Below are 72,089 nucleotides of genomic sequence, written 5' to 3' on the forward strand. Positions count from 1 at the left end.
TTATTACAAATCATAGTCATACAAATGTAAATACACACACACACACACACAATGAACATAAGGCATGCAATATATTTAAGAACAATAAATAAAAAGTGAAGTACCACAAGTAATACACTTTAGTAAACAAATAAATCCAACTTGTTAATGAAAACTCACATAAAAATGTTTTCTACATCAAAATAGGTCACTTATCTTCTCTTTCATATGCACTACAAGAGTAAAAGTAATAATTATTACAAATCACAGTCATACAAATGTAAAAATACACACACACACACACACACAAATACACAATGAACATAAGACATGCAATCAACTTTAATGTATGAGTTACCTAAGAAGTATCTATATCATCAAAATCACTCTCAATGTCATTCTCACTTAATATGCATTCATCCTCATCTAGTTCAACCAAGTCTAGTTGTTTGAGTAAACTTGCATCTATCTCTTCTCCACCTCCATCAACATCTGCAAGAGACTCATTAATGACATCAGGGTTAACTTCCAACACTTCTTGAAGCTCTACAAGCTCATCATCTTGGTATGGAGCCCTTTGCTTAGTTTCACTTACTATATTGTTAGTGTTTATGTTGCGAGCTTTTGTCTTCATTACGGCTAACCATCCTCGATGTCCCTTGGGATATGTTGTGTAATAAACTTGTTCTGCATGTTATGTAAATATGAATGGGTCATATGCTTTAGTATATCTTTTTTATTGTCTTACTTCATCAATCTGATACTTTTTATCTACTCATGTCCCTATATAAGGAGTATTATCAAACCAATCACACTTGAATAGAACTAACTTTATCAATGGGATGTCAGTATACTCCAATTGAATAATATCAGACAACATTCCATAAAAATTAGATTCTAGTTGACCATCAGTTCCCCGTACGTGAACACCATAATTAGAAGAATTCATGCCTTCATTCCAACTAACTGTTTGAAATTTGTATCCATTTATAACGTAGATAGGCCGTGACTCAACTTTTTCTCTTAGGTCCCCATGCCAAATTAACCAACATTGAATCTTGAATATTATTTTCTGGATTTATAACCTAAAAAATTTAACAATTAATGCCATATATAACATTATATCATTATGGAAGAAATATTATTCGAATAATATATAAGGTGTTAACCTACATATTGCTTGAACTGTGTAGGAAAGTTGGATGAAATGTCTTGGTCAAGTTGAGCATCTGAAGTAGTGGGATTCAGCTCCCTCAAAAAATTCTCATAAATACTGGAAAGGAGAAAACAAATTACTCAAAGTACACAACATAACATCATTAAAATATTAATTAGAGTTATAAAAGTATTAAAATCATCTCACTCTAAATATGGCTCAACCTCTGGACAATTTTGAAGAACATACAAGTGAGCAACATGAAGATCAACTTGGTCCAAAAATTATGTTTTGGATTTACCACTCATTCTTCCTGGGTAATTGAAAATTGATATAGGAGGAGAAGATGAAGAACCTTCATCCACATCAACATTTCAAGGCATCCTAGTCCTTCTCATTGCAATTTGATCAAGATAGTAAAACAAGGCAAAGGTAGATGTCTCCTCCACTAAGTACGCTTCACAAATTGATCCCTCAACTCTAGCCTTATTCTTGACTTTATTTTTGAGGGAGTGTAAAAACCTAAAATTAATATGAATAAGTATTTTTTTTTAAAAAAATGATTATATATATAATGCAGTGGTGTATAAATTATTACTCATTTTATACCTCTCAAAAGGATACATCCAACGATATTGGACTGGACCACCAAGTCTTGCCTCATAAGGTAAATGGACTAGAAGATGCTCCATTGAATCAAAGAAGCTTGGTGGAAATATTTGTTCTAACTTACACAACAACACAGGTATGTTATTTTCCATAACTCTTAGTTGTTCAACATTTAATGTTGTCAAAGTTAGTTCTCTGAAAAATTGGCTAAGTTCAACAAGTGGCTTCCAAATAGGTTTTGCTAATGAGTCAAATGAAATTAGAAGCAACCATTGCATGAAAACATGACAATCATGAGTTTTCATTCCATGAATTTTTCCTTTGTTAAGATCCACACACCAACCTAAATTGGAGGCATAGCCATCTAATAACTTTAGTTCTTTGACCCATTTAATAACAGCGAGTCTCTCAGATTTGGTCATTGCATAAGCTGCCTTTGGTTTAAATAATTTTCCACGACCAACATCTACCAACTCAAGCTCCTTCCGATTACATATTTCTGCTAAATCAATTCAAGCATTGTGTGTATCCTTACTTTTGTCATTGATGTCCATCACAATGTTAAAGACATTCATACACACATTTCTCTTTGTGTGCATGACATCAATGTTATGACGCAGAAGCTGTGTTTTCCAATATGGCAACAACCAAAATATACTTTGTTTCTTCCAATTATGTTCAACACCATAACCAGGAAAATATTTTTCTTCTTGCGACTCAAGGCAGAGTGGTAAATGTGAAACTCTATTTCAAACGTCAAGACTAGAAAAACGTGGAGGACGGGGTGAGGTCTCAACCCGACCCTTCTTGAATGACTTTTTATTCCTCCTATATGCATGATTAAGTGGAAGAAATTGGCGATGACAATCAAAATAGCAGACCTTGGGAAAATTTAATGTTGTGAATGCCTTTGATCATTCCATACATATGGGACAACCAAGTCTGACAGCAGTTGTCCAACCTAACAACATCCCATAAGCTGGGAAGTCATTGATTTTCCACATCAAAGCAACCTTCATCAAAAAATTCTGCCTTAATGACACATCAAAAGTTGGTATGCCATCATTCCATAAGGTGCATAAGTTATCTATGAGTGGTAGCAAGTACCATCAATATTGTGCCTTGGATCTGATGGACCTGGAATTAAGACAGTTAAAAACATAAATTCTCTCTTCATGCACATGCTGGGAGGAAGATTATATGGAGTTAAGATAATCTTCCAACAAGAGTAAGTCTTCCCAAATTGACCAAAAGGACTAAACCCATCTGAACATAATCCCATTCTGACATTCCTAGGGTCCTGACTAAATTCTGGATGCATTCTATCAAAATGCTTCCACGCTTCACCATCAGATGGATGACAAATGACATTTGGGTCCCTCTGATTCTCACTATGCCATCTCATGTGACATGCAGTGGTCATTGAAGAGTACAATCTTTTTAGTCTTGGAATGAGTGGAAATTACCACATTTTTTAAACTGGAAACTTATTTTCAACCCCCTCCTATTAACTGTCAAGCATTGATCACTTTTACAAAAAAAAAACAATTTGTTATAGTCTTAACTGAATTTTCTTTGTAATATAACATGCATTCATTCGGGCAACAATCAATTTTCAAACAACCGAGAACCCAGTTTCTGCACTGACCTCTTAGCTTGATAAAAATTACTAACCATAGTATTGTTTTTTGGCATGGTGTTGCCCATAAGTTGAACCATGCGATTAAAATACCCTTCTGACATATTATAATCAGATTTCAAGCTAAGACAGGCCAAAGAAGTTGACAATTCTAAATGATGCTCGCATCCTTCCCATAATGGTGCTTGCACAGTTGCAAGCATATCAAAGAACTTTTGAGCTTCAAGATTAGGATTTTCCTCCATGAATTCTGTCTTAATTACACCCTCTTATTCTATGTATTGACCAATTGATGGTCCAGCATGATCCATGATCATTTGCTCATAAGGATTCAATTTTTTCCTTTGCCCACCACTTTCGTAGTATGAACCTTGCAACAGTATTGGAGGAAATTGTGGTAACTCTTCACCGTGGTTTGTCCACCAATAATAATTTCGCATGAACCCTTCCTCATAAAGATCCCTCATCACATCATCCACAAACTTGAAAACTTTACATTTGCATTTCTTGTAGGGACACCTTGTTTGCTCTCCTTGCATTTGAAACATGTCATGACTAGTAACAAACTATACAAACTCAAACACTCCTTCTCTAAACTCATTTGTCCAACGTTTATTAGCATCCAACCTTTGATACGTCCACCATTGATTCCCAAGGATCTCCGTTGATACAAACTACCAATAACAAATCTCCATTAAGAAACAACAAGTAAGAAAATATAATCATGAAATGAAATGATTTGATAGTGTCATACCCTAATTTCGTCCGGGGGCCTTTGCTTGGTGGCATGCAACTTTCATTTGACCATTTTGAGGTACTTGGCGTCCTTCGTTAGGCAATTCGTGAAGTTTCGTGACATGCCGGAACTCAAAAGGAAGCATCGTTGTGCAAATCGTGAGGCTTCATAACATTTCGTAAGTCGAAAAGGGGATGATTATGTAATCCACAAGGTTTTGTAACATTACGGAAAGAAAACAAGTATCGTTACAAAATTCGTAAGTTTCCGTAACTTTACGGAAAAAGAATCACCAAAAAAAAGGGCAGTGGGTGTATTTAGTAAAAGTGGGGGTGCAAATAGCAACCAGGCCCACTTGATTCCTCCAGAAGATTCCTCCAGAAGGCGGTTGCTTCCAGAGGAAGTCACCTTGCTCGCCTGGGCGAGCTGGGTGGCAAGCATCTCCCCCATTTTCCTATAAATAGGGGGAGAAGTGAAAAGGAATTTCGTTCAGCCCTCCTGGTAATTCAAGAATCACTTGAAATTAGTGAAAAAAATTGTTTCCGTGAAGAAAATCCGAGCCGAGGCGCTTCCGTAAGGTTTTCGTAACGTTTCCGTGGGGATTTTCGCGAAGATTTTCAGCTGTTCTTCGACGTTCTTCGTTTGTTCTTCATCGTTCTTCGGTCTTCAACGGGTAAGTTTCCAAATCGAGCTTTTCAATTCATTCTATGTACCCGTGGTGGTCCTCATTTGTTTTTACGTGCTTTTTATTTTCATTTTATTTACTTTCCGTACCCCCTTTTGACGTGCTTTAGTCATTTGCTTAAGTCATTTTCTCGCCTAAATAAAAAATAAAATAAATTTCCACCGATCGTTTGAATTGTAATATCCGTTAATTTCGTTTAAAATGAAATCCGACCGTTCGGTCATGCCGTAACCACTTTGGAAACCAAAAAGAGGTAAAATAATAATATAATAATAAAAAATAACTTTTAGTAAAATAAGCAAAAAAAAATCAATCGGACGTTTCTCTTTGGGATTTTTCTTTCTTAATCGAACCGACTAATAACCAAAGTGAAACTAAGGCTAAAATCAAAAACCAAAAATTTTCTCATCACCTAAAAAATCCATTTTCAAAGGTCCAACGCCTTGAAATGGTCTTTCCCGCTTTTATTAGTTAAGTGTAGGTTTCTAAAGGCCTAAAATCAACACGTAACTTTACTACCTCTTTCAAAAATAAAGAGAACATTAATGGTCCAATGCCTTAATGTCTTCTCTCTTTTCAAAAGAATCAAAAGTTTGTTTAATGGTCCGACGCCTTAAATGACCTTTCATTCAATAAAAACATGTCTTGCAAAAAGGATAAAGACAACTTAACCAAACACTTTGTTCACAAAGAAGTACGTTGGTCTGATTTCCTTATCGCAGTTAAGGAATACGTAGGAGCAAGGGAAACACCCTCGTCGACCGCGAAAAGATAAAAAATATAAAAAGGAATAAATACGTAAAAGGAAACTTAAAAATTGAAGTCATGTTTGCACATTTAATTAAAGGCTACCATCTCGTGTGACGGACGCATGGGGTGCTAATACCTTCCCCGTGCGTAAATACAACTCCTGAACCTTTCAGTTAAAGTCCGTAGATCACGTCTTTTCCGGTTTTTCCGACGTTTTCCTCAAATAAACGTTGGTGGCGACTTCGCGCGTATTCCTTTCTTGGAACACGCACCCACGAGTCATGCGTCGCCCTCCCGCCAAAAGGTAGGTTGCGACAGTTGGCGACTCCACTGGGGACTATTTTTTGAGAGTTAGGCCATTTAATCTTGTGCAATGTTTTATCATAACATCCTCCTTTGTTAGGTTTCCCTTTATTTTTTATGTTATTGTGTATATAACACTTTGATACTTTTAGTGCATTTTTAAATGTATGCATGGGGAATATTTATTCATTTGATGCACACAAACACCAACACTATTTGCACACACGGTGAGTTGAAAAAAGGGGCCCTATACCCGGGTTCGTGGGAACATAAGGAGTGGAGGTGAATCTGTGATCATGCTAGGTCTTCGACTTGCTTGATTACAGTGAACCCTCATCTAGAGTTTTTCTCTTTGAAAACATATTGTTGCTAGTAGTCCCTACTGCTGCAGTATGTTCTTCGAAGAGGATGATACCTCTAGAGACCATCAAGAGAGATATGACCACCTTGGGGATTATCGCTAAAAACCTTTTTAGCTCTCTCCCATATAGGTCCCTTAAATGGGGGCACGCTGCGTGCCATTTTTTCACTGCCATGCATAAGTTTCATGTACCCTTTTATATTTTGTGAATATTGTCCTACTATGTTGCGCCTTTCGCATATGCGTCACACACGGATTCTGTCTAGATCCCCTCTCTTTAACAAACCAACGGAGGGTCCGTGTCACCTTCTTAAATACATACGTTGGGCACTTTGCTACCCCAAGACGTTGTATCTAAAAAGGAGACAATTTCCCAGGCTCCTGTATTCATAAATTGCATTTGTGTCATATGCATTTCTTCATGCATTCATCCATTTCCACCCATAATAGATGTCGGAGTTTTGATTCGCACTGGGTTTTGTTTCACTTTAGTAAAACATGGGATCAAGTCAAAAGCCTTCACTTAAAAAGAGGTTCTATCCAGTCAAGGTCAAGAGCCTAGGGATCACCAGTCTAAGAGAGTTAGGGCAGTTGATGGGTCAGCTCCAGCGACAAGCTTTTTGTAAAGCTTAAGGTAAAATCTGGGACCTAGCCATGGTAGAAGTCTCCACAGAGGCCATTGCCTCCCTCGCCCAGTATTATGATCAGCCGTTGAGGTGCTTCATCTTTGGGGACTTCCAGCTATCACCAATGGTGGAAGAATTTGAAGAGATCCTAGGATGTCCTCTAGGGGGAAGGAAACCATACCTCTTCTCAGGGTTCTACCCCTCATTGGCCAGAATTTCTAAAATAGTCCAAATCTCGGCGCAGGAATTAGACCGCCAAAAGCAAGTCAAAAATGGGGTGGTTAGGAATACCGAGAAAATGTTTGGAGGCAAAAGCAAGAATCTTGGCAGGTAAAGGCGAGTGGGCCCCGTTCATAGATATTCTCGCACTGTTGATTTTCGGGGGAGTCCTCTTTCCAAATGTGGATGGGTTGGTGGACCTGGCAGCGATCGACACTTTTCTCGCCTATCACAACCACAAGGAAAGCCCGGTTGTCGCTATGCTAGCCGACCTATATGACACCTTCGACCGAAGATGTGAAAAGAGAAATACAAGGATTGTTTGCTGTACTTCAGCTCTTTATGTATGGTTAGTTTCGCACCTTTTTCGCCAAGAGATGAGGCATGCCTGCCCATTAGAAAGCTACCGTTCATGCACAGAGAAAGGAGGGGCGAATTGGGACCAACTCTTAGCAAGCAAAGAAGGAGCATCCATCAACTGGTTCCCTCGATGGAAGGAAGGAAGAACCGGAGTTCTTATTTCGTGCGGAGGATTTCCAAATGTTCCCTTGATGGGGACGAGGGGTTGCATCAGCTACAATCTCGTTCTTGCTACAAGACAACTTGGCTACCCTATGAGAGGGGCACCACTAGAGGATGAGCTCACGCCTGTCATTTCACGAGGTTTCAATAAGACCAAAATGGAGACACTTCAGAAGGTCCGCAAGGCATGGGAGGTGGTAAAAAAGAAGGACAAAGAGCTCAGAGGTAATAACAATGGGCCCATTGGTGGCTACCGTGAGTGGTTGAAAGCCCACGTGCAAGGTTTGGATTGGCTCCCAAGTCTGAGAACCGCTAAGAGGGAGGAAGATGAGGCACCGGAGGAAGACGAAGAGGTGCAGGCCCTTAGGACGGAACTCAAGCAAGCTCAAACAGTCAAAGAAAGGTTCAAATCAGCAGCTCTTAAAATCCAAAAGGAGAATGCCGAACTGAGAGATATAAATATAGCTACCACCAAGGCTTTGGAACAAGAGGCCAAGAGGGCTCGTAGGGAAGAGCATGGCCGGAACAAGTTCCGAGGGGCTCTGTGGGGTAGTAACAACGAGCTTAAACTCCGGAGGGAGGAAAGGGACCAATCGCGGGTAGACAGGATGAGTGAAAGGCTTGCTCGAGGTCCAAGAGAAGTTTGTCTTAGCGTTTATGCGAGACAGAGACCAATATGTTAGTCATCATCAGCAAGTACCAAGAGGAACTAAGTCTAGCCACGGCCCACGAGCATAGGGTGGCGGACGAGTATGCCCAAGTGTATGCGGAAAAGGAGACTAGAGGAAGGGTGATCGACTCGTTACACCAAGAAGCAACCATGTGGATGGACTGATTTGCTCTTACCTTGAACGGGAGTCAAGAACTTCCCCGATTGCTAGCCAAGGCCAAAGCAATGGTGGACATCTACTCCGCCCCAGAGGAGATCCACGGACTTCTCATCTATTGTCAACATATGATAGACTTAATGGCCCATATAATTAGAAACCGCTAGGAAGTTTGTATTATCACTCAGATCTTGACAAGTTAAACTTTCTGAATAAAATGAGTTTATCCTGCGTTTTTACTCCAAAGATCAGTGCGAATCAAATCACTCCCGCATTTTATCTCTAGCATGCATAAGCATCTCTTCATGGCATCATAAATGAACATATCGTTCCTGCATTTGTCCGTTATCATATTCCAGCATCACATTTTGCATGAGTCATTGTACCATCATGCATATGCGTTCAACATACTTTTTGTTCTACAAACTGCATACCTTTTGTTTTCATGATTGCTCATGTGTGATCCTTGCATTTTCCTCTACAAAACAAAAACAAAAAAGGAAGCATGAAAATTCATGATGCATTCTTGGTTGCATATATTCGGTACCATGAGCCAACCATGTTGGGATCATAAACCCGTTTCACTTAAAAACAAAATGAGTGAACATGGTACCTAATGCATGGTTAACTAAGAAAAGATGTTTCTTCGGGCATCTCAATTTCATAATTACATTCTCCATGCATAGTATGCGTATTCCCGAGTCTTTCATCCCTATGAAATGTTGTCAAAGTATTGGCAATCGAAATTGCCATTCCTTGGATTATAAGGTTGAACCAAGCTCATTCTTTTATGAAAAAGGTTCATCAAGTCAAGTTGAAGCATGGAAGTAACCATCTTGCAAAAATTAGGGCAAAAGATGGATCGAGTTACATCACTTCGTCTACTGCCAAACACATTTAGGATTATTGATGTCCTTGTTACTTCCAGTTTCACCTTGACAAAAATGTCATGGACCATGTTGAAAATCTAAATTGATTCAACCCCATGTCCTGCGTAAAAATTCGCAATACTTCAGTTGTGCATCATTCGCATACATCCATGCTTTTCATTGGTTGCATTGCTCGTTGCATTCTTTCCTTGAAGAAAAAAAAGAACTTAATCATTGTTATAAAAAAGAAAAGAACACGCTTTACGGTGCCTTTACCGAACCTGTGCTAGAGCAAGAGTAATGGGTGAAGTAAAGGAGGTGCAAGAGAAGGTGAACGCCGACATGGAGGTCATGAAAGTGCAAATGGCCACAATGATGGAGGCCATGATGAGCATAATGGAAGCCAATGCGGTTGCAGTTGCAGTTGCCGCTACCAGGGCTGTTGCTAAGGTGAACCCGATGCCCCCTTCTGATATCAACCAAATGAATCATCCAACCTCAACTAGGGTAGGCAAAGATTTGGGAAGTGCGAGCGGCCCCCGTTATGCGCAAATTCAAAACAAGCATGCCTTCCCGCCATATGGCTCGCCTCCCAAGGAGGATGTAAATAACTCCGCTCCCATACTCATTGAAAGCTAACAACCTCAAGCTGATCATGCACATGTCTCTCAACTCATGGGGGAGACACATGGAATGCCCCACCACAATCTAGCCGAATTCGAGACTCGCCTCGGATATGCCACTGAAGGGTGAGCAGTTGGTGGTATACTCTTGCAAAACACTTTGAAGGGCCCTCAGTTTCGCCCACAACCACAACCCTTGCATTTTGCGGTGGGAGGAGGCCCTCCTGCTATGGCTAAAAAGGGAAAGTTGGATCATATAGAGGAAAGGCTCAAGGACATTGCAGGAGGCGAAGATTATGCCTTTGCTAACCTAGAAGAGTTGTTCCTAGTACCCGAACGTGGTCATTCCCAAGTTCAAGGTGTCGGACTTTGACAAGTACGAGGGGACTACTTGCCCCAAGAACCGTCTAAAGGTGTATTGTCGGAAGATGGGGGCATACGCAAAAGATGAGGAACTATTGATACATTTCTTCCAAGAAAGTCTTACTGGGGTAGCTGTTACCTGCATCAGTGCAATTCTGATATGGCTCCGGATAGGATGCAACTACAGAAAGTGTGCAAAAAAAAGGGGCACAAATCTTTCAAAGAATACGCCTAAAGGTGAAGAGACCTGGCAGCTCAAGTGGCACCTCCAATGACGGAGAAGGAGATGATCACAATTATAATAGACACATTACCAGTGTTTTACTAGGAAAAATGGTGGGGTACGCGCCTTCAAGCTTTGCAAATTTGGTCTTCGCCAGAGAAAGGATCGAAGTGGGTCTGAAAAGAGGCAAACTTAATCATCCTGCTTGAGCGAATGAGAAAACTGGGGCAAATGAAGAAGGTGAGGATGAGGGAGAAACCCATGCTGTGACTGTCATTCCTATACGGCCAAGTTTCCCACCAACCCAACAATGTCATTACTCAGCCAATAACAAACCCTCTCCTTACCCACCACCCAGTTATCCACAAAGGCCATCCCTAAATCAACCACAAAGCCTGTCTACCGCACTTCCAATGACGAATAACACTTTTAGCATAGACCAAAACACCAACCAAGAAATGAATTTTGCAGCGAAAAAGCCTGTAGGTACACCCCAAATTCCGGTGTCATATGCTAAACTTGCTCCCATATCTACTTGATACTGCAATGGTAGCCATAACCCCTGCTAGGTTTCCTCAACCTCCATTTTTCCGAGGGTACGACTCGAACACAATGTGTGTTTATCATGGAGGAGCCCCGGGGCATTCCATTGAGCATTGTATGACCCTGAAGCATAAGGTGCAAAGTCTAAATTGATGTGGGCTGGCTGAAATTTGAGGAGAATCGCTCGTGAATCCTAACATTGACAAACAACACCACACATGGGGCAATTTTGAAAGATGTTGTTAGATGTCTCTAATGACTCATCAGGATTTTCGAGTTTATGCCATTATTGTAAACCATAATTACAAATGCTAAATAATGGATGAATTTGACATCCTTGACTCTCTCATCCTTTCACAAACACATCTTTGCTTATTCAATTTCCACCGGAATGTAAGTGTAGGCCATTGGTTTGTTTGCTCGAGCGACATGCGCTCCTGAGTGCTGACTTCCAAGACCGTTCAATCAGAAATTACTCGTCTTGCACGTTGGTGGGGGTGCCGTAAAACAACGAGTAAAGTTCAAAACAAATAAGTTTCAAAATAAAAATAAAATAAAAAGTTCAAAAAGAAAAAAAAGGAATTTGATTGACTGTGTTTTCAAGACGTTCATGTGACCTCATTTTATCATTCCGGAAAGTTTGTCTTTTTAGAGAGAAGTGAGTTATCAAGAATAGGATGTTGGACAAATGGCCTCAGTTACCTTAAGAAAAAGGGGGGTTGAATTAAGATACAAAGATTATTCCCCAATTAAACTTTCACTCTCTCTTTTCGGATTAACAATGCACCCTTAACATAAATTACTCAAAAGACAATTCAAAATAAACTTCTTTAAAGAAAAAGATAAATAGCAATAAATAAAAGAAGTTTAAGGGAAGAGAGGAATGCAAACTTGATTTATACTGGTTCGGCCACTTCTCGTGCCTACGTCCAGTCCTCAAGCAACCCACTTGAGATTTTCCATTCTCTTTGTAAAACTCTTTTTCCAAAGTCTGAACCACACAGGGACAACCCTTCCCTTGTGTTCAGGAATCCTCTACAACAAGAGACCCATGGTCTCTTAATCCCTTTTCAGAAATAAGAAGAAGAGAAGAAGAAATCTCTCTTAAAAGGGAAAGATTGTACAATGAAGACCAATCAAAATTCCTTATTGAATATGCAAGTGGTTGACCAAGGAATCTTTTTGAGAGGATAAGACAGTTCAGTTCAGAAAAACTCTTAATCTTTTGAGAGGATAAACTTTTTGGGCAATGAAAACTCTCTTTAAATCCGTGCTTCCAAGCCACCTTTGATGGTCATTCATAAACCATTTGAATAGATGTGACTCTTGGAAATTATTTTCCGGAAATCCCCTCTGGTAATCGATTACAAGACTTGTGTAAACGATTACAGGTTTTAAAATTTGAATTAAAACGTTCAATAAACTGTTGGTAATCAATTACCATCCATGTGTAATCGATTACATTATAAATTTTGAATTCAAATTTCTAGTGATTGTTATAAACATTTTCAGCTGCTGGTAATCGATTACCAGAGAGCAAATCTCAATTTGAAATGATAGAATTCTTTGGTCAAACCTTTTGTTTTTCAATTTGGAAGCTTCTTCCTAAGATTCTAGAGATCAACTTGATCATATATCTTGATTTTCTTGGATTCTTGTCTCGAATAAAACTTAGAAGCACTTGATCCTTTGGCATCATCAAAACATCAAAACATCTTGCTTCTACATAGGAGTCATTTGACTTAATCCATCAACTGAAAAAAATCCTTCAATTATTTCTCGTCCTTGGAAAATTCTTTTTGCAAAAATCAACTGCTTCTTTCATTCTCCCTTGCTACAAGGTTGTGAAAACAAAACAACGATGGATACCTTAAAGCCTTACACTGGGGCAATGAAAGGCACCATGTAAAAACCTCAAGCGAACCTAGGGGCAGATTAGAAGTTCTCACCCAATAGGTTCCCAGCTACAAGGTCATGACGAAAGATAACAATTGGTACCTCAAAGCCTTACACTGGGGCAATGAGGGGCATCGTGCATGAGCCTCAAGTGAACATAGGGTCAAATCAAAAGTTCTCACCCGTCGATGTTTTTAAACAAGAAAAAAAAGGGGGAGACAAACCCTGGAATTTCAATAGATTGATTAAACGTCAAATGGCTCCATTGTCGTCACTCCAAAATATTCAAGTGACTAAATCAAACAGAACATACACTCTGAGGGAGTTCCCGGAGAGATTTTCAAAAAGATAGGATGAGGTTGCATGAATTATCACCTCTTTCAAAAGCACAGTCAATCTGTGTTTTCCAAAAAAAATTAAATCAAAATCACAAAACAAGGAAAGAATGAAATTAACATTGTACAACTTTCCATTACATTGCATTATTTCAAATGAAGTCCGCATTTACCAAATTTCACAACAAAGGTTGCATGCATCTGCATCCCTCAAAATCATGTTAACTACATAGATTCCCTACATCTAAATGTCCAAATCTTTTGAATTTGGGATGACCGGCTCTCTCGATGAGTCGATCTCTTGCTTTCTCATAAGGATGGACCCTCGGGTACTAGTACCCTCGTCTTCAGAGGACAACACGTCCTCGCCAACAGAGGGCTGCACGCCCTCACCTTTAGAGGACTGCGTGTCCTCACTTTAGAGGACTACACGTCCTCGCCTTCAGAGGACTGCATGTCCTCACTTTCAGTGGACTACACGTCCTCACCTTCTAAGGACTGCATGTCCTCACTTTCAGAGGACTACACGTCCCCACCTTTAGAGGATTGCATGTCCTCACTTTCGGAGGACTACACGTCCTCACCTTCAGAGGGCTTCACGTCCTCGCCTTCAGAGGGCTGCACGCACTCACCATCAGAGGACGTCACGTCCTCACCTTCAGAGGGCTACACCCCCTCATCTTCAGAGGACTACACGTCCTCGCCAACAAAGGGCTGCACGCCTTCACCTTCAGAGGACTGCATGTCCTCACTTTCAGAGGACTACACGTCCTCACCTTCAGAGGACTGCAAGTCCTCACTTTCAGAGGACTACACGTCCTCACCTTCAGAGGACTGCATGTCCTCACTTTCAGAGGACTACACGTCCTCACCTTCCGAGGGCTTCACGTCCTCGCCTTCAGAGGGCTGCACGCCCTCACCATCAGAGGATGTCACGTCCTCACCTTCAGAGGGCTACACCCCCTCATCTTCAGAGGACTACACGTCCTCGCCAACAGAGGGCTGCACGCCCTCACCTTTAGAGGACTGCGTGTCCTCACTTTCAGAGGACTACACGTCCTCGCCTTTAGAGGACTGCATGTCCTCACTTTCAGTGGACTACACGTCCTCACCTTTAGAGTACTGCATGTCCTCACTTTCGGAGGACTACACGTCCTCACCTTCAAAGGGCTTCACGTCCTCGCCTTCATAGGGCTGCACGCACTCACCATCAGAGGATGTCACGTCCTCACCTTCAGAGGGCTACACCCCCTCATCTTCAGAGGACTACACGTCCTCGCCAACAAAGGGCTGCACGCCCTCACCTTCAGAGGACTGCATGTCCTCACTTTCAGAGGACTACACGTCCTCACCTTCAGAGGACTGCAAGTCCTCACTTTCAGAGGACTACACGTCCTCACCTTCAGAGGACTGCATGTCCTCACTTTCAGAGGACTACACGTCCTCACCTTCAGAGGGCTTCACGTCCTCACCTTTAGAGGGTTGCATGCCCTCACCATCAGAGGATGTCACGTCCTCACCTTCAGAGGGCTACACCCCCTCATCTTCAGAGGACTACACGTCCTCGCCAACAGAGGGCTGCACGCCCTCACCTTCAGAGGATTACGTGTCCTCACTTTCAGAGGACTACACATCCTCACCTTCAGAGAACTGCATGTCCTCACTTTCAGAGGACTACACGTCCTCACCTTCAGAGGACTGCATGTCCTCACTTTCAGAGGACTACATGTCCTCACCTTCAGAGGGATACACGCCCTCGGCTCCGAGGACTACATGTCCTCATCTTCAGAGGACTACATGTCCTCGCCGTCAGAGGGCTACACGCCCTCACCTTCCGAGGACTACATGTCCTCATCTTCAGAGGACTACATGTCCTCACCTTTAGAGGGCTACACGCCCTCGGCTCCGAGGACTACATGTCCTTATCTTCAGAGGACTACATGTCCTCACCTTCAGAGGGCTACACGCCCTCGCCTTCGTAGGGCTACACGCCCTCACCTTCCGAGGACTACATGAACTCACCTTCAGAGGACTACACGTCCTCGCCTTCAGAGGACAACATGTCCTCGCCCTCATCTTCTGAGGACTACATGTCCTCACCTTTAGAGGACTACACGTCCTCGCCTTTAGAGGACTACACATCCTCACCTTCAGTGGGCTACACGCCCTCGCCTTCAAAGGGCTGCAAGCCCTCACCATTAGAGGGCTACGCGTTCTCACTCTCAGTGGGCTCCATATCCACACCTTAAGATAATTTAAGGTCCTTTGCCCTTAAAAGCTTAACCGAGACTCGCGCTCCCGGTTAAGGGGCCAGTAGTTTCCTTTTATCAGTTTCTGGGCCACCCCCCTGATATTGGAGGGCGACCAACTGTGCAAGCACAACCAGAGAGGGAGGCTATCACGCAGCTACTATGCATACCGGGGCAAGATTTCACCCGTGCCGCTGCAAAGAAACGAGTGTGGATCATGTGCACCAACATGACTACTATTACACAGATATGTATGACATTGCTACTTAGCAACATTCTACCCTGCAGATGTATCAGTTGGTCTGTGTCATCCCGACATAGGTAAGTATGCATATGGTTCAACTGATTTCTAATGTCATCTACTATTTGTAGGGATCGCGACCACAAGGCACCCAGTGGACCCGGAGGAGTCCAACGGGGCCCTGGGGTCTCCAGCTTTGGTTACGGGCCTCTGTCAGTCCTACAGGGTGCTCGTTCCCCCCCAGCAAGGTCACGCCATTGTGACATAGGTAAGTATGCACTTCTCTCAACTAATTTCTGATGTCATCTACTATTTGCAGGGATCGTGACCACAAGGCACCCAGTGGACCCGGAGGAGTCCAACGGGGCCTTGGGGTCTCCAGCTTTGGTTACGAGCCTCTATCAGTCCTACGGAGTGGCCGTTGCCCCCAGCAAGTTCATCAGGCCCCCTATTAACCGGGCTTTCATCAAGAAGTATTGCGCCCCTAGGCAGGCGCAGGGCGAAACACCACAGAAGCCTGGGGAGGGCCGACAGCGGGCAACAGACGCACCGCCACCACCTCTAGAGTTCACCTCAGCTCATCCACAAAAAGGTTAGAGCGTTGCCTATGGCACGTGGCCGACCAATAGGCGACCAAGTCCAAAGCCAAAGGTAAGCAAAGTATTAGGTCAGTGACCGACAAGTCATAAGGCGTCCAGCTCAAGACATTAAAGAAGCGCTACTAGGAGGCAACCTAGTACCTTTTGAATCTATGCTTGTTATTTGATCACTTTTTATAGTAGGACGCACCTAGTTGCTCATGATCCTGGGAATTTAAATAAAACAAGCGCAAGCTCGGAAGGTAGTCATACCTCACAAAATATATATATATATATATATATATATATATATATATATATATATATATATATATGTATGTATGTTTAGGTAGAAAGATACCTTAGATATGCGTGTATGTAAACAAAAAAATACTTCACAAAATATATATATATATATGTATGTTTAGGTAGCAAGATACCTTGGATATGCATGTATGTAGCAAAAAATACCTCACAAAACATATATATGTATGTTTAGGTGGCAAGATACCTTGGATATGCATGTATATAGCAAAAATACCTCACAAAAATATACACATGTTTAGGTAGCAAAATACCTCATGAAAAAAAAAACAAACAAACAAGGAAAAGAAATAAACACATGATAAAAAGGAAAAGAGAAAAAAGAAAAATAAGTTGTCTAGCTGAAAAACAAACATGCTTTTGAAAAGAGATGACTTCCAACTTTTCTTTGAAAAATTTACTGATCATGACTAGTTTTTGGAAAAAAATGTGTATACACCTGAAGGGTGAATGCTGTGAAAATTTTCCGAAGACCCAAAATGAACTCGCATAAATGCACAAATTGATAAAAGAACATATTTTGGAAACATTGGGTTGACTTAAAATAGAGGAAATGAATCCTGAGCCCTAGCATCACATGACCATAAAAATTTGACACTTGAGTGTCCAAATAGGTGCATGCATGACCAGTTTTGCATAAAATTTCCAAATCATCATTTTTGCATTTGTGTCATGGAAATAATGTGGGGCATCCCTTTTATCCTTGAAAAAAAACCAAACCCTGACATGTGTCATGTCTAGCCATTTTACAAGCCTTGAGCCAAAAATCCTAAATTACCATAAACTTTGACCCAGGGTGAGAATGTCAATCCTTACCCTCGGGAGAAAAAGAGTGGGAGAAAGCAAAAAAAGAAAAGAAGGAAAATTCCCAAATCAAAGAGTGGGAGAAAGCAAAAAAGAAAAAGAAAAGAAGGAAAATTCCCAAATCAAAGAGTGGGAGGAAGAAAAGGAAGGAAAGAAAATTTCCGATCAAGGATCGAAGGAAAACAGAGGAAAGGTGCAGAAAGGTCGTTGGACCAGATGATATCTGAATAATACAGAATTGTCACCAAATAAACAAAAAGAAGGAAAGGAAACCACGACCTAAAAGTGGTTTTCTCCCTTAGATTGCCAACCAAAATCTTGTGCGTCGGTGACTTGTTCGCCTCACGTAAAACAAAAACAGAAAAGAAAAAGGCCAGAAAACTTAGAGCCAAATTTCCCTTCAAAAGAACCCAATTTCCAAGAAAAGTCCTATTGATCCATGATCGTGCATGTAATCTTTGATTTGATAGGAAATGATTTGCAAAGTCAAGTCATGACATATCTATGGTTCGGAATTAGGATGAAACACTTACCTGTGCGAGATTGATACACTTTGAGTGAGTTTCTTCTATTTTTGCTAAACCCGGTGTTTCCTCTAAATGCTCATTTAGAAGCAAAATGCTAACATCCAAAATCTCATTTATGGCGATGAGAAGATTTCATCAGTTTACTTTCCTTCCCCGGTAGACACATTGTTTTTCATCCAAAAAATATGTTGCTCTGATCAGTTGGAAGTTTTGTCTCTTTACTATAGCATGTTCGCATTTTAGTGAAGAAAACACCGAGACTATTTCTAGTCTCACAAGTTATCCAGAACTACGTAGGTCTGAATTCCTCATTGGAGTATACATAGGAGCAAGAGCCTTGCTTTTGTCGGCCGCCCCACAAGATCTGACATACTGACATTTGAGTCACGCTGACAGGCGGAAATACTCGAGTGGTTATCCGTATAAACATTCTTTTGCTATCTGTAAGACAGAAAGCCTGATAGCATGCAGAGACTAACGTCGTCCTCTGCACCCTTCGACAATCGCGGCCCAACAAGCCCGTTGACACGCGGAGATTTACGTCATTTTCCGCGCTCAAAAGATCTGTCATACTGACATTTGAGTCACGCTGACAGGCGGAAATACCCGAGTTGTTATCCGTATAAACATTCTTTTGCTATCTGTAAGACAGAAAGCCTGATAGCATGCAGAGACTAACGTCGTCTTCTGCACCCTTCATCAATCGCGGCCCAACAAGCCCGTTGACACGCGACGATTTACGTCATCTTCCGCGCTCACAAGATCTGTCATACTGACATTTGAGTCACGCTGACAGGCGGAAATACCCGAGTGGTTATCCGTATAAACATTATTTTGCTATCTGTAAGACAGAAAGCCTGATAGCATGCAGACACTAACGTCGTCTTCTGCACCCTTCGTCAATCGCGGCCCAACAAGCCCATTGACACGCGGAAATTTACGTCATCTTCTGCGCTCACAAGATCTGTCATACTGACATTTGAGTCACGCTGACAGGCGGAGATACCCGAGTGGTTATCCGTATAAACTTTCTTTTGCTATCTCTAAGACTCAAAGCATGATAGCAAGCTGAGTGGATAAACGTGCAGATACATATTCTGCGCCCTTTATCATTCAGGAACAACAAGCTAAGTGGATAAACGTGCAGAAACATATTTTGCGCCCTTTGTCATCCCGCACACCTTTTTGCCGCCCAGGCTCGATCGTGTCCAACAAAACGCAGAGACAAATTATAGTCATTCTGCGTATCAACCAAGAGGAACAAGTTCGACAGTATTGGGATGATGTGTTGGTACTGATCATTTTCAAATTTTTGCAGGTTCCGCTGGCAGGAAGGTTCACTGGCCGAAAGGTGTTTCGCTCAAACGAAATTAGTGTCTTATCTTTACTTCCCTTTTATCTCCAATAAAAGACAAGTAAAGAGGGGCAACTGTCATACCCTAATTTCATCCGGGGGCCTTTGCTTGGTGGCATGCAACTTTCATTTGACCATTTTGAGGTACTTGGCATCCATCGTTAGGCAATTCGTGATGTTCCGTGACATGTTGCAACTCAAAAGGAAGCATCGTTGCGCCAATCGTGAGGTTCCGTAACATTCCGTAAGTCGAAAAGGGGATGATTATGTAATTCACAAGGTTTCATAACATTACGGAAAGAAAACAAGTATCGTTACGAAATTCGTAAGTTTCCGTAACTTTACGGAAAAAGAATCACCAAAAAAAAGGGCAGAGGGTGTATTTAGTAAAAGTGGGGGTGCAAATAGCAACCAGGCCCACTTGGGCCCTCCAGAAGATTCCTCCAGAAGGTGGTTGCTTCTGGAGGAAGTCACCTTGCTTGCCTGGGCGAGCTGGGTGGCAAGCATCTCCCCCATTTTCCTATAAATAGGGGGAGGAGTGAAAAGGAATTTCGTTCAGCCCTCCTGGTAATTCAAGAATCACTTGAAATTAGTGAAAAAAATTGGTTCCATGAAGAAAATCCGAGCCGAGGCGCTTCTGTAAGGTTTCCGTAACGTTTCCGTGGGGATTTTTGCGAAGATTTTCAGCCGTTCTTCGACGTTCTTCGTTCGTTCTTCATCATTCTTCGGTCTTCAACGGGTAAGTTTCCAAATCGAGCTTTTCAATTCATTCTATGTACCCGTGGTGGTCCTCATTTGTTTTTACGTGCTTTTTATTTTCATTTTATTTACTTTCCGTACCCCCTTTTGACGTGCTTTAGTCATTTGCTTAAGTCATTTTCTCGCCTAAATCAAAAATAAAATAAATTTCCACCGATCGTTTGAATTGTAATATCCGTTAATTTCGTTTAAAATGAAATCCGACCGTTCGGTCATGCCGTAACCACTTTGGAAACCAAAAAGAGGTAAAATAATAATATAATAATAAAAAATAACTTTTAGTAAAATAAGCAAAAAAAAAAAATAAATCGGACGTTTCTCTTTGGGATTTTTCTTTCTTAATCGAACCGACTAATAACCAAAGTGAAACTAAGGCTAAAATAAAAAACCAAAACTTTTCTCATCACCTAAAAAATCCATTTTCAAAGGTCCAACGCCTTGAAATGGTCTTTCCCGCTTTTATTAGTTAAGTGTAGGTTTCTAAAGGTCTAAAATCAACACGTAACTTTACTACCTCTTTCAAAAATAAAGAGAACATTAATGGTCCAATGCCTTAATGTCTTCTCTCTTTTCAAAAGAATCGAAAGTTTGTTTAATGGTCCGACGCCTTAAATGACCTTTCATTCAATAAAAACATGTCTTGCAAAAAGGATAAAGACAACTTAACCAAACACTTTGTTCACAAAGAAGTACGTAGGTCTGATTTCCTTATCGCAATTAAGGAATACGTAGGAGCAAGGGAAACACCCTCGTCGACCGCAAAAAGATAAAAAATATAAAAAGGAATAAAGACGTAAAAGGAAACTTAAAAATTGAAGTCATGTTTGCACATTTAATTAAAGGTTGTCGTCTCGTGTGACGGACGCGTGGGGTGCTAATACCTTCCCCGTGTGTAAATACAACTCCCGAACCTTTCACTTAAAGTTCGTAGATCATGTCTTTTCCGGTTTTTCCGACGTTTTCTTCAAATAAACGTTGGTGGCGACTCTGCGCGTATTCCTTTCTTGGAACACGCACCCGCGAGTCACGTGTCGCCCTCCCGCCAAAGGGTAGGTTGCAACAGATAGTATTCAATGGAGTGTGTTCATACAAACACACAAGAGACATATTATTACATCAATGAAGCCACCACTTATATAAGTGTGAGGCACATCAAAAACTTACATCAAGAAGATCTACAAAATTATCATTTTGATATCCAAGAAAAAAATTATTCAAATTTTATAATAATAAAGTATTACAATCCAACAAATTGAAAAAAAAAAAAAGTAATCCAGCCCATTGAAGCAAGTTAAGCTCTAGTTGTAACCATAATTGGACAATTTAATAGTAGTAAATATAAGATATAATTTTAAAATCAAACGTTATGGTTGATGAAATTGAAACTTTTTCCGTCCTCAACTTAGCCATAAAGCTAGTGTGGTTATATTTTTTTTGTAATAAATGAAATTTTAATATTGATTGATAATATAAATTATCGCCATCAGAGTTACAGCAGTAATGACTACAATATATGAAATCTCAATAAAGATTTTGTAATAAATGAATACTTCTTACATATATACATTTCTGCTCCTTCTCACTTTTACTTCAATTCTTCTTCTTATCTATCTTTTTTATGACATCATTTTTTATTTCTCTCAATTTCATTTTTTCCATAAATATGTATTAATTTCTATCTATCTTTTTTTTTTATATCTGTGTTTTTTTATATATTAAAAATCATTGATGTTTCCTTTTAAGTCGGCAATAACAATTAACAGGTTTTTCTCGATCTCGGCCTCTTAGCATATATAAATCAGCCCCATAATTTTGTTGGTGCCATTTACTTATACAATGAATTAGAGTATGAGACGGGCCTTAACTTACCTAAATGATTAATGATATGGATCTTACCTATGTCTTAGACTTAGTTCTTAATCTTCTAGCTGAAAAATTTGTGATTAGGAAGGGGAAGATGGAATTTACACCACTATTTTTTTCTTCTCTTAAATTCTTTATAGAAATTAGTTTTTTCATATGTTTATATCTTTAATACTTTAAAAAAATTAGTTAGCAATATTTAATTGTACAAATTTTAATTAAAAAATAATTTGTTTCATAAACTACCCTTCATTGAAATTTGATATCAAGAATAGAGAGTTATTGAAAATAAAATTTCATTTAAATGAAAACTTAAATATGTTTTTGTTAACAGAGATATATCACTTTTCAGATGAAAGATATTTGATATATGGATTTTATTATATTCATCTGGCTGAACAATTCATGTTTGCTATTTTGATGTGTAAACTTGTTTTTTCCCCAGCTGCACCACTACTTGGGTGCAATTGTTAGTTTTTTTGTGCGGTAGAATTCTTCCAAAAGGTCCATGGATTTATACTAAGGACTCCAGCTTCTTTCTCACATTCTTTGTACTTGTATATTTGTTAAAAGTATACCAGCAAGGTTTTTATTCACATACCAGGCCATACAATTTTCACGTCTCAATTTTCATTGTTACCTGGTAATGCTACATATGTAACATAAATAATTGAGCTACAAGCCAATTTACGTTGTATGACACGGATGTTTGTGTAATGATTGTTTTACCCTGGTCTGGTAGCATTTATTGTTAAATTTGTCACACATTTCCTTTCCTTACTCAGGAGACTAATTTAGTTCATAAATGGTTGCTAGAGAACTGAAAAATTATATATCACAAACAATTAAATCATAAAGATGCTTAAACTTAATTAAGAGAAAAATGATTTAACAAAATACCTCCTAGAGAACTTCATAGTAATATTGCAGTCTTCAAGCCCTTTCCAACCAGTGACAACTAAATCTCCTTCATGTCATCATCTACAAAGAAATGTGAAGATAAATCAGTTGAATGTAGAAACTGATGTAACAAACAAATGTAAACAAAAAATATGAAAATAGAAGAACTCACTATGAGGAAAATGTAAGGGATTTTCAATTTACCTAACACAATAACCAGATCAACAAATTCAAGAGTCAGTAACAGTGAAAGGGTTAAACAAGAGAAACTAGGAGGGTGTTCTGCAGCATGGATCTTCGACGTGGTTGGCAGCACAAGCCCAGATCTACGATCGCGACCAAAAACAAGGGTGGATATGTGTCATCGGGTGGTTGGGCGGTGGATACATGTGACCAAGAACAAGCGTGGTTGGGCAGTGGCCTAGTGGAAGCTAGCGCCATTGAACGAAGCAAACACTGTCGATGTGGTGAAATAGATTTAGGGGTTACTGTACGCGTGCGCTATCTTCTCCCTATCTCTGAAAAACTAAATCTCCTTCATGTCATCATCTACAAAGAAATGTGAAGATAAATCAATTGAATGTAGAAACTGATGTAACAAACAAATGTAAACAAAAAATTTGAAAATAGAAGAACTCACTATGAGGAAAACGTAAGAGATTTTCAATTTACCTAACATAATAACCAGATCAACAAATTCAAGAGTCAGTAACAGTGAGAGGGTTAAACAAGAGCAACTAGGAGGCTGTTCTGCAGCACAAATCTTCGACGTGGTTGGCAGCACAAGCCCAGATCTACGATCGCGACCAAAAACAAGGGTGGATATGTGTCATCGGGTGGTTGGGCAGTGGATACATGTGACCAAAAACAAGCATGGTTGGGCGGTGGCCTGGTGGAAGCTAGCGCCGTTGAACGAAGCAAACGCTGTCAATACAGTGAAATAGATTCAGGGGTTACTGTATGTGTGTGCTATCTTCTCCCTATCTCTGAAAAACACCATCAAAAAAATGTGTGGCAAAATTGTACGTTGGATCCTTCATAAATATCTCCACCTGTTTTTTTATATATAATTATATTTATATCATTGGATCCTTTTTATTTTTATTTCTTGCCTGTGTCAAACGACTCAAATGAGTCAAAATAAGTTTCTATATTAAATTTGGTTTCAAAAAATCAAGCACGCATTTTAATTAATATAATAAACTTATGGTTAAAACTAATTTAAATATATATTTTCAATTGCATTGAATAGTTAAAAGTAATTTTGTTCATATTAAAACAAAACAACTCTAAATTTTTTGAAATGTGTTTTATTTTTAAATAATGTTACAAATATTTTTATATAAAATATAGATAATTTTCATTATTACTAAGTTTAGTTTGTACATTAGTATAATTAGTTTATTATTTTACTCTTAAATCAATTTATTAAAAGATAATTTTCAATTCATTTACTTGTATTCTTTCATTAAATTTACTTTACCTAAAATAATATCTAAATCCCATTTTATTAGAAATTTCTTCAAATTGAATCGTCCCATTATTTTAAATATTTTTTTACTCAAAATTATTAATCTAAATATATATTTTGTCCAAAAAAATAACTAATAATTTCACTTCTTTAAAATCTTTACCTCACTGATTATATAGTATCAAGTCGTTCTACTTTTATCAAGTTTCTAAATTAGGAGTTATTCAAATTATTTTCTACTTGAAGTTTGCCCCTAAATTGCTATTTGAGTTTTTTTAAAAAGATTCAATCATTTAGGTATAAAAAATTGGTAAAAGAAACGACGTAGAAAAAAGCTAAGGAAAGAATTTAATCCAAATAAGTACAAAAAAAATCAATGATTCAATTTGAACAAAAAAATATTGAGACAAATACAAATTGCTTATCTGTATAGGTTTTTGTTTTCTTTTTTTGTTGAATAAATTTTTTTTCAATTTTTCTTCTTCTAAATTTTTTTTTGGAAAATTTTTATTTATCAATTATTATTTAAATTTGATCGTAGTGTAATGTTGTTTTGTAATGTTAGTGAAATTTTATATTTTTTTCTTCTTTATATGTTAAGTATTGATTTTATTTACAAAAAATATATTAGTTATTACTAAGATTAGATTGCTAAAATTAAGATTACATTGGTGAAACAATTAATTTTTAATATTGTTATATTCTATTTGTCTAACTTGTAAAAAAATCGAAACAAAAATTTAAAAGATGTTGAATTTGTTACTTATGAAAATATTGAAATCATAATTAAAAATAATTTAAATTTTTTAGTTACAAAAAATATTTAAACCAAAATTTTTAATAATTAAAATTTGCTATAAAAATATTGAAACGTAATTTTTAATTGTACAATAATTTTGTTAGTTATAAAAATTATGAAATCAAAATTTAAAATTTAAAATATGATAATATTTTTAGTGTAATATAATGATTGAAATCAAATTTAAAAATATATTAAATTTTTCAGTTATAAGAAATATGGAAACCAAAATTTAAAATATCATAAGATTGTTAGTCTAAGGTAATGATTGAAATTAAATTTAAAAATATATTTGATTTTGTAGTTATAAAAAATATTGAAACCAAAATTTAAAATTTACAATATGATAAGATTGTTAGTTTAAGATAATGATTGAAATCGAATTTAAAAATATATTAAATTTGTTATTTATAAGAAATATGGAAACCAAAATGTAAAATATAATAAGATTTTTAATTTAAGGTAATGATCGAAATTAAATTTAAAAATATATTTGATTTTGTAGTTATAAAAAATATTGAAACTAAACTTTAAAATTTAAAATATGATAAGATTGTTAGTTTAAGATAATGATTGAAATAAAATTTCAAAATATATTAAATTTGGTAGTTATAAAAATATTGAAACCAAAATTTAAGATTTAAAATTTATTTATTAATCCATATGTTTTAATTTTTTTTTAAATATTTTTTTATAAATTTTTTATTCATTTAATTTATTTACAAAATTTGATAATTAATTGAATGATGTATTTAAGTGTTTAGTATAATGATTAAAAATTAAATAAATATGATATTTAATTGAATGATGTATCTAAATGTTTTTTACAGCAATTGATAATTAAATAAATTTGATATTTTTTTACATCTGTAAATACTTATTAAACCAATCATTTTTATTTATAATTTATATATGTAAAAAAATAATTATTATATAAAAAATAATCATCACAAAATTTATTATGTAAATTTACATATACATGAAATATAAATTAGAAACTTTAGTTTATATATGGGTCATACGGATTGCTGATCCGTATGTGCATATCATTTTGTTTTGCGTACCTCTTCTTCTCCGATGATGAAAATTGACCAAAAATCAACGTATATTCCTAACAAACGCATGTACACCACCGGAGACCAAATACACTTCCAAATCGCCCTTAATGGAAGCAAGTTACACTAAGTGGTGGAAATTTTGTGGAAAAAAATGGCACTGCAAAAATAAAAAAATAAAATACTAATGCTATTTGTAACTGAAAATATAAGGTTATTTTTGACATTTTGGAAAATTGTTGGGTGCCCAAAGCAATTCCCTTCAATCAATCATTAGCGGATATGTCACACTAAAGTGATACTGAGCCTTGATTGGGCCATCATTAGTGCATTTGAATATATTACACTAAAGTCATATATGGGTCTTACTGGGTTTCAATTACATTAAAATGATATTAGGCCTTGATTGAGTCCTATTAGGTTTCAATCAATCATTACTGCATATGTTACACTAAAGTCATATTGGAAAGTGGTGAATGCATAAGTTATACATTAAAGGTAATTGTTTTGTGCACCTAAGATTTCTCTTGTGCACCCAACAAATTATTGTAAATTCCAAAAGTACCCCTACTAATAAACATACGGATTTGCAATTCATAAGACTAAGCTTACACATTAATAATCCGTAAGAGTAAGTTTACAGATTTGTAATTCGTAAGAGACTTATAAATTCGTAATCCGTAACACGTAATTTGTATACGAATTGTCAATCCATATGTATGAATTAGAGTTTCTTTTTAAACAAATTAAAAAATAATAATTTAAAAATTAATGGTCCATGTAGGATTCAAACACTAAAGTCATATACTGGGTCTTATTGGGTTTCAATTACACTAAAGTGATATTAGGCCTTGATTGAGTCTTATTGGATTTCAATCAATCATTACTGCATATGTTACACTAATGTCATATTAGAAAGTGGTGAATGCATAAGTTATACATTGAAGGTAATTGCATCGTGCACCTAAGATTTATCTTGTGCACCCAACAAATTATTATAAATTTCAAAAGTACATCTGCTAATAAACATATGGATTCACAATCCGTAAGAGTAAGCTTACACATTAATAATCCGTAAGAGCAAGTTTACAGATTCGTAATCCGTAAGAGACTTAAAAATTCATAATTCATAACACATAATATGTATACGAATTGTCAATCCGTATGTTCGGATTGCCAATCCATATGTATGGATTACAGTTTTTTTTAAAAAAATATATATTTTACAAATTAATGTCCTATTGATGTGCCATCATTTTCTTCTATTTTCTAAACCCTTTTTGCACCATTTTAATTATTGATTGGTCTTAATTGTCAATTAATTAGGCAGTTTTATTATTTGGGCTCATTTAGCTAATTTGATGTTTTTAATCTAATTTCAGGAATTAATGAAACATTGGGCTTAATCCGGATTTTGGTTGTGGACTTGAAGAGGGCACATAAAGCAGTGCTTACCTTAGTTAATTTCTAATTAGGAAATTTCACAATTTTATTTTATGTTGTTCAGTGTTTATTTCGTTTTGGGCCAGAGTATTGTAATAGGGCCCAGTGACTTTGAGTGACTCTTTTTAAATAGCTGCCTTGGGATTCGTGCAGGGCATTCTATTCTGTTATGCTATTCATTATTCAGAGCTTTGTTTTAGGGTTTTCGTTTTTCTGTTTTGATGCTTCTGAGTTCGTAATGCAATTTTACGTTTTCTGCTTCTAATTACAATTTCGTTCTTGCTTCTTCTTCTACTCTCATTTATGTTTCTGTTCCATTTTACATTTCTGTTCGTTTACGTTTCTGTTCATTTACGTTTCCGTTCATTTACGTTTCTGCTTCATGTTTCAATTGTGTTTTCTGTTTGAATCCATGGAAGGCTAGATTTTCTAGTGTTGTTTCCTTTTGAGGACGAAGCCCAACTCTCTTTGAGGTTTCGCTTGTAATGTGGTTTCCTGGCAGTTCTCCCTTCACCAGTATCCCAAATTCGTGAATATTAATCAATGCACGCTTCGTGTTCGATTAATTGCCTCTGAGCCTAACTTGCGTTCATGCTTAATGGACGAAGGGCTAACTGGTGTATGTGGTGCCTAATCACGTATTGAAAACCCTAAGTTGATTTTCGCTTAGTAAATTGAAATAGGGTTAGATTAAGTAGTTGACTGTTAGGGACGAATTCTCCAACCCAGGATAAGAGAATGACTTCTGAATCAGAGGAAACAACCCGTTTTTAATATTAGTAGTTTCGTATTCCAGTTTACTTGTTCTGCTCTTTAATCACAAAACAAACAAACCCCCTCAATCGTTACTGTTACTGCAAGTATATTATGAACATTTGGTTTGTCACTGCTCGTTGGGAAACGACCTAGGATCACTTCCTAGTTACTGCATTTTCATGTTTATTTGATTTGGGTATGGCCTCGATCAAATTTGGCGTCGTTGCCGGGGAGCAATGTCCAAAGGTTCATAATAGCTAGCTAGTGTTGTGTGTTTAATCCTTTCGTGTTTTATGTTTAATTGCTAGTATTGTGTTAGTATGTGTGTTAATGTTGTTTAGTGTCCTGGTATTTTGTTTAATGTGTGTTCTGTTTCAGTTTTCCCATTAAGCGTTTCCCCTGTTTCAGTCTTGGGTGTTTCGCTGTGAAGATTGTGCTTGCGGCAAAAATAGAGTAGTAGTAGAAATCAATTAGAGACGGATTTTAGCGACCACCCATGCTGAATTATTTGAGATTTTTTGTTTTAGTAGCTAGGGTTGTTATTTTTGGCTGAATTTTTTTGTGGTGACTTCTTTTAATCCATATTGTGTGGGAAAAATAGCTAGAGCCTTTAGTTTGGTCAGATTTGAAAGTTCCAAAAAACTAGCAAATTTTGTGTTTGTCAAAACTTCAAACGGCCATAACTTTTGCTCCGGTTATCAGAATCGCAATTATTATATATGCATTTGGGGTGGAAAAAAATTTCCTATGCCGTGGCAGCCAGCTGCGGTCTCCATCGTCCAAAAAAAGCGATTCTGTCAAAAGTTTTTTATTTTTCAAGTTTTATTCACTTATTTTTCTTAACCTACCATTTTTAGCTTTCATAGTTAGACTTTGAATTTTTGTCTGAAATTTTTTGTGCTATCTTCTCATCATTTTATAGGGTTGCTAACAAAATTTCAAGTCATTTGGATATCATTTGAGGGTAGCTGTAGTTCAAACCTACACCTTTATTTACATGACAAGGCAACTAGTTGTGTGCATGCTGAATGTAGTGTATGACTAGAGGCAATCCATCTGACTTACAACCCTTTGATCCTGAGATAGATAGGACATTTCATAGATTAGTTAGGCATCATTTTATACCTTTTGATCATTCTGAGCATTCCATAACTGGTGAATCTGTGCATTATGTTATTGGTGATTTTGAACATCCTGATCTTGAGCATTATAATTTTAAGCATTTTGATTCTAAGCATTCTGATTTTGCACATTCTGAGAACATGGCACAACCTCCACCTCGTGAGAGGACTCTAAGGGAAATGGCTGCACCTGATTTCACCTACGAAAGCTTGTGCATCCAATACCCTGATGAGGATGTCCCATATGTTCTTAAAACTGGACTGATTCATTTGCTTCCAAAGTTTCATGGCCTTGAAGGTGAAGACCCGCACAAACATTTGAAGGAATTTCATATTGTCTGCTCCACCATGAAACCCCCAGATGTCCAAGAGGATCACATATTTCTGAAGGCTTTTCCTCATTCATTAGAGGGAGTGGCAAAGGACTGGTTGTATTACCTTGCTCCAAGGTCCATCACGAGCTGGGATGACCTTAAGAAAGTATTCTTAGAAAAAATTTTCCCTGCTTCCAGGACCACAGCCATCAGGAAAGATATCTCAGGTATTAGACAACTCAGTGGAGAGAGCCTGTATGAGTACTGGGAGCGATTTAAGAAACTATGTGCCAATTGCCCTCACCATCAGATTTTAGAACAGCTTCTTCTCCAATATTTTTATGAAGGACTCAGTAGTATGGAGAGAAGTATGATAGATGCTGCCAGTGGTGGAGCCCTTGGAGACATGACTCCTGCTGATGGTTTTTCTGGTTATATGCAAATTACTATTGCTCTTGAGGATCAGGAAAAGACCACATTCACCTGCCCCTTCGGCACTTTTGCTTATAGGAGGATGCCTTTCGGCCTGTGCAATGCCCCTGGTACCTTCCAGCGGTGCATGATTAGTATTTTCAGTGATTTTTTAGAAAATTGCATAGAGGTGTTTATGGATGATTTCACTGTATATGGATCCTCTTTTGATGGTTGTTTGAATAGTTTGGAAAAAGTTTTGAATAGATGCATTGAAACTAACCTTGTTCTAAATTTTGAAAAATGTCATTTTATGGTTGAGCAAGGTATAGTTTTAGGCCACATTATTTTCAATAAGGGTATTGAAGTAGATCCTGCAAAAATTTTTGTTATTTCACAATTGCCTTACCCCTCTTGTGTGCGAGAGGTGCGATCTTTTCTTGGTCATGCAGGATTCTACAGGCGCTTTATAAGGGATTTTAGCAAAGTAGCCCTTCCACTGTCCAACTTGTTGCAAAAGGAGGTGGAGTTTGACTTTAATGACAGATGCAAAGAGGCTTTTGATTGCCTCAAAAGAGCGTTGACTACCACCCCCATCATCAAGGCACCCGATTGGACAGCCCCTTTTGAGCTTATGTGTGATGCATCAAATTATGCATTGGGGGCTGTCCTTGCTCAGAAAATTGATAAATTATCCAGGGTGATATATTATGCTTCTAGGACTTTAGATGCTGCCCAAGAAAATTATACTACTACTGAGAAAGAGCTTCTAGCCATAGTTTTTGCTCTTGAAAAATTTCGATCTTATTTGCTTGGTACTCGCATTATTGTTTATACTGACCATGCAGCTCTAAAGTACTTGTTGAAGAAGGCTGATTCTAAGCCTAGGTTGATCCGATGGATGCTCTGGCTCCAAGAGTTTGACTTGGAGATCCGTGATAGGAGCGGAGCACAAAATCTAGTTGCTGATCATTTGAGTCGGATCGAATGTGTCTCTGATGCAGATTCACCTATTCGGGATGATTTCCCGGATGATCATTTGTATATATTGTATAGTATTTCTGACTCTATTTCTACTCCCTGGTTTGCTAACATTGTCAATTATTTAGTTGCCTCTGTTTTTCCTCCCTTAGCATCTAAGGCCCAAAAAGATAAGATTAAAAGTGATGCTAAGCATTTTATTTGGGATGACCCCTACTTGTGGAAATTGTGCAGTGATCAGGTCATTAGACGGTGCATTCCAGATCATGAGACTGACTCAGTCCTGCAGTTCTGTCATTCTTCCGCACTGGGAGGTCATCTGGGTGTTCAAAGGACAGCTCGCAAAGTGCTTGATTGTGGTTTTTATTGGCCCACCATCTTTAAAGATGCGTGGAAGATCTGCAGCACTTGTGAGCAGTGTCAGAGAGCAGGAAATACACTTACATGGCGACAACAAATGCCTCAGCAACCTATGCTATTCTGTGAGGTGTTTGATGTCTGGGGTATAGATTTCATGGGTCCTTTTCCTGTCTCTTTTGGTTATGTTTACATTCTCCTTGCAGTTGATTATGTTTCAAAATGGGTGGAAGCCAAGCCCACTAGAACTAATGGTGCTAAAGTTGTCGCAGACTTTGTCAGGTCTAATCTGTTTTGCAGGTTTGGAGTACCTAAAGCAATTGTTAGTGATCAAGGAACCCATTTTTGCAATAGGACAATGCATGCCCTGCTTAAAAAGTACGGGGTGGTACACAGGGTATCCACACCATACCACCCCCAGACTAATGGACAGGCAGAAATTTCTAACAGGGAAATCAAGAAAATTCTAGAGAAGATTGTGCAGCCAAGCAGGAAAGATTGGAGTACCAGGCTTGATGATGCTCTCTGGGCACATCGGACTGCCTACAAAGCACCCATAGGAATGTCTCCTTATCGGGTTGTCTTTGGAAAGGCATGTCATCTTCCAGTGGAAATTGAGCACAAAGCATACTGGGCAGTGAAGACTTGCAACTTCTCTATGGATCAAGCTGGCGAGGAAAGGAAGTTGCAACTGAGTGAGTTAGATGAAATCCGCCTAGAAGCCTACGAGAATGCCAAGTTCTACAAAGAAAAGACCAAGAAGTTCCATGATAGCATGATAGTTAAAAAAGACTTCGTGGTTGGGCAAAAAGTGTTATTGTATAATTCTAGGCTTGGACTCATGAGTGGTAAGTTGAGGTCTAAGTGGATTGGTCCTTTTGTTGTTACTAATGTTTTTCCTTATGGTACAGTTGAGATCAAAAGCGACTCCACAAACAAGAGCTTCAAGGTCAACGGACATCGACTTAAGCCATTCCTCACGAACCCTTCTTTAGTGGACGTAGTGGTGGAAGAGACTTCCTTACTCCACCCTACTCTTCCTCCACCATGACTTAGGGAGTTTTTCTTTTCCTATCTCCTTCTTTGCTTTTATTACACTTGTCCGATTCTCTTTGATGATTTAATTGTTTTTAATCTTTTAATTGTGCTACATTGAGGACAATGTGTTGTTTAAGTATGGGGGGGGAGTGTTCTTTGGTTTTGCTAGTTTTGTTGGTTTTGTTAATTTGTTAGTTGTGTTAATTTGTTAATGTTGTTAGTTTCGTCGGATTTTCAGTTTAATATTTTGGGTCAATTTCGTGTGCACGTACGACTTTGCATGTTTTTCTTTGAATTATAGGATATGTTCAAGAAATGGGTAATTGTTTTGAAAATAAAAGTTCTTGACATTTTGTGACTTGAAATCCTTGATTCTTCTCTACATGTCATGGTAGTTTTGAAAGCTCAATTTGAAAGTGATGATTTTACCTTTGTGAGAATTTGAGCCATCCATCATTATAATCATTTGGTGTGTTTTGCCCCATTGATTGCTTGCACAATAGCCTTGGCTTGATTCTTGTTGATGCGTCCTAATTCACATGCATATTTGGAAATGATTAAGGCAATTTTGTTCTTATAAGCTTCTAGCCAAATGGACTTACCTTGAATTAATTCCTTTGATAGCCCTTTTGAGCCTTGTTTCCCTTTCCTTGTTTTGAAGCTCACTACAAGCCTTAAGTGAAAAACCATGATATTACCATATCCTTAAGGAATTTTGGAGCTTTGGAATTGTTTTGGGAATAAGTGTGGGGGGTTTTTGTTTCATTGGACAACTTGTTTTGTTGGCTATGCTTCATAATGTATTTTGGGCCATACTTGATGTACATTGTATATTGGTTAAATGTTGGACATGCTGAATGAAATGTTGTTTCTCAAAGGCTAAAGAGTAAAAAAAAAAATTCGAAAAAAAAAATTCGTAAAAAGAAAAAGAAAAGCAATAAAGTTGAGTGAATAAGATCTTAAATGGCACAAGAATGATGAAACTCTTGGTTCTACTCTTCATGTTTAATTTTTATCTTTACTTCTTTTTATTTTCTTATTTTTTTCTTAATATGCACTTATTCCCCTTTGCTCCTCTATTCCTTTGGGATTTAGCCACTTATTCCATATTTCTCCGTACCTTGTCCTTGGCCCCATTACAACCTTAAAAGACCTTTTGATCCTCATGTGCTTGTGTTTATGGGTTGATTGTCAATTTTAGAATCTTGCCAAGTTTTTGTGGTGTTTGCTTTCATGGGTGCTTTGAGGGTAAATAGTAGCCTAGACACTTGAGAGATAGAGTGTATATCTTGTGAGGCTTTATCACTTTTCATTCTTGAGCTGATTAACTATTTTGCCATGATTGGGTTGCTTGGATGATTTTCATGAATGTCTTGACTTTTTGGATCTCCTTATGTTAGATGTTACCCATTCCTTTCATTCCTTGATGTTCATTGAGAAATATGTGAATGTTTTTGTTTGTCTCCCTTTGATATCCTTGGATTTTATTCTTTGTTTCATTTTGCCCAGGAGTGCAAAAGGCTAAGTATGGGGGGTTTTGATGTGCCATCATTTTCTTCTATTTTCTAAACCCTTTTTGCACCATTTTAATTATTGATTGGTCTTAATTGTCAATTAATTAGGCAGTTTTATTATTTGGGCTCATTTAGCTAATTTGATGTTTTTAATCTAATTTCAGGAATTAATGAAACATTGGGCTTAATCCGGATTTTGGTTGTGGACTTGAAGAGGGCAAATAAAGCAGCGCTTACCTTAGTTAATTTCTAATTAGGAAATTTCGCAATTTTATTTTATGTTGTTCAGTATTTATTTCGTTTTGGGCCAGAGTATTGTAATAGGGCCCAGTGACTTTGAGTGACTCTTTTTAAATAGCTTCCTTGGGATTCGTGTAGGGCATTCTATTCTGTTATGCTATTCATTATTCAGAGCTTTGTTTTAGGGTTTTCGTTTTTCTGTTTTGATGCTTCTGAGTTCGTAATGCAATTTTACGTTTTCTGCTTCTAATTACAATTTCGTTCTTGCTTCTTCTTCTACTCTCATTTACGTTTCTGTTCCATTTTACATTTTTGTTCGTTTATGTTTCTGTTCATTTACGTTTCCATTCATTTACGTTTCTGCTTCATGTTTCAATTGCGTTTTCTGTTTGAATCCATGGAAGGCTAGATTTTCTGGTGTTGTTTCCTTTTGAGGACGAAGCCCAACTCTCTTTGAGGTTTTGCTTGTAATGTGGTTTCCTGGCAGTTCTCCCTTCACCAGTATCCCAAATTCGTGAATATTAATCAGTGCACGCTTCGTGTTCGATTAATTGCCTCTGAGCCTAACTTGCGTTCATGCTTAATGGACGAAGGGCTAACTGGTGTATGTGGTGCCTAATCACGTATTGAAAACCCTAAGTTGATTTTCGCTTAGTAAATTGAAATAGGGTTGGATTAAGTGGTTGACTGTTAGGGACGAATTCTCCAACCCAGGATAAGAGAATGACTTCTGAATCAGAGGAAACAACCCGTTTTTAATATTAGTAGTTTCGTATTCTAGTTTACTTGTTCTGCTCTTTAATCACAAAACAAACAAACCCCCCCCCCAATCGTTACTGTTACTGCAAGTATATTATGAACATTTGGTTTGTCACTGCTCGTTGGGAAACGACCTAGGATCACTTCCTAGTTACTGCATTTTCATGTTTATTTGATTTGGGTACAGCCTCGATCACCTATGTAGGATTCGAACACTAAAGTCATATACCGAGTCTTATTGGGTTTCAATTACACAAAAGTGATATTAGGCCTTGATTGTGTCTTATTGGATTTCAATCAATCATTACTGTATACGTTACACTAATGTCATATTGGAAAGTGGTGAATGCATAAATTATACATTGAAGGTAATTACTTCGTCCTCCTAACATTTCTCTTGTGCACCCAACAAATTATTGTAAATTCCAAAAGTACCCCTGCTAATAAACATACAGATTTACAATCCATAAGAGTAAGCTTACACATAATAATCCGTAAGAGTAAGTTTATTGATTTATAGTCCGTAAGAGACTTACAAATTCGTAATCCGTAATAATCTGTATACGAATTATCAATCCATATGTTCGGATTGTCAATCCATATGTATGAATTACAGTTTCTTTCAAAAAAATATTTTACAAAATTCACTATTTTAGTCCTGAGAGCTAATTTTAACTGTTGACTAACCGTTCACTATTAAATTTTAAACATTGACTACACTAAAAGGTTGACCAATATTTTTTTAAAGAATAAGAAGTTTAAAAAATACTTGGAAGGACTAGAACCATGGTTCTTGGAGTGAATGACACATAAATTAGAATATGTCTACTTGGTGAAAAATATAATATTAATATATAAGACTATAAAAATTAATAAATTAAAAAGAATAAACTTTGACTTTTGAACTATTTTCGCATAAAACATATACTAATACTATATTTTGTACCAAACATTGAAATGAGTAGTTGAGTGTAGTGTAAATGAGTGTGTTTCGTCCTTCAAGGATTATGGTTCTAGTCCTTTTTCAAACTTTTTTAAAGTTCTTATTTTTTTTTAACAAAATGTTGGTAAAATTTCTAGCTTTTTTAAAATTCTTAATTTCAAAAAATTTGATTATGACATTTTTTCATAATATAAAGGGTATATATTTATTATAATTTTTAAATAATTTTATAAAATAAAAAATTATTTTGTAAAAAACACAAATTAAAAGACTAATGATAACCATGATTTATTTACCTTAATCAAATAATATAAATATTGGATTTTTAATTTTATTATAAATCACCAATGTATAATTAAAAATATTATATAATTATTGCGATTTACAAAATAATGAAAATATTAGTTTGTTAATTTAAAAATATTACTAATATATTAATTTCAATAATTTTCAAGTATAAAAGTATTTAAGAATATGACCTATTGATTATGATTTATAATAAATTAAAAATTTAGCTTCTTAACTTTTCTAGAAAAATCATCTCGATCACAAATTCGGTCGTTAGCCTCAAAGTAATTTTGTCCAATAGCGACCCATCCAATTCAGTCGATCGCTAATTCTGTCGCTAAAGTACTTTGAATTTATGCATGCATCGCGACTGAATGTTTTAGTGACACTTCACTTCAGTCGCGAACACGGTCGCTGATGCATTCAGCTATCAACTATAAATTCGGTCGCAAACGCTGTTGCAATTAGTGACAAAATGGTCCCAGTAACTATTTCAGTCGCTAAACTGCATTTTTCTAATAGTGAAGTAGGTGTAGATTTCTTTGATACATATTCTTCTGTCTCTAAAGCTACTACTATTAGAGTTTTAATTGCATTTGCTTGTGTTTTTAATGAGAAAATTCATCAAATGGATGTAAAAACTGTTTTTTTTAAATGATGATTTAAAAGAAGAAATTTATATGAGCCAACTTGAAGGCTTTGTAGAATCAGGTAAAGAAAAGAAAGTTTGCAAAATTATTAAATCTTTATATGGTTTGAAACAAGATCCAAAGGAATGACATGAAAAGTTTGATCAAGCTGTTCTTTCATATGATTTTCAACTCAATAATAGTGATAAATATGTGTATGTGAAACAATTTGATGATAATGGATGTGTCATTTTATGTCTGTATGTGGATGACATATTGATATTTGGTAGTAATATGCATTTCATAAATGATGAGAAGTCTTTCTTGTTTAGTAATTTTGATATGAAGGACCTTGGTCCAGTAGATGTTATTTTGGGTATTAAGCTTATAAAGAAAGATGATGGCATGATTTTAATCTAGTCACATATAATGTTGAAAAGCTATTGAAGAAGTTTAATTATTTTGATGTGAAACTTGTTTCTACGCCTTATGACTCATCCATTAAGTTAAAGAAAAATTTGAGTAAATGAATTTCTTCTCATCAATATGATCCAATTATTGGTTCTTTGTTGCATTTGACAAATTTCTAGGCTTGGCATTGCATATGTAATTGGTAGATTAGGAAGGTATACTAATAATCATGATCATTCTCATTGGACTGCATTAGCAAGGGTTTTTAAATACTTAAAAGGAACTATTAATTATAACATTCATTATACATGTCTTCCTATTGTAATTAAGGGGTTTAGTGATGCAAAATTGGATTTCTGATTATGATGAAACAAAATCGACAAATGGTTACATCTGTATTTTAGTTAGTGGTGCAGTATCATGGAAATCTGCTAAACAAACTATTATTTCACGTTCTACCATGGAAGCATAAATTATTACTTTAGATACTTCTACTAGCTAGTGAGACCGAGTTTCTTAAAAAATTGCTATGTGATTTGCCATTATTGAATAAGTCTATACCTCTAATTTCAATGCATTGTGAGAGTCAAGTTGTTATATCTAAATTTACTAGCAAAAATTTTAAAGAAAAAATAAGACACTTAAGACTGAGACATAAGTTTATCATAAATTTGATTTTTCATGGTGTTATTTCTCTTGATTTTATCAGATCAAAAAATAATATTGTGAATCTGTTTAACATGCCACTAAATATGATGTGTGTCCTCTTGAATTTAACTAGTGGTCTAACTTATTGAATTGCAAAGGTAAAAAATATTGTTTTTTATTTGTTTCTATAATTTAATTATTATTGTATTTTAATTTCAGCTTCTTAAGTTTCTGATTGCATGAAAAGAACCTTACGTTATTTTGTTTATTTGATGCTATCAAAAAATAATTAGTATGTGCATGTCGGTTAGTTCACGAAGAGATAAAAACAAACAATTTATTTTCAGAGAATGTGTATTGAGCCTGTACAGAAAAACATCTAAACATGCTAATACACCTCAAACACTGTTACATATAATAAACCAATTATGTGTACTTGCTTCTATTGTTCTTGTCTTTAGAAAATGGACTCGGTGTGGTACAATTGTATTATTTTAGTGTCATGCTTGGTCCAACATGTAAGTTATTGGGTCTGACGTTGGTCCAGAATATTTACTTTTGTTTATCATACTCCCTTGTGGGCTAAGGCTCTTTCAATTAACATTTACTTCTGTTTATAATACTAGTAAATAATTGACATTTAATGTCTAATAATATTACTACTAAAAAAAGGGTTTTTTACGAAGGTTAATAAGTATATTTAACGACGATTATCAACCATCGTTATTTAAAATATCATTAAAATGAAATTACTTTTTACGACGGTTATTATAATAACCGTCTTTGAATGTATGAACCTTTCAAAGATGGTTATTAACTAATAACCGTCTTTATATGTTGTGTCAGCATTTACATTCAAAGACGGTTACTATGTGAAAACCAAAAATCTTTCAAAGATAATTATTTCGTAATAACCGTCTTTGAATGTCAAAGTGAACACCTTTCAAAGATAGTTATTTCGTAATAGCTGTCTTAGAAAGGACATCGAAAGTGACAAATTATCAGAAATTAAAATTGATATTCAGGTACTAAAATTGATATCCAACTTAGTACGTACTAAAATTATCAGACATTAAAATACAATTATGAGTTTGATGACAAGTCATAATTTAAAAACTTCATGCATGAAACAATACAAGAAAGAGCATACACATATTTAAGATGCTACTTCCGTAAATGCCAATAGCCTACAAGTTTTTTTTTTTGTTTCCCCTACGGATTTCTCATGCTAATTGGTATTTCAGTCACTATGACAAGAAATTTCCTTAATATTAATAATCAGTAAAGAGTATACACTATTCATTTCAATAAAAGAACAACATAACATTGATTGGTAAAAAAGTATAGAAAGAACATACATATCAATACCAATTAAAACAAGAGTTTGATAGATATGAACAGTTAGTGTAAAAAAATTTACTTTGTTAATCAAAAACCATCCTTTTGTATGAATTTTAAGGTAGTTATTTTAAAAATCAAACAAACTTATATTGTACATAGCTGGCGGTTTGAAATTAAGTGACACTGTGACAGAGAACCCCCCATGAGTGTTGGTATCTGAGGTGGCAATAAGACATTTGTAAAACATGTGAGGGGTTGACTTTGTAGGTGTTGTTTCATTTCCCTTTTCATATGTTCCCAATTCCTCAAGCTCTTTTCCCTCTAAATACTACAAACAATGCTCAAAGTAATAAGAAATTGTCATCCTTCTAAAGGAAAAACCAAAATTAACCAAAGATGCACCAAAATTAAAGTACAAGAATAATCTTGAAAGTTTTGGGATAGTTGAATATAGGGGTACTATCCCACTAACCCGATCAGAGGTTAATTTTAATATAATAGGTTTGAGTTTTAAAAATTAAATATGTTGTATTTTATAATCTAATTTTAGTTATGTTTTAGGTTATTACAATTTCAGACAGTGCTTTATATTCTTAAATATATAGCCGTGAGAGTTTTAAATAATTATGTATTAATGATGAATTTTAATTTGATAAATAATATTTTTATCAGATATATGATATTATATTTAAAATGATATTATATATAATAAAATATATTTTAATTTAAGTTTTATGTTATATATTTTTACACCAAGAAAATTGTATCAAGTCACTCTATTATTTCAACTTAGGCAGTAAACTTGATACTAATCCAACTTAGGTAGTAAACTTGATACTAATCCAAAAAAAATTTTGGCTTTAAGAATGTATTTGGTTTAGAAGATAAAAATTAAAAATATATTTTTAAATTAAAATAAAATATAAAATATAAAAAGTATGAGATTCACATCTGACTTCACATTATTTATTCTCTATTTTTTTCTCTCTCAGTTCCCACTATCAAACACACTTTATGGCAAGTTTATTATGAGAGCTGTCTATATCTTGTGGCATTTTTCTCTATAACCGATCATGGTTTAGTGGTTTACCGTATATCCATTTAGTTCTAGTTGCCAATAATTGCTCACAGTAATTGGTTTTCATTACATCATTCAATTATCAACTTGTAAGTGATTAATAATGTAATTAAAAAATAATTAACTAGCTAGTGTTTACTTCTTATGTGAGTGTTCAAACTCACTAGTGGCCTGTTATTTTTTTTTAAAACCTCACCTTTTAATTATTTATGAATTTTTTTATTTTATGTTAGATTTCTTTTGTCAAACTTCATGCTTTAATTACCTTGTATATCTTTTTCATATAAAATCTCGTCTAATTATATTTTTCAATTAAGTTTTATTTTAAATTCATTCTTATTCCTCGATTTAAGCAATTTTTATTTGTATATTAATTAATTATATTTTCATATAGTTTTAAATAATTTTGTTTCATATTTTATAAAAATTATTCATATTCAAGTTATATATATATATTATGCGTACGAATTCATCTTCTACTGAGGCCGCGAGTATCCAGATTCATCTTTTACTGATTTTGAGTATAGTCCCAGTACTCAAATCTTAATAATATATTTTTAAAACATAATATTCATATTTCATCTCTTTAAAGTTAGAAGTAATATTTAAAATTAATAGATAGAACAGTTTTGTATGTGTGTGTGTTTGTTTCATGAGATTAGTGTGCCATTTATCTAACATTTTAATCTCTTTGATGTTTCTGAATCATAATTAATTGTCTCAACTGCATGGATGTACTTAAAAAACATATTTGCTTATAATTATAAATATCAAACAATCATTAAAGAATATATAAATCGAGGAATTAAAACAATTTTATGAAAGGCCTTTTAATTAACATAATTGGCTAAATTAAAAAATTTCTCCTCACATTTATAAAGTTAAAACTTTATAATTATCATAGTTAATTTTAATTCATTCATCATAGTTTTAATAGTAATAATAATAATTATCAAATTAGAAAGGCAAAATAAAAGCAACACTTAATAATTAAGCTTAATTGTGATTTTTACCTCAAGGATTGACTTACAATTTCCCTGACTGAGCGCCTTGAAATGGCCATTGCTTCACCAGACTTTCCTTCCTTCTTCTTTTCCATCTCCCAAACTTAGTAAATTACACAACCAACATCTCAAGAATTCAGTATAGCAAAAGGAGAGAAATAAACAAGTAAAGTATGCAATTCGGAAGGTTAAAAGAACAACACCTTCTGCAACATTTCAAGTCCATCAACTTGTTTTCATATCATTCTGCAAATTGCCTAATAGACCCTGCTAATTAGCATAAACTGATATTCAGAAGTTCACAAAACTTAAACAAATCAACAGCCTGTCAACCACATACAAAGAAGATGCCAGGTGTGAGAAGCTGCTACAATCAATTAGTTTAATATATTATTAAATCATTTCAATTTTCACAAATGACTAGCAATTATGGCATCATTGATCTATCAGGGGCACTGTTTTTTAACTCCAAAATAGACTAATCTAATTATAAATATAATTCCCACTCCAGTAGTCCTTGGCCCATTATTCTACCAAACCTTAAAAAAATTTAAATAACAAAAGCAAAGTTGTTAGTTGGTCTTCTGAAAATTCCTTGGCCCATTATGCTAGGTAGTTTGTCTTCATCACGTAGGATACCATTAGCAGTTAAGCCATACAAGAAATTGACAATAACATGAGAATAGACATCACAAAGTCATGAAACAAATTCATGTTCAGTGCAATATCCATTAGCAGCAAACAAACTAAGAGGTCTTGACCATCTCATCAGCCCTTAACTTGATAAGGATGCAATTGAGATTGTAAAGATCAATTACTTTTACATAATAAAATAATTTGAAAATGAGATTGTAAAGATCAATTACCGCACGTGATGCCACAAAGCTATTAACGGTAGTCTTCTAGCGATGGCATATAAGATAAGAACATGACATGCAGGAAAATGACTACTAACTACTGAATGTGATCATCATGAGTTAGACGCTATTTCACTGTTCACTCGTGGTAATTTTTGTACAAGATTATCCTAAAAACTCTTCAAATCTAAAGTTATAAAAAAACATGTTTCATTTCTAAATGGACTAAATTAATATAAAAAAATTATAAGAATGAAATTAATACCTTTCAAATTGTTAAACTCTACATGTATCTCAAATATATTTTACTCTGATAATTATTTTAAAAATTTATATTTATTATGATTTCTGGTTGCTTTTTTTACACCTTTCTTTCTTTTTTTGGGTTATCATATGATTCCTGATTGTTTTAGTGCATAAGAATTAAAGTGAAACAAAATTTGAATTTTCACACGTATAAAACCTTCCACAATTAGGTAGGCACCCCTTAATTACGACCCATCACAATCAAATCATGATAAAGCAAATCTGGTAGGTCTTATAACATAGTGCAAGTCATTATGATAGATCAAATAAAAAGCATATCAAAGTGAAGAAAAGAAAAGATACTCAAACAGAAGCTTCATATTGAATTATTGACCACTGAAAGGACAGTGGATAACAAAAGGTCCACAACTCTTTGCTTCCTTCAAATTGAACCAACCTTTGTATTGAAGCAAAGATTCCAATTGTCTTGTATCTGCCAAGGAAGGAATCTGCTAGAAAACCTCCCAGCAAACACATGTACATCTTATGCTTGCCTTTCGATATAAACAAAAAATCTTGTTATTGAGTAATTTTAACAAACACAAGTTAATCCACAGTATATATATCTTCAAGTTAAGAAAAACACAAGACTTGTACTCTCATAGTTATTTTAACAAACACTTACAACACAATATATTAGAAAGCTCATTGGTAAGAACAGCTCCATTCACACCAAGCTAATCCACAGTCCTAAGATGCAGGTAATCAGTGTGTACTTGTGAGGACCGGAAAGCACTGCTAGACCTCAAGACCATTTATTCCTAGGAGCGTGTACTCGTGTCATCTAATTCAATAATCAATAATGTGGTGGAATATAAAGAAAAAAAATAAAAAATAAAACAACTCCTAACAAAGGTGTACGTAGACTTGGTGTGTATAATTTGGTTTCATTGCCTATCCATATATATTAACAAATAATTTCTTTTAAGAATGAGTTATCATATGGTTTAGGAAAGATAACCAACCTGGATGACGAGGATGTTGGGCAACATAGCTTTGAAAGCCTCTTTGGTTTCCCTCCTCTCCATGGCGCCCAACATCGCCTGCAAGCTGAACCTCTCCATGACCACCACTGTCTCCGACATCACTATTGCCCCTAGGCTGAATGTGAACCCGTACACGTGGACAAACGGCACCGCAAAGAGCACCACCGCTGGCTCCTTCCTCTTCGTGTAGCATAGTTTTTACTTGAAACTGGCGTATTTTTTCAACGACTGAGGTTACTGTGAAAACAATTGTGGGGTTACTAATGTTGAAGAAGCTCGTCATCTCGGAGCGCGTGCAAAGAGGGCTCGCGGGGGAGACGACTACGCCGAGAGAAAGAAGCGCGAAGTAGAGGATCAGAACTCGGAGGATGTTTGGGGAGAGAACAAGCGCGATGTCACCTTTGGTGAGTTAGAGGACTGTGGTGAAGTTCGAGGCTAAGGTTTTGGCGCGGTGGAGGAGCTCGCCGTAGGAGAGGCGGTGGCCGGTGGCGGAGTCGATAATGGCAGTGGAGGAGTCCGGAAACAGCGAGTTGCAGCGGAGGCAAAGGACGAAGGAGGCGGCAGATATGACAACGTTGGGAAGAGGGAGGCGGAGCAGGGGCTTAAGGCTGTGGAAGGTTCTGGAATCGCGGAGAAGATAAGATAAGAGAGAGAGAGAGAAAATGAAGGGTTTGTGTATATAAAACTGAGGATACAAAGACGCGTGGTATACAAAACCGTAGTGGTCTGATTACAAACAAATGCGATTTTGAAAAAACCGCCGTGGTAACATGCATATCAAGGCCAGTTTTACAGTAACCGTCGTTAACATGTCAAAAAGTTCGTGTAAATTTCAAAAATGCCACCGCGAAATTTATTACATTGGTTTTTCAATAACCGATGTAGATTTAACTATGTTAATTCTTGCTTTTGTAGTAGTGTATTAAGATTATAAAATATGTTACATGACAACAGTAATAAAAATATATTAATTGACTAACTTAATATATTAATTGATTAAATTATGATGAAATTAGAACGATACATGAACATATAAAACGTTTATAGATACATAATATTTATCATCATACGTGATAGAAAGAGATAAAGTAAATAATATACTTGAATTCATTCGTAGGTTCAGTTGATGAGAGAATTATAGTGTCTTGTGTTGAGAGTAAACTGTTCACTCTCTAGAGAGTCTTGACCACTTTCCGAAGAATTCTCTTCATAAAAACTGCTTATTTGAATGAATGACCCAACTCAAAACAAGGTCATTCTTAATACAAAGAAAAAACTGGTATTGTGATATTCGATAACTGACATATCTATTAATATAATCTATATCTGTTAATTAACGATTTTAAAGTAATGGATGAGTTTGTTTACACTTAAAAAAATCAATTTTAAAATAATTATTTTTTATATAAATATTTTTTTAAAAAGAACACAGATAAGATTTACTTTTTAAAATAAATAGAAAATTATTTATTTTCAGCAGAAATAATTTATATAATCATTAAATTGGACAAATTGTAACCTATAATTATAATTAAAAATAAATTTAACAAATTAATTGTATCCTGATAATCATTAAAGAATATCATGTTGGTATAGTTTTACCCGGGGTATAATTTAGTTGGATGAGTAATGTGCTAAGTGTTGTAAATCTAGTTGTCCCTTGTTTAATTCCTACATATAAAAAAAAGAGTATTTATAGTTGGAAAAAATAAAATTGTTTATAATTAGTATTTAACATGATGATCAAAATTAAACAAAATTGTTTAGACAATTAAAAATAAGTTATTTTCTTAAAGTGTTCTTTATTAGAATTTGATATTAAGAAGAAAAAAAAGTCATTGGAATTAAAACTCAAAGTAAATGGAATGTATTTTAGAGATTGACTCATTAAATGAAATAAAATTAATTGAGATTTAAATATAAGACTAAAACATTTTTTCTTATATTCAAATCCAAATATATATATATATATATATCAATTGGCTCGAATGATCCCAACTAGGTTTTCATCGCCTAAACCAAAACGTCCAAAAAACAAAGCCGGAAATTATATTAAAGACAGGAAGGGAGTATATATTAAGCTAGACCACATGCAAAAGTCAGCCATATAAGACTGGATGGAATAATTTAACAATTTTATATACTACATATTAAATAAGGAAGTATATAAAGTATATAGTGTAACTTAGGTTATACTGAAAAAGAAAAAGAAATGACTCATTTTTTAAATTATATTGGTAATTGAGTTGCCTTAAATGCCTTGAAGTATTTGTTTTTTTTTTTCCAATGTTAAAGAAGATAAAGGGTCCCATATTGAATGTTATGTTGCACACTTCGTTCACCGTTTCTTTTTTCTAGGGCAATGAATGTCCATCGGTAATGTAAACAAGCTTTCCAACGTAGGGAATGTAGTTATATATAATGGGCATCTGGTATTTTGACCATATCTAACAATACGCAAGTGAAAGCATTCAGTGCCTTTCACTTCTCGCAAAGAGTGGTCAATCCCTGAAATCATGGATGAAAAAGAGATGGATAAAAAGTTTTTCAAGTTGGCCAAAGAGGAAAATTGGCAGAAATGTCCCAAGTGCACCATGTTTGTCCAAAGTAGTGGCGGATGTGAACACATTACTTGCAGGTTCTGTTATCTATCTATGGTCGTTTTTGTGGCTTTTGATTTGCACACTATATAATTCATCGTGATTTTCATAATAATGGAAATATGGAAATTGATTATCGTATTATCTCTCCATTTTTTTTTTGTCTTGGCAGGTGTGGACGCAACTTCTGCTACATTTGTGGGGAGAATTGGGAGTTTGGACATTTATGCAAGAAGCATCCTTCTACTACTTGAACTATACAATTGGAAAGAAACAAAGGATTTATGAGTTTTATTATTGTCAATTCTAGGATACCTGAATTTTAATTATTACTTTTATGTTTCTATATATACACCAAATCAGTCTTCAATTGTTCCTATATTTGGGTATGTTTTCTCTTATGTACAACTTTTTCATGTTTAACAGTGTTGCATGTGATGATCGAGATTTTAACTCCTACAATGATAATGGTATATCTTTGCTAATTAAATAATTATTAGGTTTTTAAATCACTTCCCACCTTATAATGATTACAGTGAACTTCTTCAACATACAGACAAAAGTATTAATTGTCTGACTTTTAGATTATAAATTTTGGAGACTGCTCATTTTGTTTTGTAATTCCCTTCTCTAAGGGTGTGCTTCAACTGGACTTGCCATTGCCTGGTCATATGTATCACTCCTAATCTTTATGATAGAGATGTGTTGTATTCTCGTTACCCAGAATAAGAGTCACTTCAAACATAATGTGCCAATCTTTTCTTTTCCTACTTGGCTAACTGTTTCCCGTGGGCAAAATGCTATCCCATATCCAATTGTTATATTTCATTTGAAATCTGAAAAGATATAAAAAGACATAACATATATGGCAAAATTTTTAAAGAAAATAATATTTGAATTTTGAAGATAAAATATACATAATTACATAAGATACATGACTTAATACATAACATATATGACTTAACATATACAAAATTATGTCATTATGTAGGTTGGAATGATTTAAGTGAACTGTGATAATCCCATCCCCTTTTATATAAATATGATTGGATTATGAGATATCAATCTTCCTTCTAAAATAATGTAAATAGGAAAAGAAACATGATCTTATTCTATCTTTTCTCTAAAAATAGATAATTTTCAAAATTAGAAATGTGTCTTTATCTTTTTGGAATAAGATAAAGTTCTTTTCTTTCCTTATTTTAATTTGTTCGATCCTTTGAATTCGAGTAGACTACTCAGCCAATCATTAAGTGCAAAGGGTTGCCGATTTCAAGTAGTACACTAATTTTTTAACTTCAGCTACCAATTTTGTTTTCAGTTAGGAGTCAACTTTCTACTTTTTAGTTAATTTTTCAACTATTTTTTCAAATATAAACATATGCTACACGGATCTCCTTTCCTAGACTCTAGAAATAGAACATATGTTAGTCTTATGAATTAAAACATGGTAATGAAAAAAAAATTGGGATGATAAAAATAATTATTATATCAAAATTTATTCAAGATGATAATTACTGCAACAAAAAAACTAAATAATTATGACAAGGAAACATATTAAATAAATAATAATAAATCTTCAACTATGGATCTTTTAAAAAAAATCTTCAACTCTTCCAGGATATAGTTGCTATTTAATTATTAATCAAAATATATATACTTGTTAAATTGCCTTGTTACCATAATTTAAATAATCAAATTTTACATAGTTATACAATCACAATTTGTCATTTATGATAAGTTTATAGATTCTCAAAATAATTTAAATAATGATCTTGTGATTTGATGATGATATAAAATTGTTTGTTAGTGTATATATAAACATTAAACTCTTTAACTAAATTAATATATTTTTATAAATTTAAAGAAATTAAAAATAGAAAAAAAATGTTAAAATATAATGATTACGAATGTATAAAATCTTTCAGGATTTGGTTAGTGTTAAATATGGCGTACAAATATTCCAACCCTTATAATTTAAATCATATCCTGAAAACCCTTATATATATATATATATATATATATATATATATATATATATATATATATATATATTCGAGATTAAGCTCATGTTTTTAAAAAATATATTTACCATTATCATTATTATATAACAAATTTAAGAGAGTCAAGCAAAAAATATCATTATCAAATCTTCTAAAAAAAAACCTTCCTAATACATATCATGGTGCTTTTACTCTCAATCGTGACTTCCAAAACCCACCATGGCCTATCTCTCCGCCAACGCTTCACCTCCATCGTTTCCAACCTCACCTCGTCGTTTTCCGCTGCTCCTTCCTCCTCTGTCCACGAGCTCCGACAGCCCCTGCCACCGTGGGGCGAGAAGAAGAGTGGTGATCATCAACTTTTCAACCGTGTCGTGGTTGAGAAGAAAAAAAATGCCCCGTTGATCATCATGATCACGATGAAGCAAAGAAGAGTGACCAGTCCTCGAAGTTCTTTTGTGATATATGTCTTGATGAGAAACCAGTCTCTGATATGTTCAAAGAGGGTAAGTGTAAGCACTCCTTTTGCACTCACTGCATATCAAAACACGTAGCCACTCAAATGCACCAAAGCATTCTCACGGTGTTCAAAGATGGTAAGTGTTTGATGGAACTGAAGCCTGAATGTTTGCGAGCCGTTTTGCCTAGGGAAGTTATTGTTAGATGGGAATGCGGGATGTTTGAGTCTTTGACTGTTGGGTCGGTGAAGACGTACGGTCCTTTTAAGGACTGTTCTGTTTTGTTGGTGAAAGATGGAGGAGTTGTTGTGACCAGTGCTGAGTGTTCCTCTTGTCATAGGCTATTTTGTGCACAATGTAAGGTTCCTTGGCATGGAAGTATGAGTTGTGACGAATTCCAAGAGATAGAAAAGAATAAAGATAAAAAAGTTTGCAGAAATAATGTCCAGAGACGTGTTGGACATCTATGCATAAAGCGACGACTATGGTGCGCTTGAATCAGATACAGTTGGAAAGAAGGATTTTTGAGTTCGACATCAATTCTAGGGGCCTTGGTTTTCACTTTCAAGTTCAAGTTTCTAGCTGGGTTTATAGACATTTAAATTCGTTGTTCGTATCAAATGCTTGTTATGATGCAATTTTTTTTTGCATTTGTGAAAATCGAAAACAGTATTTCACAATAAAATTGTTATGACGCGAATTATAAAAATCTTAAAATAAATAAAAAAATTATGTTATTGTATAAATAAGATATATCAATAACTATTCTAATTATTGATTTACTTTTTAATGTCATACAGTGCAAACATATAATAATAATAATTTCATGTTACAACAGTTGCAACCCAATTCGCAATTGCTGAATACTCACAACCAGTGCCGCAATCGCAACCGCAGGCTTTAGCCAACAATACAACCACTTCTCCTCCGCTGGCGGATAGTGGAGATGTTTTCTTCGATGTTTGGGGTTCAGTGCGACAAGGGCAAGGGAAACTCATTACAAGCGGTGGCTGCAATTGTTTTCTATTTGCTAAGAGATTCTTTAATTAAAAAAATCAAATGGAAATTTTAAAGACATAATTAAATTTCGTTGGACTAACCTAACGACATATTTTTCAAAATAAAATCGACCACTTTTTGTTAGGATATAGTTTGTTTTGAAAAAACATTAAAATCAATAAACGTAACTTAACTTGATATATATCAACTCTCTAAGGACATATAATTAAAGTGAATAACAATTAATTGTATAAAATGTATGGACAAATACATGTAATCAGGGGGGCGGACCGACTTGTAACTCAAGGGGGGCCAGGGCCCCATCACTTTTTTTTTTTTAATTTCAAAATTAATGAATAAGTGTGATTACTGTAAAAAAATGAAAAAGGCGGTGCATATAGCAAAATTATTTGAAATAGTTCCTTAAAAATTGCCAACTTGGCTACGTGGGAGTGTAAAATGGGTAAAGAAAATGCTCCAAATTTTGCGTGAGTGTGAAGCCGTGAGAGTCATCCAATTGATTTATATTTTTTATGGAATTTTATCTAAGATTTATATTTAACTAAAATAAGTTATTATTACCAGAAGAAAGGGTCATAGATTAATATTATAAATTTTTTTACACAATCATCTAATCATAATTATAATTATGCATGCTAAGTTTATTGACTTTTGAAATAATTTTCTTAAAATAATTTAAATGATTGATTTGTGATTATATAATATTGTAAGACTGTTGTACACAACTGGTACATATGTATTAATACTATATAATCTGTTTTTATCTCTAGACTTTGTTTTCTAATTTAAACAATCAAATCCATAACAATTTTATCTTTTATTAAGAAATTTTATTTATTATATTTTATTAATTTTAGAAATTATTATTTTAAAATTGAATAATAAATTATTATAATATTTTTACATTAAACTTAATGACACAAAGGAGTTCAATGGATTTTGTTTTAATATTTAATATATATATATATATATATATATATATATATATATATAAATTTGTTAAACTATTTAGTTGATAAACATTAAGAGGATATATCAAATAGCCAAATACATGTTTGGAAAATAAAGTTCATCATTTCATAAAGAAAAGAAGTTAACGGGAGTTTGTTTCAGGAGTAGATTTTTTAGTCACATGAATATAGAAGGAAAAAAAATAAATCTCACTTTTCTTATGAAGTAATAAATTAATTAATTCAAAATATATTTTTTACTTAGGTAAGCAATAATCTCACCTTAAATTAATATTTAATCTTGACGGAGCGATAAAAAATATTTATTTTCATGGGACACAAATTTCTTTTATGAGTAACCATACTCATATTCTCTTTATTTTCACGGGACACAAATTTCTTTTGAGTAAAAATACTCATATTCTCTTCCTAAGTATTATTACATTGTCCTCTTAGTTAATGATCATTATATATATGTTATTTAATTTTTAGTATTCTCAAAATTTTCATTCGAATTCACATGTAAATTTTTATTTACTATTAATTTCTTGAAATTTACCCACAATATTTTTTCATTTTTTGCTTTAATAGTTCATTGTTCATGTATGATATAGTATGGATAGATATATCTATATTTTGATTCATACTTTAATGAATAGTGAGAGGGGTAATTTCATGAGAGCGTGAAATATATAACATTTTTAATTTGTTTATTATTGGTTGGTCTTATAATAAAATTGTTTGTATTATGAAAAAAAATATTTAACATAATAAAGATATTTTAATAATTATAATATATATTCCAAAACAAATAATTTAATCAAACATATCTCTTAATTATTTTCAGGAATATAAAAAATGTTCTCAACTAATTTTATAGTTAACTAAACATATTTTTTATTAAATACCTAGGAATAATATTCTTATGTTTTATGTCACAAATTATCATAAAACTTATGATATATTTTTTTTTAAAATTTGAATTCGTTATAATTTTGAAATTTAAAATATAAAATATTTTTTGTTACGAATGAATGAAACCAGAAAAAAGACTGGTTGTGTACGTGGGTGTACTGGTTAAGATGTGTGCCAGTGAAAACAAAGGACACCTCCATGATGCTGAGTTCGTTTTTGCAAGCAGATTCTGTGCGGGTTCCCTTCCCTTGCAGGCTCTACAAATAGAATATATAATTGAAGTTATTATCAATTAAAAATTAAATATACATTTCAAGAGCGTTACTAAACATATTTATTAATATGAGGAGGAATCAAAGAGGTGTAACCGTGTAAGTTATCTTGGAGTAACTTATTCTTTCTGTTACTCCTGCTATCATATTTAATTCCTACTGATAAATAAAAAACAGATAATAAAAGATTTTTGAGTGTGCCAGTTTCATCAATCAGCCTCCATGCATTTAGTTTCACTCTCACTCATGACTTCTAAAACTCAGCATTGCGTTATCCGTGGCCATCACAAGTCCACACATTTCAATGGTATCTGTGCCTCCTGTCTTCGGGAACGCCTCGCCGCCATCGCTTCCTCCTCCTCTGCCACGCCGGAGCTCGACCTCACCATCAAGTCGTCTTTCCCCTTTGACCCCTTGGGGCTCGAAACGCCACGGTGCTCGCCGCGAAGACAGAAGAAAAAGTCCCTCCTTGATCATGATGACAGTGGTGAAGATCAACCCTCATTTTTCCTTTGTGACATATGTTTTGATGACAAACCAGTGTCTGACATGTTCGAAGAGGGTAAGTGTAACCACCTCTTTTGCACTCACTGCATGTCAAAATACGTGACTACTCAAATACAACAAAACATTCTCAAGGTGATCATGTGTCCAAACGCTAATTGCTCCGTGGAATTGAAGCCCGAATATTTTCACAACATTTTGGCCAGTGAAGTCATTGTTAGATGGGAAACTGTGATGTGCGAATCCATGATTGTTGAGTTGGAGAAGACTTACTGCCCCTTCAAGGACTGTTCAGTTCTGTTGGTGAACGATGGAGAAAAGGTTGTGACCAGTGCTGAGTGCCCCTCTTGTCATAGGCTATTTTGCGCACAGTGTAAGGTTCCTTGGTATGGAAGTATGAGTTGTGAAGAATTCCAAGAGATAGAAAGGATCAAAGATGAAAAAGTGTTGGAAAACAAGTTCTTCAAGCTGGCTAAAGAGGAAAAATGGCAGAAATGTCCCCGGTGCACTATGTTTGTCCAGAGACGTGAGGGATGTGATCACATGACTTGCAGGTATATATTTTCATGGCTTTGCCTTGCATTCCATGTAATTCATTGTTACATCTATAACTATATATATAAAAAATAAAATGAAATAACATGCTAAATATACACATCTGTATACTCGTTTTATTTTCATAATTACATTCATGCAATTTTTTTATTTTTACAATTATTTTCACAGACCACCTATTAACTTTTATTATTTTTTTATTTAAAAAATATGAAAAAAAAACAGTTAGACTGTTTTCCCTAGTCATAATAATGAAAATATGGAAAGTAACCCAATTGTGTCTTTTCAGGTGTGGATGTGACTTCTGCTACATTTGTGGGAAGAATTGGATGCTTGTACATAATTGCAAGAAGAATCCGTCCACTTGAATCCGATACAATTGGCTAGAAATAAAAGTTTTTTTTTTTTGTGTTTTACAATTAATTTTAAGATCCTTGGTTTATCAATTTTATGCACCAAATCAGTCTTCTATAAATTTTGTTTTCAGATGGGTAGGGGTTTTTTGATATCGACAAGTAAAATCTTTCTTCTAGCTTATCAAATGCTTGTTTCACTACTAGAAAAGATGCTTTCTACGTCGCGGCAACTACATCGATTCTGGAAAACCGTTTTAGTAGAAGACGCAATGACAATTTTGTAAATAGGTGAAAAAAAATTAGTTTTTACGTCATATATTCTAATGTGGTTGTAAACAACCGCCTTAGCATATTGAAAAAAATTAAGTCAACAATGGTTTTGACCTATGATCGTCGTAGTATAGGTTATATAAATGTTGCTTGGTTCCTTAGGCATTCACTCTCTTTCGCTGAACCCTCGCGCCTCCTGCACCGTCAAACGCACCCTGAACCTCTTTCCCTAAAGCTCGCGCACCCTAAACCTCGAGGTCACACACATTTTGTCTGTCAAAGTCAGACACTACCTCAAACCCTAACTCAGGTCGTCAAACAGGTAATGTCAACAACCCTAACTCTATTTACAAAATTTTTATATATAGGAACATTTGGGCACCCTTGGTCGCACACATTGAGTAGCATTTAGAGACCAAGCTAAGTTAGTTGAAGTTTACAAGCCATTAAGGATCAGACCAAGTTTTGTATTTTGTGTAATTTGTTATGACTTGTTCATTTTCAATCTCTGCATGAGTGAGAGTTAGGGATCTCTGTAGCTTCCTAGGAGAGAATGTGTGAACTTCAACCATATATGTGGTAGTCACAGGTCTGTGATCGGACCTCTGCTCTTTTGTGATCATCAATGTCTTGTGTCGCCTTCCTTTCTTCATTTTCTTCATAAAAAAATCATAATCTGAAATTGTTGAAAGTCAAAACCCTAGAATGGTTCCCCAAGCTCTGTGGAAACTATATAACTAAATCACCTCAAATTGAGGAATTACTATTAATTACCGTGAGGTATTAAATCTGTATTCCTCTTTAATTCGCTGTTGATGTTGTTCATTTTATGTTTTTCAATTCAATCATTTGTGTGCCTTTTCCATCTCAATGTTATTTATTTGATTTTCTGAATGAAGTTGGAGTCGTTAACTGAGATATATTGTTTTCTCCACCTCAGCTCTACACTTAGTAGGTTATTTATGTTGAGCGATACATTTCAACTTTCAGAGTAAGTATGGAAGATACCTGGCTTTCAGTTTCCATATAATTTCCTGAAAGACAAACTATATTTTGTGTGAACTCAAATTCCCTGTTTCTATTTTATCTGTTTTGTTTATGCATGCGTTGTTTGTTTTATTCATGAAAGAGTACTTTATATTTTGGTTTGATGTTTTTGTGGTGTCCATCTAATATGTAAGGAAGTTGAGATACTATTAAAGTTAAGAGTCCGTTTAGTTGGTTTCAATCTGTTACAACAACCATGTTTTAAGTGGTGATTCAGAAGTGCAAAAAGGGAGGAATTCAACCAATGTATTTTTCCAGTGCATTAGTCTAGACCCTGTTAGTTTTACTTGTAATGCAGTTTCAAATATTTGAGTTGCCACTTTGGGGGCAATTTTATATAACTGCCACTGTAGCATTATCCAATCAGCCCTCTCACCTCGTAAAATATTAGTATGTAAATTTCCCTTGTGGCAACTTCTAAGAGAGTGAGTATCCATTCCCTATTGAATTGGCTTGTTTGGGGTTCAGATCTGAGGCTCTTCATTGGTTGGTTTTATGTGAGGATAAGAAAATTTCTGTCCTTATTGTCTTTGATCTGATACAAAGGAGTTTAGCAAAGATTCTCCTGTCAGATCATTTGACTTTTGGTAAATATGAAGATTATTGTTTAAGAGTGATGGGAGGATGTCTCGGTGTGTCTTGCTTGGTTATTGGGTTTGGTTTGGTTTACTTTGAATTAGACCTTTCAAATTTCAAGGGAAATTATATGGGTAGAGACAATTATTGGGTTGTCCACTTGTCATTTAAGGCAGTGACCATGTGTTATGGTGGGAAAGTGTTTGAGGTACATATCCCTTCTTCAAATTCTTATATATAGTTGTGTCATACCCTGATTTCGTCCGGGGATTATTACTTGATGACATGCAATAAATGAAGTCTCGAGACGTCTCAAAAATCAAAAGGAAGCAGGCTTGCGCGATCCGTGAAATTCCGTAATGTGGCGGAAATCGAAAAGAGGTGTTTTTGCGCAATCCGTGAGTTTCCGTAACTCCTTCGAAAGCTAAAAAAGAGTAAATACATAATCCGTAAGGATTCGTAACCTTACGGAAGGAAAAGAAGTATTGTTACAAAATTCGTAAAGTTTCGTAACGTTGCGGAAAAAGAATTACAAAAAAATAGAAAGGGGGTGCATTTAGTAAAAAGGGGGTGCAAATAGCAACCAGGCCCACTTGGGCCCTCCAGAAGATTCCTCCAGAAGGCTGTTGCTTCTGGAGGAAGCAACCTTGCTCGCCTGGGCGAGCTGGGCGGCAAGCTTCTCCCCTATTTTGCTATAAATAAGGGGAGAAGTGAAGAAGAAAAGGGTTCAGCCCCTTAGGCACTTCTCTCTCTCTCTCTCAATAGCTGGGGAAAATTAATTCCGTGAAGAAAATCCAAGCCGAGGCGCTTCCGTAACGTTTCCGTGAGTAATTACGCGAAGATTTTCGACCGTTCTTCAAGATTCATCGTTCGTTCTTCGTTTTCTTCAGTCTTCAATGGGTAAGTACCTCAAACCAAGCTTTTGAATTCATTCTATGTACCCGTGGTGGTCCACATCTTGTTTCATGTATTTTTATTTTCGTTTTCATTTGCTTTTTATACCCCCTTTTGACGTGCTTAAGCCATTTATTTAAGTCATTTCTCGCTTAATCTAAAAATAAAATAAATTTCCACCGATCGTTTGAATTGTATCATCCGTTAATTTTGGTTAAAATGAATTCCGACCGTTCGGTCGTGCCGTAACCACGTTGGAAATAAAAAAAGAGGTAAAATAATAATATAATAATCAAAAAATACCTTTTAGTAAAATAAAAGCGAAAGATCAATCAGACGTTTTCTCTTTGGGATTTCTCATTCTTAAATTGAATTGACTAATAACTAAAGTGAAACTAAGGCTAAAATCAATTCGCCTAGTCAAGCTCGTCCACAAAAATAGGATTTTGGAAGTTTATCATTTCAGTTTCTTACCAAGTAAAATGGATCATTTTCAAGGTCCAACGCCTTAAAATGATCACCTTTCAAGTAAAAAAAATCACTTGATTCACGCATAGGAAGAACTACGTAGGTCTGATTTTCTCTCCAAAGGAGGCTACGTAGGAGCAAAAGCCCCGCTTTTGTCGACCTCAAAAAATAAAAAGAACTAAAAGTTAAGATAACACAATTTCCACAAATTCTGAAAAATAGGCTGTTGTCTTTCGAGACAAACGTAAGAGGTGCTAATACCTTCCTCAAGCGTAAATACAACTCCCGAACTTAGAATTTTCATTTTGACCGGTTTCCTTCGGTTTTTCCGACGTTTTCCACGAATAAACGTTGGTGACGACTCCGCGCATCATTCCTCCTTTGGAAAGCGCACCCGTGAGGCTCGTCCTCACTCGCCGGCGAAGGGCACGTTGCGACAGTTGGTGACTCCACTGGGGATTATTTTTGTGAGTTAGGCTTATTTTAGGAATTGTGGAATTGTGAAACTTTGGGTGTGCTTTTATTTGAACTGTGTAAAATGTAAATAACTGTTGTCTATTTCGCATTCTTTACACTGCATTCTAAGCACCCACGGGTTTTGAGTAAAAAAGGGGCCCTATACCCGGGTTCATGGGAATTTAAGGAGTGGAGGTGAATCTATCATCATGCTAGGTCTCCGACTTGCTTGATAATAGTGAAACCTCGTCTAGAGCTTTCTCTCTTTATAATGTGTTGTCGCTGGTATTCCATACCGCCATAATATTATTATCTTGAGTGATGATACCTCTAGAAAATAGCCGTGTGAGTTATGAATTGTTGGGGAGTAATTATTAGAGACCCCTAGATATTGTCCTAGGTTCCCAAATAGGGGCAAAGAGCAAACACGCTCCGTGCCATTCATTCTCATGCATTTTTTGGTAAATAGCACTAGTTTATAGTTTTGCTAGTGATGTTTGGTTTCTTTAGAGTAATACGTAACCTTTTTAATGCTACGTTGAGGCGCCATCATGCCCAAAACGTAGCATTAAAATTGGGTCTCTGCGGTCTCGTGTGTATGAATTACCCTTTTTTTTTCTTGTTTCTTTCCGTTTCATGCATACGCATCGCATCATTCATGTCGGAGTCTTGATCCACCCCTTTTTTTAGGTAAATGATGGGGACAAATCAAAATGACAAAAGGTTTTATCAAGTCAAGGTTAAAAGTCTAGATGTCACCGGGCCTCAAGGAATTGGGACAATTGATGGGACCCCTCCAAAGGCAAGCCTTCCGCAAAGTCTACGGGAAGATTCTAGATTTAACCACAACGGAGGAATTTACGGAAGCTGTCGTATCCCTCGCCCAATACTATGACTAGCCGTTGAGGTGTTTCACGTTTGGGGACTTCCAAATGGTACCAACTATTGAAGAGTTTGAGGAAATATTAGGATGCCCTCTTGAGGGGAGAAAACCGTATCTTTTCTCCGACTTTCTTCCTTCCTTGAGCAAGATTGCAGCTGTGGTTGGAGATTCAGCAAAAGAGTTGGATCGCATGAAGCAAACTCGGAACGGCGTAGTGGGCCTGCCTCGAAAGTACTTGGAAGGTAAGGCAAGGGATATGGCAAGCCAAGAGAAGTGGGGCCCGTTTGTGGATATATTAGCTTTGTTGATTTTTGGGGTTGTCCTCTTTCCGAACGTTGACGGTTTGGTAGACTTAGCCGCCATTGATGCTTTCCTCGCATATCACCATAGCAAGGAAAGTCCAGTGGTGGCTATCTTGGCAGATTTGTTTGACACCTTTGACCGGAGGTGTGAGAAAAATAGTGCACGGATTGTCTGTTGTTTACCCGCTCTCTGTGTGTGGTTGATTTTACACCTATTCCGACAAGACACGAGACACCCGTGTCCGCTTCAAAGCTATCGCTCATGCGCCGAAAAAGGAAGAGTCGATTGGGACCAACATTTGGCTGGGATAGGGGGCAGCGCGATCAATTGGTTTCCTCGTTGGAAGGAAGGCAAGGAAGAAGTTCTTTTCTCGTGTGGGGACTACCCTAATGTTCCATTGATAGGGACTAGGGGGTGTATTAATTATAATCCCGCGCTCGCCATAAGACAGCTAGGGTATCCCATGAGGGGAGCGCCAACCGAAGCAAGTCTCTCGCCTTTCCTTGTGAAAGATTTAGGCGCGCAAGGTCTCAAGGTTATACAAAGAATCCACAAGGCGTGGAGGAGTCCGTTGAAGAAAGACAAGGAGCTTAGAGGCATCCGAAATGGCGTCATCAGAGGTTATCATGGATGGCTAAGAATTCAGGCGCGAGGGTTAGATTGACTCTCCAAGTTGAAAGTTATCGATGAAGAGAACTTCGAAGCTCCGGAGGAAGATGAAGAAGTCCGAGCTCTAAAATTAGAGCTAGGGAAGGCAAGACTCGCAAAGGAGAAGTTCAAATCAGCTGCTACACACATCCGGAAGGAGTGCACCGAGTTACAAGAGGAAAACGTGGCCACTGCAAGAGCCCTTGAACAAAAAACCAAAAGGACCCGCAAGGAGGAATATGGCCGAGAGAAATTCCGAGGAGCATTGTGGGGTAGCAACAATGAGCTCAAGCTCCAAAGAGAGGAGAGAGATCGGTCACGGGTGCATGACATGATCTTAAAAGAAGAGTTAGTTGCTTGCGCGAGGTCCAAAAGGAGTTTGGCTCAACACTTGGAAGCCACGGAGCAAAGCATGCTAGCTATCATAGGGCAATACAAGGAAGAATTGAACCAGTCCATGGCCCACGAACAAAAGCTAGTGGAGGATTTTGCACAAGTGTATGCCGAAAAAGAAGCAAGAGGGAGGGTGATTGATGTGTTGCATCAAGAAGCGACTATGTGGATGGATAGGTTTGCCTTGACCTTGAATGGAAGTCAAGACCTCCCGCGTCTGTTAGCCAAAGCAAAAGCCATGGCCGAAGTGTGTACTGCCCCCGAGGAGATTCATGGGCTAATCAATTACTATCAGCACATGATAGATCTGATGGCCCATATAATTAGGAATCGTTAGGTTCTTTTGTAACACCTTTGTATAATCTTGGCTAGATGAAAGCTTTGTTCTTTTTATAAAATGAGAAGTTCTGAACTCATCATGTTATCTAAAAAACCTTGGGGTGGATCCAAGTGCTCCGATCATCCATTTGCATACTCATGTTTTGGTGGCATACTCACCGTTGTTTATTTCCTTAGGAATTTCATCATAACTAAGAAAACACCAAGGCACCCCTATAACACTCGATCCAGAAAAATGGATAATGAAGAGGGCATGCAGGAACAGATGAAGGCCGATCTATCGGCCTTAAAAGATCAAATGGCTTCCATCTCGGAGGTCATGTTAAAACTCCAGAAAACCATAGAGGATAAAGCCACCGCAACCGCCTCCACTACAGTTAGGGAAGCGGAGCCGGTGCTGCAGCCCGCCTTGAATCCGGGCCTAGACAGAAACACGGCCGTGTTAGGTCGAAGGTATAGTCCACAAGCTTATCCTTATGGCCTGCCTCCGGACTTCACCCCCCGTGCCACCCCGGAAGATTTAAGCCAAGCCCCTACTTTCGAGGGGCAACTCCCACCTTATGAAGACTATCCCGGGCAAGACGATGGGGAAGGAGATACCCATCTTGGCCCCCTGCTCCACCTCAAAGATCCATCCCCGCATGAACTACCCCAGCCGAACATAGTCCACTATATCCCGGCCTCACCCACACCCGTAAAAGAATCTGTTCCCTTTGAGGAAGATAAGGGAAAGATTGAGGCGCTTGAAGAGAGGTTAAGAGCAGTCGAAGGCCTTGGCAATTACCCATTCTCGGATTTGGCAGATTTATGTCTTGTGCCCAACATCGTCATCCCTCTCAAGTTCAAAGTACCAGACTTTGATAAGTACAAAGGGACGACATGTCCAAAGGGGCATCTCCGGATGTATTGCCGGAAGATGGGGGCGTATTCTGTGGACGAAAAGTTGTTGGTCCATTTCTTTCAAGACAGCTTGGCCGGGGCAGCTATAGCATGGTATACCAATCTAGAAGCTTCCCAGATCCGATCATGGAAGGACTTGGCAACTGCCTTCATTAGGCAGTACCAGTACAATACGGACATGACTCCCGATTGGAACCAGCTTCAGGGTATGACTAAACGAGAGCATGAGTCCATTAAGGAATATGCCCAGAGATGGAGAGATCTCGCAGCCCAAGTCGTACCGCCCATGACGGAGAGGGAGATGATCACAATTATGGTAGATACGTTACCCACGTTCTACTATGAAAAGCTGATAGGCTACATGCCAACTAACTTTGCGGATCTCGTCTTCGCCGGAGAAAGGATTGAATCCGGGCTACGAAAAGGCAAGTTCGAATATGCTACCAATATGGCCCCCAACAACAACAGAAGAGCCCCAGTAGTGGGCGCGAGGAAAAAGGAAGGAGACGCCCACGCGGTCACCACCGCCCCAACATGGATGAAAGCACCCCAAAATATCCAAAGCTCATACCAGCCCAATCCCCCAAATTTTTTAATCCGAGCCGGGAATTCCCTCCCGACTCAAGTAAAAGGACCACTTGCAGCAGAAAGAGCGCCGGCCCAACGCACAGCTCCAGCCGCACCCCGGCCAGTTAATAATACAGCCCCCGGCGCGACCTATAAATATGCACAGCACCCGAAAGATAACTTCCCTCCTATTCCCATGGCATATTCCGAGTTATGGCCTTCATTATTGGAGAATCACTTGGTGGTGGCCATACCCGGGAAGGTTCTCCAGCCACCCTACCCCAAGTGGTATGATCCGGGTGCCAAGTGTGTGTACCATAGTGGAGTTCCCGGACACAATATTGACTCCTGCATCCCGTTCAAGTATAAAGTGCAACACCTGATTAGTGCCGGCTGGCTAGCGTTTCAGGAGGAAGGCCCAAATGTTGAAACCAACCCGCTAGCTAGTCATGGAGGGGCTAGCGTGAACGTCGTCGAAGAGGACGGGCCATCACGGACAAAGAGGTTAGGAGACGTGGCTACTTCTAGACGCTTCATCTATCAATCACTGCAAGCGGCGTGCATGGTCTCCCGAGGTGGAGGCGAAAGGGACAAATGTTTATTTCACCTCGGGGAGTCGCACGACATGGAAACCTGTCCCGCGGTAGAAGAATTGCTTCAGCGGCTCATGGATTGCGGGCAGCTTGAGGTATCCATAGGAGGGAGGGAAGAACCACAAATTTGCATGCAGTCGGAAGAGAAGAAGGTTCCTTTAACCCCCAAGGCTCTAGTGATATGTTTTACTAGGAAAGGGACCGGCTCCACACCCATATACCCCCGGACGGCACCCAAGCCAACACCATTTGTATATCAAAGTAATAAGGCCATTCCGTGGAAGTATACCCCTCCCGCGTCCAGCGAAAGACTTGTAACCGAAGTTGACTCCCTATCATCTAAGGTAACCAACATCACCGGCCTCAGTGGCGTAACCCGCAGTGGTCGGGTATTCACTTCCCCTCACCCGGCGGAATTGCCCTCTAAAGGGAAGGCGCCCATGGTCCAAGAGCCCACAGACATAGCCACCCCCTCGAAAGAAGTAGATCCTCCCGTGGCAAGAGGAGCCGAAAAGAAAGAGGAACTTCAAGGAAAAACAGTGGCTTTGGAAGAGGCCCATGAGTTCCTCCGCCTCATCCAACAAAGCGAGTTTAAGGTAGTCGAGCAACTGAATAAAACTCCAACAAGGATCTCCTTGCTTGAACTACTCATAAACTCCGAGCCTCATCGTGCGCTGTTGATGAAGGTCCTTAACGATGCCCATGTGGCACATGATATCTCAGTGGAGGGTTTCGAAAGCATCGTTAATCATATAACCACCAACAATTATATCGCGTTTGCGGAAGAAGAGATTCCCGTTGAGGGGAGAGGACACAACAAGGCTCTACATGTGTCGTTGAGATTTATGGACCACGTTGTCGCAAAGGTACTTATCGACAATGGATCAAGTTTAAATGTAATGCCAAAGACCACTTTGGAAAAGCTTCCTTTTAGTGCGTCACGTTTAAAATCGAGCTCGATGGTGGTGCGAGCCTTTGATGGTACTCGGTGGGAAGTGATGGGGGAAATCGACATTCCCATTCAGATAGGCCCCCACACTTGCAATGTGGTGTTTCAAGTAATGGATATAAATCCCGCCTATAGCTGCCTCTTGGGAAGACCTTGGATTCATGCCCTGGGAATGGTCCCTTTAACGCTTCACCAGAAATTGAAGTTCGCAGTGGGTGGACTTTTAGTGATAGTGTCGGGTGAAGAGGACATGTTAGTGAGCTGCCCCTCCTCCGCACCGTATGTAGAAGCGGCGGAAGAATCATTGGAGACGGCTTTCCAATCCTTTGAGGTGGTGAGCTGCGCTTCTGTAGAACCAAGTCCGTCGCTACCTTCTCTCTCCAAAGCGGCCATAATGGTAGCGCGTGTTATGCTCAGGAACGGATTTGAGCCCGGAATGGGTCTAGGCAAGGACTGCCTCGGGAATGCCGACGTGGTCGATATCAAGGGAAATCCATACAAGTATGGATTAGGGTATGAACCCGGGATGCCGGGGAGGAGGAACGTGCCGTCAAGATTTCGGGCGGATAGGGTATGGCCCGACCGTATTAGCCAGTGTTTCACCAGCGCTGGAATGGTGTCCGAGGAGGAGGTGGCTGCAATAGAAGAGGAGTTCCCTCAAGACCCACCAAGTTTTGTGCAACCATGCCACCCCGATTCCCAAGTGGGGAACTGGCGCGTGATAAGCCAGTCAGAAGTCTATACCGCTGATTCAATGTAATTAGAGCCTATAGATTTCCTTTCTCTTTTGTTTTGTGAAACCTACCTTATTAAATAAACAAAGAGATCTTGTTTCATCTGTTCTTGCAGTACCACCCTTTCTCATATCATTTTGCATGTTTTTTTGTTTCTTTTGTCTTGTTTGGTATAGATATGAGGGTCGATTCTTTGAGGATCCTAACAACGAGGGTTTGACAATCGATTTCGATCGAGATATAAGCCAAACGTTAAACGAGGAAGAGGAAGAGGACGTCCTGTCACCAGAGTTGGAGAGGTTGGTCGCTCAGGAAGAATGTGAAATGAAGCCACACCAAGAAGAAACCGAATTGGTAAACTTGGGGACCACGGAGGAAAAGAAAGAAGTGAAGGTAGGAACCGGTATGACCGCGCCTATCCGCCAAGGTTTGATAACCCTTCTTGAAGAGTATCAAGATGTCTTCGCGTGGTCATATCAAGACATGCCCGGTTTAGACTCCGACATTGTGCAGCATAAGTTGCCTTTGAATCCTGGGTCTTCCCCGATTAAGCAGAAGTTACGAAGAATGAAACCCGAGATGTCTTTAAAAATTAAAGAAGAAGTAAGGAAGCAATTTGATGCAGGATTCTTAGCTGTGGCACGGTACCCGGAGTGGGTGGCCAACATTGTCCCAGTCCCGAAAAAGGACGGCAAGGTTCGAATGTGTGTAGACTACTGGGACTTGAACCGGGCCAGTCCAAAAGACAATTTTCCCCTGCCACACATTGACATATTGGTAGATAATGCGGCCAAGTTCGCCCTTTTCTCATTTATGGATGGTTTCTCGGGATATAATCAAATAAAGATGGCACCCGAAGATGTAGAGAAGACCACTTTCGTCACCCTATGGGGGACATTCTACTATAAAGTGATGGCCTTCGGGCTGAAAAACGCTGGGGCAACCTATCAGCGTGCCATGGTGGCATTGTTCCATGATATGATGCATAAGGAAATAGAGGTCTACGTAGATGACATGATTGCCAAGTCTCGGACTGAGGATGAGCACCTTGTCAATCTGCGTAAGCTATTTGGAAGGCTGCGGAAATACCAATTAAAACTGAACCCAACCAAGTTCACCTTTGGGGTGAAGTCGGGGAAGCTGCTAGGATTTATCGTAAGTCAGAAAGGGATAGAGATAGATCCTGAGAAAGTGAAGGCCATCCTTGAAATGCCGGAACCACGCACGGAGAAGCAGGTTCGGGGGTTTCTAGGCAGGTTGAATTATATCGCGAGATTTATCTCGCAACTCACCCCTACCTATGAGCCCATTTTTAAGCTATTACGTAAGAACCAGGCGGTCCTGTGGAACAGCGACTGCCAAGAGGCCTTTGAGAAGATCAAACAGAGTCTCGCAAATCCCCCAGTGCTCATGCCACCTGTAACAGGAAGACCTCTTTTCCTGTACATGACCGTGTTGGACGAGTCTATGGGGTGCGTGTTGGGTCAGCATGATGATTCTGGAAAAAAGGAGCAGGCCATCTACTATCTAAGTAAGAATTTTACCGCATGTGAGATGAATTACTCAATGCTGGAAAGGACGTGTTGTGCTCTGGTATGGGCATCACATCGGCTTAGGCAGTACATGCTCAGCCATACCATGTGGCTTATTTCCAAAATGGATCCCGTGAAATACATCTTTGAAGAACCAGCCCTCACGGGACGAATCGCTAGGTGGCAGGTACTATTGTCTGAATTCGATATCATTTACGTCACCCTAAAGGCGGTAAAGGGAAGTGCCTTAGCAGAATATTTGGCCCAGCAACCCCTCCAGGATTATCGGCCGATGCACCCCGAGTTCCCAGATGAAGATATCATGGCCCTGTTTGAAGAGAAGCGGACGCACGAGGACATAGACAAATGGATTGTTTGCTTCGATGGGGCATCTAATGCTTTGGGCCACGGAGTAGGGGCAGTCCTTGTATCCCCGGATGATCAGTGTATTCCTTTCACGGCTAGGCTAGGTTTTGATTGTACCAACAATATGGCCGAGTACGAAGCATGCGCCTTCGGGGTTCAGGCGGCCATTGATTTTGATGTAAAACTACTCAAGGTGTATGGAGACTCAGCTTTGGTGATACACCAGTTGAAAGGAGAATGGGAAACTAGGGATTCGAAGCTGATACCCTATCAAACTCACATCTTGAGGTTAGCCAAGTACTTTGACAACATTTCCTTCCACCACATACCTCGGGAAGAGAATCAAATGGCTGATGCATTAGCCACCCTGGCATCCATGTTTCAACTTGCCCCACACGGGGATCTGCCGTACATCGAATTCAAATCTCAAGGCAGGCCGACATATTGTTATGCAATAGAGGAAGAGCGGGATGGGAAACCGTGGTATTTCGACATCAAGCAGTATGTCGAGAACAAAGAATACCCACCAGGGATTTCTAACAATGACAAAAGGACGTTGAGGAGATTGGCTACTGGTTTCTTTGTAAGTGGTACCATCCTGTACAAACGAAACCACGACATGACCCTCCTACGATGCGTAGATGCCAAAGAGGCGAACTTCATGATTGAGGAGATCCACGAGGGTTCCTTTGGGACACATGCCAATGGGCATGCTATGGCCAGAAAAATCCTTAGGGCCGGTTATTATTGGCTCACCATGGAAAGCGATTGCTGCGCTCATGTCAGGAAATGTCATAAATGTCAGGCATACGCGGACAATGTCAATGTTCCGCCACATCCTCTAAATGTTATGTCCGCCCCTTGGCCCTTTTCCATGTGGGGAATAGATGTCATTGGAGCCATCGAACCCAAAGCGTCGAATGGTCACCGCTTCATTCTTGTGGCGATTGATTACTTCACCAAATGGATCAAAGCAGCTTCTTATACTAATGTCACAAGGAATGTGGTAGTTAGATTCATAAAGAAGGAGCTGATTTGTCGATACGGACTCCCCAGGAAGATCATTACTGACAATGGCACCAATCTGAACAACAAGATGATGCAGGAAATGTGCGAGGACTTCAAGATCCAGCATCATAACTCTACCCCTTATCGGCCAAAGATGAATGGGGCTGTAGAGGCTGCGAATAAAAATATTAAGAAGATTGTTCAGAAGATGACAGTGTCATACAAAGATTGGCATGAGATGTTGCCTTTCGCCCTACACGGATACAGAACCTCGGTACGAACTTCTACTGGGGGAACGCCGTATTCCTTGGTTTATGGGATGGAAGCAGTGCTCCCATTTGAGGTAGAGGTTCCTTCTCAGAGGATAATGGCGGAGTCAGGCCTAGAAGAGTCAGAATGGGCTCAAGCACGCTACGACCAACTTAACCTTATTGAAGGTAAGCGCTTGGCCGCCATGAGCCATGGGCGTTTGTATCAACGAAGGATAAAGAACGCATTCGACAAGAAGGTATGCCCGCGCAAGTTCAACGAGGGGGACCTTGTGCTGAAGAAGATGTCCCACGTTGTTAAAGATAATCGAGGCAAGTGGGCCCCGAATTATGAAGGACCTTTCATGGTGACAAGAGCTTTTTCTTGGGGTGCTCTGATACTCACCCACATGGATGGCGAGGAGTTGCCCTCGCCCGTGAACTCCGATGTAGTTAAACGATATTACGCTTGAAATCTGGGGCAATCGAGGGGACTGTTGCATGTTCTTTTAATTCTGAGTTTTTGTTCTTCCTGGTTTCCTCCAGGGATTCCCTTCCTCTGTATTTGTTCTTGTTCTTTTAAAAAGAGGAAAAGATAGGCGAGGTTTCAGTCCTCCCTTTGGTTTCAAACCTCGTGTTTTAGATTTGTTATAGCTTGAGCCCTCTTCGCTCGGTGTATGGGGTGCCCCAAACGCTTATTTAAAATTGAGTCTAACCAGCCTTCACTAAAATAAAATCATCGCATCAGAAACATTCATACATGCACACACACATGCATATCTTGTGATAGCAAGGTACGGAATCGTCTTAGGCCACGGTCAGAAGTCAAGACAAGTCAATGGCAGAAATCAACCAAAGTAAGACGATGACCAGTCACGATTGGCCGCGTATTTTTGTTTCCTACTTATAGGTACATAGGGACGGATGCAAGTGGGGCTAGGGTCACGACCGACCGGTCGTTGCCCCTTCCCGGCGCTAAACAAGCAGAGAACGTCGCTGTAGAGCAGCCCAGTATCCTTTGCGTTCGCAGTTTCTTTTACCATTGTTTGTTTTAAATAAATAATTGACGCCTAATTCTAACTTATGTAGGTTCAAGTTAGGCAAAACGCTAACCCATAAGAGGGGGAGGCATGGTTAATGCACCCCTAAAAAAAAAGGGGGGGGGGGGCAGGTTAGCTCGCTTGGGCGAGCAACCCCTGCATTCAAAATATAAAAACGAGGGAGGGGAACGTTTTTGCATCCAAAAACTCCCCCCCCCCCCCCCCTCATTCAAAAGATAGGACTTACGAAGGCTTGCGGTTCTTGCTCCCTCAAGCCACTTTTGATTGCCTTTTGCTTGCATTTTTGGTGTTATAATTCACTCCAACAAGTAAGTATTCAATCCTTGATGTTTTTTAGCTTCCCATTGGTATATTTTCTTCATCTTTTGGTGCTCCAAATTGTGAGAATGTGCTTGTATTTGTGGGGGCAGTTTTGGTTTGTTTTTATGCTTGTTTTCTTGAATTGAGGATTTGAATGAGAAGGCCTTAGGCCTATGTTGTATTCTGAAGCAATGGGGCATGCCACATTGCCCCCATTCTCTTGCAATTTATGTCCAAACGTGCGCCCACCAAGTGCTCGGTGAAATGCCCCAATGATATATGAATATGATTTTGCAAAATTGGGATGGTGGGGCTGTTTTATGTATGTAGAGACAGCATAGGAAAGTCAAAATAGATGTCCAAATGCAATCCCAAGCTTAGGAACCCAAACTTTTTAAGCTTCAATGCAAGAAAACATACTCTTGACTAGGAACCCAAATTTTGTTTTAGAATTAGAAAAGCGTGAAAATAGGGACTTGTTTGTAAGAATTTGGGCTGCCCCATGATTGGTACTTTGCACCTAAGTAACGTGGGAAATGCTTTTCAATGGTGTGTAGATATGTGTGTAAATATAAGGGGCGTAAAATTCCTCGCCAAATATGAATAAATTGTTTTCCTAAATGAATAAATGATGTGGAATTGCCCCTCAAGTGTAGATAGATGGCATGAAAGTCCCTTTTGAATGCAAAAGTGTGTGCATAATGTAATTAGCTTTCCAACATGCATATAAATAAATATGAGAGAAACAATAAAAGTTTGTATGATACACATTTCAAGCATGTATAGGTAGTTTGTAAACAGCAAATGTTTAGGATATAAATTAGGTGTAAAGTTTGACGCAACACTTTGAGCATGAAAGTGCGTTTTTTCCTTTTTCAGAATGTATATAGGTGTATGGCAATTAGAATATGTTGGATGTTCTTGTATGTTGACATGAATAATAAGATATTTTCTACATATGCGCGTGTGCATGAATGGATCATATGAGTTTGGTCTAAATTAGAGGGATTGGCATGACATTTATGCGTTAAGATAAGCGTTATCTTATAAAACTAACTTCCAAATGTTTGTTCTCGCAGGAAATGGCCCCGAGGAAACTTGCCTCAAAGAGATCTAGGAAGGATAAAGCGGATGAAGGAACCAGTTCTGCTCCCGAATATGACAGCCACCGCTTTAGGAGCGCTGAACACCAGCAGCGCTTCGAGGCCATCAAGGGATGGTCATTTCTCCGGGAGCGACGCGTCCAGCTCAGGGACGATGAGTATACCGATTTCCAGGAGGAGATAGTTCGCCGGAGGTGGGCATCACTGGTTACCCCCATGGCCAAGTTCGATCCAGACATAGTCCTCGAATTTTATGTCAATGCTTGGCCAACAGAGGAGGGCGTGCGTGATATGAGGTCCTGGGTGAGGGGTCAGTGGATCCCATTTGATGCAGATGCTATCGGCCAGCTCCTGGGATATCCTTTAGTGCTGGAAGAGGGCCAGGAGTGCGAGTATGGCCAGAGGAGGAACCGGTCCGATGGGTTCGATGAGGAGGCCATCGCCCAGTTGCTATGTATACCGGGGCAAGATTTTGCCCGGACTGCTGCCGGGAGACGGGTGCGGATCATGCGCACCAACATGACCACCCTGACTCAGATATGGATGACTTTGCTGCTCAGCAACATCCTGCCCAGCGATCATAATTCCGACCTCCCCCTGCCGAAGTGTCAGCTGGTGTACGCCATCTTGACGCAGATGAGCATTCATGTGGCTCAGTTAATCGCTGATGCCATCTATATATTTGCAGGTATGGCGCCTACCAGGCACTCTCTGGACCCGGATAAGTCCAACAGGGCCCTGGGATTTCCCGCCTTGATCATAGGACTCTGCCAGTCGTTCGGCGTCCCCGTCACACCTAGCAAGGTGATTCGGCCGCCCATCACCTGAGCTTTTATTGAGAAGTACTGCACGTAGAGACAGGTCCAGGGTGATGCACCGCAGGCCACGGACGCGCCGCCACCTCATCAGGCTGGTCCAGCCGGATTGTTTGATACGGAGCAGTATTTGCGGCATTTGGTTCGCCAGTAGGCGGCCAACCACCAGTCACATGTGCAGACCCATGAGTGTCTTTATCAGATGAGTCTCAGCCTGCAGAGCCAGGGCTTTACTTCTTTTCCATGCCCTACTCCGGACCAGTTCAGGGCAGAGGTCGCGTGGCCTGGAGATTGGCCTGAGGCCCAGGCAGGAGAGGCACCAGCAGGGGCACCAGCAGAGGCTCCCGACGAGGCAGATGAGGCCGGCGAGGACGAAGAGATGACCGATTTACTTGATTTCTTAGGAAGGAGCGGGGCCACATGATTGGGAGATCTCTTGACCCATATTTCTTTTTGTTTCCATTTGTTTTTTTCTGTTACATATCATCTTATTTTTGTTTGACTATGGGACTAACGTTTGTTTCATGTTTTGACTTTTGTTTTGTACATACATATCGCTTGAGTTGTTACGTCGGTATTTGTTTCGTTGTTGTCAATAGTGTTTGTTGAGATTCCGGAACCGTGTAGAGTTTTTCATTTAGGAACGTCGTCCTAAAAAAATAAAATAAAATGAACCAAAAATCCTAATAAAAAGAAAGAAGCGTTGTGAATAAAAGTCATGTTCATAAAGAAAAGAAAAAGGTTTTGATTTATACATGTATGTAAAAGGAAAATGTGTATAGAAGGATTCTTGTGTGTAAATGATGCGTGAAAAGGAATTCTTGTGTGTGTGAGCAACGAGTGTATATAAAGAAACTTTTGTATAAACCATAAGTGTGTGATGGGAAAAAGGAAAAAATCTTTGAATGTAAATAGGGTTTGTATATAGACCGTGTGACGTAAAAAGAAGAGTTCTAATGCGTGTACATAAAAAGTTTGTCATAGATGTATAAAGAAAGATTTTCCTCATAAAGGACCACAGGTGTATAGTTTTAGTGAACGTATATAAAAATAAAACAAAAAAGTAAAGAGAAAGAAAGACCGCGAAGGTCGACATGTTATAGTTAAGAAGCATAAATCATTCGTAAAGAGCAAATGCATCTTCTGGAAACAAGGGACTGATGCTAAGAGTTTATTTTCCGGAATGAACCGAGATAAGGATGGATGAATTCCTTGAACTGATGAAAGAACATAACTTGGAAACGTTGGGTCTGTCTGTGTAAATTCCCAACCGTAGTATCACAATGCCATGAAAGGGATGCTTGAGTGCCCACCTGGCTGTAGCCATGACTAATTTTGCACGTTGTTTTCAAATCATCATTGTCACGCGTGCCTTATGGAGCGATAGGGAAGTTCAAGCCGAGAGCGATACCTTGACTCCCAAATTTGTTTCGCCCTAGATATCAAGATTGGGTTCCCACGATAAAAGACCCCACTGAAACACAACCTTAGACCTTTTTGAACCTTGGCCTGTAAAAAAGGGAATCCTCATTCTTTCCCCCGAAGCAAAGGACAGCGGAATCTCCTCAAAGGAGAGCGAATAGAATGCTAAAACCCAATTTCCCAAAGAAAGGGATGGGGAAGGAGAAGAAAAAAAGAAGGAAGAAATGGAAAGAAAGAAAAAGAAAAAGATGAAAATCGAGAAAAGAATAGAAGAAAGAAGGATTCCCGATCAAAGGTCGAAAAGAAGTGAAAAGGGAAAAGAAGCAATTCTCGATCAATGAAAGAAAGAAGACAAAAATTCTTCAAAGTCAGATTGCCACTCAGAATCATGAACAAAGAGGAAAAGACCGAAACACCCAGCTTCCTCTCCAAAAACGCTGACCTCGAGAAAATCCTATTGGTCTGTGATCGTACGTTTGATCTATGATTCGATAGGAAGTCGCGTGCAAAATAGAGTCATGGTGCAGTTATGGTTTGGGAATAGGATAAGACACCTGCCTTGTGAGTTTTATACACTATGAGTGATTTATTTTCAGCTTAGCCCCATGTTTCCCCCGCGTGTTCATTTGAAAGCTAGAAGTTGACATCCTACCCTTCGTTCTCGGTTACAAGGAAGATTACCCTTGGCACAAGTATATTGTTTCTCTAAGATGTGGTGCTCTCGCGAATGATTTATTTTTCTTTGCAAAAAGCATGTTATCCTTTTAGGTGGAAACACCCGGTGGACCGTTCGGTCCCGCCAACACCCTTTTTCGGAGCCACATGAATGCTATTGCCTAGCGCTGTTCATGTGTTCTCCATTTTCGAGTTTGGAGCTGAGTTTCATGATTGCCTAAGTGAGGACCCTCAAGGCAATCCTCCATTCTCACCCTTTTTCGGAGCCACATGAATGTTATTGTCTAGCGCTG

The 72,089-nt window shown here is 37.7% G+C and overlaps 1 non-coding gene across 1 annotated transcript; it reads right to left on the reverse strand.

Annotated features, from left to right (window-relative positions):
• Positions 1 to 30,027: 30,027 nt before the first annotated feature.
• LOC114377755 lies at positions 30,028 to 30,134 on the reverse strand. Its single transcript, XR_003659191.1, has one exon. It is a non-coding gene; the product is annotated as a small nucleolar RNA R71 (small nucleolar RNA).
• Between the last annotated feature and the right edge of the window lie 41,955 nt (positions 30,135 to 72,089).

Source organism: Glycine soja, chromosome 11, assembly GCF_004193775.1.
Source record: "Glycine soja cultivar W05 chromosome 11, ASM419377v2, whole genome shotgun sequence".
Classification (NCBI taxonomy): Eukaryota; Viridiplantae; Streptophyta; class Magnoliopsida; order Fabales; family Fabaceae; genus Glycine; species Glycine soja.